The 72089-nt window shown below is 36.1% G+C and overlaps 2 protein-coding genes across 5 annotated transcripts; one reads left to right on the top strand and one right to left on the bottom strand.

The window, feature by feature from the left end:
- Nucleotides 1-14558: 14558 nt before the first annotated feature.
- Nucleotides 14559-25790, bottom strand: fbxo15 (F-box protein 15). 3 transcript variants are annotated; one of them, XM_041244443.1, is made up of 11 exons: nt 25705-25790; nt 25280-25463; nt 24727-24831; nt 22930-23034; nt 21317-21556; nt 20742-20942; nt 20094-20220; nt 18981-19063; nt 18470-18615; nt 17509-17633; nt 14559-16698 (listed from the first exon to the last, which is right to left on the bottom strand). In XM_041244443.1, exons 2-11 carry the CDS (start codon nt 25435-25437, stop codon nt 16429-16431), a joined length of 1560 nt encoding a protein of 519 aa, XP_041100377.1. In that variant the 5' UTR covers nt 25438-25463; nt 25705-25790; the 3' UTR covers nt 14559-16428. The 3 variants fall into 3 exon arrangements, with proteins under 3 accessions (XP_041100377.1, XP_041100379.1, XP_041100378.1); XM_041244445.1 differs by having other exon boundaries at nt 25261-25427; XM_041244444.1 differs by having other exon boundaries at nt 25280-25427.
- Nucleotides 25791-46147: 20357 nt separating this feature from the next.
- Nucleotides 46148-51385, top strand: LOC121312727 (cerebellin-2-like). Of its 2 annotated transcripts, none has more exons than XM_041244441.1 (4): nt 46148-46407; nt 47118-47568; nt 49095-49214; nt 49526-51385. In XM_041244441.1, the coding sequence occupies exons 2-4, from the start codon at nt 47281-47283 to the stop codon at nt 49721-49723; spliced, it is 606 nt and encodes a 201-aa protein (XP_041100375.1). In that variant the 5' UTR covers nt 46148-46407; nt 47118-47280; the 3' UTR covers nt 49724-51385. The 2 variants fall into 2 exon arrangements, with proteins under 2 accessions (XP_041100375.1, XP_041100374.1); XM_041244440.1 differs by having other exon boundaries at nt 47115-47568.
- The last annotated feature ends 20704 nt before the right edge of the window (nt 51386-72089 follow it).

Below are 72089 nucleotides of genomic sequence, written 5' to 3'. Positions count from 1 at the left end.
GAATGTGCCGTGTCCTGTGTTTTTGTTTGTCTTACAACCGTTTATTTTATGTCTGTCTGTGCACTATTAAATGTTAAGTGAGACCATTCATTCAGCTCCACCAAACTCCACCGTTTGTTTCCTGGTTCCTGTTTCTGGTCTGACGTCCCCCCATCCAGCCGTCTTTGTGACACACCTTTACATAGAATATTGCAAATCGGGGAAAACAAGATGATGCCAAATCATCTCATTAACCTTTTTGTACACTAATGAACTTCAATAGTGCAAAAAAACAAACTATCTACTACAATACATCTTTTAAATGTTTTTCGAGATATTAAAAAGGTACAGGTGAAGCTGTTCAAAGCTCATGGTATGATGGATCTTACAGGATATGTATGTTTTTATGGCTTTTTATTTATTTATTTATTGCATCTGAGACATATTTAATACTGTAACTTAATGGATGAACTGATATGATCTCTGAAGGACATCCAGAATAGTTGCATGCAGAATCCAATTTCTGAAATAACAATAAAACTGCTACAAGTATGCCTAGAGTACGTTCAGAAAATGGTTTGCAAGATGTATTACTGTTTGATATCTGAGCATATGGGAAGTTGTAAAACTTCTATCACATTAAGCCTGATGTAATTTACAATGGCTCACTGAATTTGTGCTTTCCAAATCTATGTAATGAATGAACCTTTATCTTAATATGTCTGTGATAACTAATGCTGAAGCTTAGTACCTTGTAAAAACATGTAATTATATCGCACTCCCCCAAGTCTTCGTCAGAAGCCTAACAAAGTGCATGGCATAGGCATCTGTGCCTTTGTTTATTGTTTCATGGCACACTACTTTGCTTGGCTTTTATTTTTTACAATTTTAAAATTAGAAATAAGATTATTATTTATATTATTATTTTATAAATATGGGTCACTGATTGGTGCAGTGGCAATAATAATAATAATAATAATAATAATAATAATAATAATAATAATAATAATAATAATAATAATAATAATAAATAATAATTTGTATTTTATATTTTCACATTTTTGTAAATGTTCGCAAATCCAAAACTGAGACTATATTCCACTCTTCCAAACTTCTACAGTAATTAAACACCCCCCTTCACACACAGATCCTCCAGTCATGGTTGACTTTTACATTCTAAAACCCAATGTAAAAGCAGTCCAGAAAAAAATGTGAGAAGGTTCAAAGTGAACTGAGTTGCTTTCTCACTATGGTGCATTAATTCAAAAGCAGCCAAGTTCCAATCTTTACCAAACCAACTGAAGTGGTTAACTAACCATAAAAGGCTTTCACTCTTTAATAGTTTATGAATTGCAGACCATATTTCTTCTATAAGTGTTACTACTGGTATGTGAGTGACTCTGGCAGAAAGTTTGGCTAAAATCAGTACTGTACTCATATGCTGTGTCAGGAATGCTCATCTTATCTGAATACAGCTTGGCAACGAACTAATTTCAAAATGATGTATTTTTAACAATATAATTCTCAACAATAGGACCTGTCTTAATTTAGAATTTTGATTCTGAGTTTTAATAGAAGGGGAGAAAACTGTCAGTGGCTTACTGAAGATGGATAGTGTCTGGCTCGTAATTATCAGTAAGTGCCATTTGTCCCTTGATGACCTGCTTGCACAAAATAAATAGCAAATTAAGTAGTATTAATTGTGACATAGTATTTAACACAATGCTTTGCTAACTTGCATAGTCATAGAATGAATGAGTCATATATCCATAGAATCTCATCTGTACACAACACTGTCACTGCTAACCATTGATGTTGGTACTATATTTGAACATGGATGAGCACATGATACATTATTTAGTTGTTTTAGTTTTGTTAAATTAATAGGTGTTTTTATCCTTCCTTTCAAAAATTAGGAGCAAACCTTGATTATATACATTATGATTATCCAAAAGCCTCTATTATCTGAACAGCCCTTTGTTAATTTGTCTTGCTGTGTGCAGTGCTCTGCCCTGTTATCGTAGATGAGGCACCATTTAGCCCTCAGTCTCTAGTATTTGGTACGGCAAACAGTACATTGAGTATGTTATGCTATGTATTTAAAGGTACGTGTGTTATATTAGAAAACGATTGAGTGCAAAGAGCCAATCAGCTTTCAGATCTAGCGGGCTTCTATTTTGCAATGATGCCCGCTGGAACGTTGAAGTGTTTAACTGTGAATTCAATTTGAAATCAATCCGCGCACAAATACCGGCTTTTCCCCTTAACATTGTAATCTACAACTAATCTGATAACATAAAAAGCTACTTAATCATACTTTCTGACTATGGTCTAGAGACAAGCAAAATGATAGGACACTGTAATGAAAGCTCAATTCGCAGCTACTGGACAGCAAATCAACAGGGAAGACACAATTGGTCCACACTTCTGTCATCGGCTGGATCCAAACACCTTCCCTCAAACCCAGCCAGTCAAACTGCCAACCCTGTTTCAGGTCTTTCCGCAACAGCCAATCCACTCCCAGCCTGCTTGAATGACGCCCCGCCTCCAAGTTTCAAGTCCGACTCAATACTACACGGACTATTCAACAATTGTACATGTTCAGATAAATTACAATAAGAAAGAGTAAGACCCCACTAAGTAAATATGTTAGCAACAATAATAATTTTAATAATAATAATAATAATAATAATAATATTTTCTGTACGTGTATGCCGTTTTTCTATTCTAATTACTATTTTCCTATTTTCCGAAATATCAGAAGTTCAAGGTAAATATAGGTTTTAAAGGTTTTTTTTTTTTTTTTTTTTTTTTTTTTTAAAGAGAAAATAAAGAAATAAATCGTTTTCTAATTGCGATAGAGCCCTCTCGATGTGGGCTCTACCGTGTGGTAGATGACGTTGACTTTCGTTAGCGCCCTTGCCTACAGCTCGGGACTCATAACTCCAGTCGCGGTCATCTACCACACGGTAGAGCCCGCATTGACGGACTCTATCGCTTAATTATATCCTTTTAAGAGGTTTCGTGATTGGAAAGTCATTCAAACGATGTCACAGTTATAATTCAAATATCTGAACAATTGTAATGAATGAACCTTTATCTTAATATGGCTGTGATACCTAATGCTGAAGCTTAGTACCTTGTAAAAACATGTAATAATATCGCACTCCCCCAAGCCTTCGTCAGAGCCATTATAGTCTCAATTGGTTTGGGTAATAATGTTTTTACAGTAAATTCTTTAAATTTATGTCCATTTGTTTCTTGAAACATGTTTCTGGTTTTCTTGTGTATGCTGAGCTTCATTTATAAAAGAACAGTGATTCAAGTCGTGAGTTATACAAAATTGAAAAAATAAGTGTCGTTAATGTATGCAAATTACATTATTAATTTTAGTAGATTTATGTTACTAGCACACTGACATATCAGGATTTATGGCACATGAGTAATGAGTCATGCCAACACCACATGGACCAGTAGACTGTGGCTGTATAAGGTGATTTGCATAATAAGTTAATGAATATGTCACATGGAACAAATCTGTCAATATTGAATGTTGCATGTGTAATGTGGAGCAGTGAACACAGCGTTGTACGGAGACTGCAAGGTCAGAAATTATGAGGTTAATTTACATATTGGTAAGGCTAGGCCTGTGCTTCAGATATTCTCATGGTTTAGTGGTGGCAGCATGTGCTGAATCTCTGTCATGAAGTAAAATAAATGATTTAATCTACAGGAACATCCATTAGTGTAAACGTAAGACCTAAATTCTTCACATTCTTTTCACTGCTCTAAGAAGGTTGGCCCTAGTCATTCATATTTAGTATCTTGATTTCTTCTATTTAAATATATTGTCTTTCATTACATTACACAAGCTGGGCTTTTTAAATAAGACAAAGCCTCATAATGCTAGAAAATATCTACTAGCTGTGTATGTAGTGTTGCTACATTGGGAACAGCTGTGATCAGTTGAAGGCATTCATACAATTCAAGCCAGAGGCAGAGACATCCTTCCAAGATAGTCAGGCATTAAGGGTTCTATTTTTCAACAAGCGGAAATCTGGTGTAACTTACATAATTTACACTTTCCAGTTCAGATGCAGTGTACAGTAAATATCCATATATTTTCAAAATTCTCCTTAGCAGTAAAGTTGCACATTACAGTAATCACAACATGTTGAACTTTTTAGGACATATATTATATATATATATATATATATATATATATATATACCTATATATATATATATATATATATATATATATATATATATATATATATATATTTTCTAGTAAGCTGTCCCCACTGTGTGACCACCTAGATTTGGTAACAGCTGTAGATATGGCCTAATATAATAGGAGGGAGTAAGGCAGGAGTAATGTTCACTACAGGGACAATATTTATCTCAGAGATACACAGAGATCAACTTACACGTTTATTTGCAATATATTAACTACTGGAGGTTTTAAGTGTATGGCTTTTAAAAAGGATCAATGCTGTGAGCGCAGGTTGAAGGAGGCTGCACCAGCAGAGGACATGCAACTGAGATGTGCTGACCCATGGCACGTTAGCAATAAAACTGCATGGCTGAGGGCATGTTTACATGGTTTGTGTTGGATTTGTGCTGTTTCAGTAAACAATGAATGGATATCTGTGTTCTCAATAGCTAAAAAAACTGAGGATTGTATAACATGGAAAATAAAATAACAGCACCTAGTTACCAAGCGAATATTTACACGTGGCCAAGTTATATTCCATAATTGGCCAGGACTTCTAAAACCGCCTGTATATCACACATGGGCAAGGTTATACCTTAAAAAAAAACAAACAAAAAAAAAAACAAAGTTTCAGTTATATGGCAGGTGTCCCCTGTTAATACAGTAAAGCAAGCTTGTCACTGGTAGCATTGTCATTTTTTTATTGGTATATAATTGGCTCAGTATTAGTACATCAACCCATGGGATTTGAACCTGCAGTCTCTGGTATGGGTAAGCATACTTCATCTGAAACCGCTCGAAATCTAGATGAACAGTCTCATCACCGGGGATCCTAGGAATCAGTTTGCTGTTGAATAACGCGGAAAAAACACAGATTTTCTGTATTGGCTTAGAAATTTTTGTTGTACACTTGAGGCTTTTTTGGTTTATTTGATAACCAAATCAATATACTTATCACTGAACAAGATGCACTGTGACATTCATGTGGAAACTTAGCTGCAGTACAGTTCAGCATGCAGTGAGTTGTTTTTACTTGTTCTTGTTTTTCTTATAGAGCTCCGAAATTATGGGATGCTTTGCCTTTGTTTGTCAGGGAAGCTGGGACCATTACAGTTTTGAAGTCAAGTTCTGGGCCAATCTAGATTCACCAGCTTGGACGCAGGCAAGTGCTGAAAAAAAGTGATAACTTCAGGATTTGCCCAGAAGCCCTTGGGGAAACTAGATTGGCTCGTGTAAAACTTGACTTGCCATATATACATAGGTATAAACTATTTCGGGCCATGTGGTTCCCATTAAAAATACACCTGCTTGGGAGCTGATTAGTTGGTGATGTATATGAATTGTAATAATTAGATATAATTATAGTTATTGTACCTAAATAGTACATAAATATTTAAAGCATGTTTAACGTAAATCAAACAATTCACTGAACTGTTATGTGCTCTAAAAGATAATGTGGATGTTTTGCATAGATCCTGTGGCTGTAATTAATCATTATATAGATGCTATTATTTCACTCAATTGTTATTAAACAAGCTTTATAATTTTGACAGCTAGTGTGTGTGTGTTTTGTGCTTACAGCAAAAGAAAAAAAAAATCCTTATTATTTCTAGAATTACTTTAATTCTATAAGAACAATTTACTTGCTAACAATGCAATATTGCATTAAGGATTAGTATAATTTAATGTTTTGTAGCCAGCAGAAATGGAAAATATTTATAAACAGTAATGTTTATACTTTAATGTACATTTTTGAACCAGGAAATTCCTTTGAGATGAAAGGTTATGAACTATAATGAGCAACAGCAGCACAACCGTTCTGCTCGCTGGTATTAGAAATGGCATATAATGCTTATGGTAGGTTAGGATACTGTCAGATTTCTTTATGGACACAGACCTTTGCTGTTCTATTTATTGTTTTATAAATCATCTCATACATCAAGTGACTGTTGAAATGTAAGAGCCGTGTTTGCATAAGATTTGGTGCATGCTACACTAAATAAGAAATATCTTGCCTATGTTTTAAAGTCATTTCTCAGTATTTCTTCATGTCCCTCGTATCTATAAGTAGCAGTGATACAGATATGAACCAAGTCACCAATGAGTTTAACATGGTACATTAGGTATTCCTGGTTTTGTTTTGGGGTCTTCCCTGGTATATCTTCATAGCTGTCTGTTTTTATTTTTCAAATAAAGATTAATATTCATAAGCTGTTCGAAACTGTTGTTGGCTTCTTTAACAGCAGTCTAGAAAAGCTTAATAATAAAATAAGATTTAAAGTAATGGTTACTGCTTTTAGTCAATGATTATTACATACAGCTTTAAGTTTTGAATGGCCATAGTGTTATGTAGGCCACCTTGTATTTGTTTTTTGTAGAATTCTGTTACCTTTAGTGTACAATTTTGTTTTAAAAGTCAGATGGAATGTCATTCCACATTTGAGAAATTCATGTATTCTGTATTCATTTTCTATTCCATGTACTATCAGAGATGTTCAATTAGATTTAAGTTAGGGCTTTGGGCAGGTCTTATTGAAGGACATTGATTTTCTTTCTTAACTAATTCTATTTCCTGCAAGTGTCTGTGTTCTTTCCAAAGAGATGAATCATTACTTGTTTGATTCTGAGTAGACAATACATTGTACCATTCTAGCTTTGCTTAATTAAATAAAATAGCATGCATCTCACTGTTTGGCAATCTTTGTGTTTTAAAATAGCCTTATTTGAATCAAGCTGTTGTTCTATATCCAGACACATTTTAATAATATTTGTATTCTAAAATATGTTATCATTTACTCTGTTTAACTATGAAAAGTATTTCAAAGGTTAATTGCTGTAGCTTTGGCTTACTGCATGAAGACAGAGACAGCATACCCTCAAGTGCAAGTAAAGGAAAAGTGTTTCGTTTGAATTTTATACAGCTACTCCATTGTTTTTAATAATATGCAAATTACTTGAATAGCTAAAAGTGGTTGTGGCTTTTAACAATTTAACACAATCATTCCAATTTGCCGTATACAGAAAGTCTCAACCCTGTAGTTTTGAAGGAAACACATTATTTTAAAAATGGTACTCTACTTCTTTCCTGTCAATTTACCAAACGACTGCTTCCCCTATTGACTGACAGGTGTCACAGCTTTAGCAAAAAATAAGTAGCAGCACAAGGCAGGCATATTTGGGGGATTAGAAAGGCAGCTATATTTTGCACAATATATTATTTGCAAACATTTATAGATAATCAAATATCCCTGACAAAATAAAATGACTACATGGAAAATAGAGAGGAAAAATAATTGTATTCACAATTATAATTGTAAGTGAGCCCAAAACAGACAATAGCTTGTGTGAGTAAATTTCATTAAAAGCTTTTATTATTAGTTATTTTACAGGCACAGAGACTTACCGTCATACACGTGATCTCAATGTTTAATAAAACACAAACATGAAATTAAAACATAAACATGTTACTTTTGCAACAACATGCATTGAAAGTAGTCACAACAAAATACTGTAATTGCTCTTTATCTTTACCCTTGTCTAAATAAAGGCAAACTAGTTAGAGTACACAATATCCCACACAGATCCCACAAAGCACAAAAAACAACGTGTGCGTGTGGACCGAAAGAATAACATGAACCCTCTGGAGTGGCCCACTATATCCAGAACTGTGATTGACAGTCATCGCTGCCATATTGGAACCAGGAGCTGATAAATGCTTTTTTTTTACATAGGAAAAAAAAAAGCTCTGAGTACAAATGACTTGCGTAATACTTTGTCATACTCGTTACGAAAATTCATGGCATGAACCTATTAATCATTATCTAATCTAGTCGCGTTGCGATTTTTCATCCCTCCCAATGCTTGTCACTTTCTCACCTATTTATCAATGAAGCATTTTAATTAACCCAGTCTGACCTAGATCAGCCCTAGGAAATTTCATTTTGTTCACACTGCTTTAAACCGCACCTGGCCTTATGCAATTGGTCAGTCACCAAGGGGAGCATTAGCACCTAAAAATGGAGCTCATTTTCATATAACGTGAATCTACAGAGGAAACTCTGGAAATTAAAATGTTGTACTTTACAGTTCAAATTTTACAAACTGTAAAAAATGACTTGTGCCACTAGGACAGCCTAGATTAGTTATATTTTTGTCAAGGGGTCCTATATAACAAGTTTTATATATTTTTCATACTGTGACTTCATGGAAACAAAACAACTATTAGTGTTGCATTAAAAATAAAATGCAAAATAACTTATCATCTAAAATAACCCTTCAGAGTCCAAGTAATTGCAATAAACTGTGATGGATCCAATACTGCCAGTTATTTATATAAATACAATAGTGCCCGACTCGCACCAACTATATCAAAACAAAACACTAAACTATGCTTGTGAGTCTCTTTGGTGTATTTCTCTTCTCAAAAATATATTAACCACATGAGCAGGCCTGTCTGAATTATTTAACTTTGACAGTATTTGTTATCAGTATTCAAAGAAGACATTATGAATAACATGTCAACCTTTGTAGAAAAAGGAGATTAATTGGATATAACATTGTTCCAAACGTTGACATTTCAAAGGAATTTGCTAGGACACAAAGAAGCAGAAAAAAACCAAGCATTGCACAACTAAAGTGCAATTAACTTGTGACTTGGAGAATCAGTGAAACCGTGTTAAGTTGGCTATGGATAAGGAAATACTGTACTTCAATTTTTTGTAAAATGGTAAAATGAATAAATGGTGTGACAAGAGTAATAAAACACCAATAATGCAAATAAGTATTTTATTTCCCAGTCCATAAAATGTATCTTGTACAAGCATATTTACACTGTATAACTACACTAAGGGACCGACAGCAAAGGACACACAATATTTATGTATGTTGTTACAAACAGCATAACTTTAATCAAAATCCAACTCTGCATTATTGGAAGTTGTCTGTGGTGTTCCACAGGGCTCCATTCTAGGTCTCTTGTTGTTTTTATTATATTTGCTACCGTTAGGTGACATTATCCACAGACAAGGAGTGAACTTCCATTGCTATGCTGATGATGCCCAGCTATATTTGTCTCCGAAGCCAGGAATTAACTTACAAGGCCCTGAATGGTTAGCACCTAGTTATTTGCAAGAGTTACTGACCCTGTATCTTCCAAACCGCACTCTGAGATCACAAAATGTGGGGCTGCTGGTTATTCCTAGGGTCAACAAAAGCAAGATGGAACCATTACAGTTTTCAAGTCAAGACTAAAAATGCACTTTTATAAAATGGCTTTCTTATCTTAATGGGTTTTAATGTAACTTTAAAATGACTGCTTTTGTATTATTATGTGTATACTGTTATTTAAATCTCTTATTTAAATGATCCTACTGTGGCAGTTGTATGTGTGACATGCTATCTTTTTTTCTGCTATGTACTGTACAGTGCTTTGAGATGCTTTTGTATAAAAAGTGCTATATAAATGCAAAAAAAAAAGAAATAAAAGAAATAAACAAATTCAATTCGATGATGTAGAAAAACGTCCAGGGTATAAACTGGATTATGCAGCAGCCATCATGCCACACGAAGAGCTGTATGCCAAAAAAACAAAAAAACAATTTGATAACTATGTGGTAGAAAGTTCAAAAAGATTTTCTGTTATTTATTTTTGATATTTATTTATTTACTTGTGCTCTATCAGCTAAATTTAAACAAAATATATAAAGTCATATTTACTATCCAACCTTGCCTCACTTATTTTCTTGACTGATTAATATATTAAATATGTACTACAGAATCAGCTCATAGTGGAAAATTAAATGCCCCTCGGGAAGGCTATTGTTACCTCCGGGGTGCCTGCTGCTTCAGGCATTATGCCCCCCCACCCCCACTCCCGTCAGTAACAATAGTCACATTTAATTTTCCACTATGAGCTGAGTATTTTATATCACCAGTTGGAAATAGAAATTGTAAGTTGCATGGTTTTATACTACAGTACTGTACTACCATATTTGCAAAGACAGTCAATTGGTTTACTTTCTTATTGCTGTTGTATTTAAATAATACAATATACACAAAATATATACAAATGTACATGTGCAGGGCCCTCAGCTCTGCCACAACTGTTTTTCAGCCAATCACAGTGCATGTTTCGCCAGCTGTATTCTATGACACATCACAAAAAAAAAATCCTACCCAAGGCACCTCTAGGAATTCAACCTCAAAGTCAATTCAAAACAATGAGATCACAATCAGCCATCTACCTCAGCCACTTAACTATATTCTCAGAATCAACTTACACAGAGTCCACCATTCTATAAGCCTATAATATAGTAGGTAATAGTCTGGAACTAGCTATCATGTACTTATAACATATTATAGATTTGTGGTTATTTATAATGAGTTCCTAAACTAAAGTGTTACCAAGATAACTCCCCTTGCCCATATAAATGTTTCCCATAGTAAAAGCAGAGCAAAGTGTGATAGAGCATAGTTAATGCACAGTAAATTACAGAGAAGCATTGTAAAGCCCTGGGTGCTATGGACATAGGACACAGAGTACAGCTTAACTATAATGTTCATGGGAATTGACATTACAAATTGATCCAAAGGATTTAAATACGAAAGAATAAAAAATGAAGTAACCTAAAAATACAAAAGTCATCAGGATGTTTTATTTCCATTTGCCTATGGCAATAGCTAATTGTATTCTAATTTTGGAGGGGGAAGTAAACCTGAAACTTCTGGGCACAGGAAAGCTAATTAAAGAGCTACTGTGTGTTGTGGAGCCTAGGGGATTTTTTCTATTAAAGGTACAAATATGAATTGTAATCTATGCAGCGGTGTCATGGATATGGTATAAACTTTCCTTTTCAGCCAATCATTGCAATTTTCTATCTTCAAACTGTGGTTGAACCTTTTGATTAGATTTCCTCTCTATTGGTTATTAAGTGCATTTGGATATTTTTAAAAACATAGGGAGAAGTACATATTTGTTACAATTAAATACTGTTGTTTTAGAAGTTTAATATGTCACTGATTGCCTGAGCAGGTCTTAGTGCCTCTTCCCTTGCTCTTCATCCATGATTGGGATGGAGGCAAGATGGGCTGATATGTTCTCCGGCGTGTTCCTTGGCGTGTACCTTGGTGTGTTCTTCTCTTACAAGGTTGGTGTGTTCTTCTCATATATTTTCATATATATATGAAAATATATGAGAAAAAAAAAGTAATGAAAACTAATAAAATGAATTATGTGGTATTGCCCATTGTATTGTGCTATTCAGTATTTCAAGTGAATGTTATAAAACACATTTGGTGTATTTGCTAACAGAGGCATCACACCTTCACACTCTAAGAAGTACATATACAGTGAAACATGCTTAATAGAATCACTGGTTAATCAAATCAACAGCTTATTGTAACAAAACATTGCATTCTCTTTGTTGTTCAACCCATACAAAACCTATTGCTTTATTTATGTGTTAAAAGTGAGGGCATACAAACATGGCAGGTTTCCACTGTACCCCCAGCATATCCTTTATTGATTAAAAACTTTGCAGGCAGCTAGCTAATAATATTATATGAATTGACACACATGGCCGGCATACAGAGGTACAACTGATTTGATTTTGTTTTGAAAAATTAAACACTTTTTTTTTTCTAGACTTGTGAAATGTTCAACAGTAGGCAGGTGATGTATATTAAGTGTAAATTTGGGTATCAATATCGAAACACAACAAACGAGAGGGGTTAAAACGCTTTATGAATTTTATTGAACATGGTAAAAGTTAGACCTTTAAAAGAGGAAGACTTTTTTTTTTTTTTTTTTAATTCTTACCATTATATCTGGTCTGTGAACAGTAGTCCTAATTATTGCTCAGGCATTTTACAATACACGTGACAGTTTTACACATTCATACGAGACGCATTGTGTCAAATCTCCTTACGTAAACTGCTCCATCGGTTTGAACACTCAACAATCCTGGATTACGAACCCATCTTTTTCTTCATCAACTGGAAGAATCATCCTTTCTTTCTATGACAGCTTCTATACCACATTCATTGTATTATTTTATACAAAATGAATTATACAAAGCATGTCCAGGAGAGAACCATTAACTTTAAATGTCACTTTTCCTATGAGTATCTTAACCCCCAAAGCTACTCTAAACCTCCAACCACAGATTCAATAAAATGTTTAAAGCCATTTTTGTGAACAATGGCCTCTTTTTGACTCAGTGGATTTTATTTCCATTTGCTTCATTTTCAGCTGCTACATTTCTAAACAGCTTTACCCTCTTTAGTCTCTGGTCCTTGTAAATTACAAATGTATGGAGAACCACCACTATGGTGAGGGATGTGCAACATTCAAATGTCCACTCTGCAGATCTCAAAAATATTTCCCATTAACAAAAGCAACAACAACAAATCCACCATCTCCTATTTACATACACAATTTAGTAATATGTCACACAAACATATTATGTGTTGACTGCTTTCTGTTGTTTTTCCCGGAGTGGAATCTAACAAACAAAAAACAAATGGAAATGTGATGTAATGTGTTGCTATTTTATATGAAAGTCAAATATGATGTCTAAATGTACCATTGCCAAATTTCAACTTTTCCAGTGTCCAGAACAACCTCCTTAATGTTTCCATTTGAAAACAGTCTGGTTAATGGGATCTAATCATTGTCCTCTCCTCTTCACACACTAATTTTGCAGCTACTATAAACAGCCTCAACTCTCCTGAACCATTTCTCTACACTGTTGACTATTCCATTTAGATGATCAAAAGCATGAACCTAGAACTCTCTTTTTAAAGCATATATCACAGAGGGCACCCATTACAGGTGTTAAATCAATTTTCTACTTTACCTTTTCTTACTGTTGGTTGTCTGATTCAACCCTTTAATATATTTGATGATTTTCTATAAGGCTAAATTAATAAACAAAAACTGCTATAGACTGCAAAATCCATTTAGGTAAACATTCTCTTCTAAACACTACGTTTTAGTTGAATTTATCTGTAATAATAATAGGGTCAATTTAACAGACTTAAAACACACACACACAACACTGTAATATTTAAATGTACATTTAGTTTTCCTTCCACACTGTGGCACCACCAAGTGGTAGTATATCCACATCATACTAAACCACTATTACAAACACTGCTACATCATTAGATGCAGAGCTTTCACTGTGTAATAATAATAATAATAATAATAATAATAATAATAAATAATAATAATAATAATAATAATAAAGCACAATAAAGCCAGTGGAAAATCTTTAGAAAGATAAACGAAAGTGGTGAGCTGACCTATGTAACAGTGAGCCTGTTATTTTTGACACACAGTTTAGATCACTATCGGACCAGCAATTATTGACTGTTATGGAAACTAATGGCTTATATAAAACTAGCCAAAAGCTTGCTGCATACAACATACAGTACATTCAAATTATGTATACTGTATGCAGAAGACACCATCACTGGAATGAAAACCAATAATATCTCACACAGAAGGGAATATCAATGATTATGAAACAGTTTGTTATGAAACAGGCCTGGTGCAAAAAAAAAACATTTACAGAATCTTGTATTCCTTGTGTCAATATTTTAAAAAGAAAACAATTTATTGTGTTATGGCCTTAATTAACTTTTTTTGCAATGAACAAGTACAGTTAATTAATAAAAGACATGGGCTATGTTTATAACTGTGCTTGGCAGCCTGAGTGGAATGTTATTTTTTCCAGATTAATGATGTCATGATACTGTCATCATCTTGTATTTTTCAAGATTTTAGTGATGTGCATTCCAAGCGTGGAACATCTACAGGCGGTAGGCCAGTGCCAGTTTGGTCATGGGTCAAAATGTGTCAAATTCCAGGGACAAATGGAAAAATCATCTCACTGAGAAAGAAATATACATCCTGATCTTCTATAATCACATCGCAAATTTTGGGTTAGGAAATGGTTATCACAGTTTCTACCTAATTGTCTCCTCCATGCATCCACATTTTCCTTGCACAATGAAGGAACGTGCGTAAAGAGTAAGATTGACTTACTGCTAACTTTCAATTCCTTGTTTCTAAAAAAAAAAAAAATAATAATAATAAAAAAAAGGAGAATACATATTCAGAAACCATACAAAATAAAAAAAAAAAAAAAAAAAAAAAAAAATAGTAAAATATTGTAATGTTAAAGAACTCCTTTTAGGACAAAGTGAGCCAACAGATATGCTGAGGAAGCACTATTCATGCCAACATATTGGCTTATGGTAATGTTCTCCTGCTGACTTGAATCTTTACAATGCAGCATGACAAATCGCTCCAGGTTTTATTATCAAAGCAGGTTCATCATTCATATTATGATTTCTTCCTTTACAGCAAAACCTACATATTGGTCCTTCATGTTATTGCTTCAAAAGGGCAACCACCTAATTACCGAACTTTTGTAAATAAAACCGGTCTTATTCCCAATCCAGCTGGTATATTGATTCATTGTTAGCACAAAGGTGTCTGCACTCTTAAAAACAGAATGGGCTTGATCATTCTTCAGTATAATTAAACTGCAATGCTGGATTAAGAGCCAATGAGCCTGTGCCTTTAGGGTAAGAATTTCAAACTTCACAATGTCAGAATATTTTGTAGCATGCATGTAGGTACCTTTTAGTGCGTTTCCATCATGTGATACACGTCAGTGCACCGGCAATATGTCGTCATGTAATGACTGGCTGGGCTCCCTAGCTCTTTACCATTGTCATATTACAAATACATATTTCACAGTATAGTTCTGCAAAAAGGGTTTACTTTAAACTGCATTTCATAGTTTAATGAATTAAGTGTTTTTAAGTTTACATGGACTAGGAAAGCCCCAATGACTTTGACCACGAACTGCTTTAAATATAAACCAGTCACCATCTGTCAAGGTGCACTTCCGGTTAATTTTATTTATAAACTGCTTTCATAGTAAATAGTAGGTGGCAATTGCATTACTCAGAGGAACTGTTTCAGTAAACATTTAAGGACTGAATGAGTCTATGACAAAATAATATTGCTTTACAAAAATAACCTAAATTTCTGAATTTCTGTTATCATTTTCAAGTCATTTAATAATGTACGGAATTACATTTCAAGTGTAAGTTTTGCATTTTTAAAAGGTGAGATCGGGTGAAACTGGAACATCAGTATAACCTTGGAATTATCAAGACCGAATGTAAAAAAATAATAAACATGGGTCTCAATAAACTTTTCACAATAATCTTAAGATGAAACACTGCTGTCACTGGTGCCGTGAGTGAAACCGTAAGTAGATTGTGGGCAGATACTAGCATGCCTGAAGGTTAAGTACTCCATATGCTGCTACAGCAACATATTATATTGATGGTGTTCCTTAACGGCAGTACCCTTATGACTGTGCTGTTAATCACAGTGTCCCAGCGGAGGAGAGTGCAGCAGTTGTGAAGACTGTCTCAAAGTGTTTAAACGAGTGCAACTCAACCACTGTGACCTTCACAATCCATCTGACACTGTGTAGCAGGGCTTGATGCAGTTTTTTTTTACCTAGTCATTTTTCATAGGGAGATATAAAGAATTAGATCCCTAGAGGCAATGCTGAATAATAGGGTTCCTAGATCATTACGCTTTAACATCCTAGTCATCTCATCACATTAGCAATAAACCAGTAAAGGTCAGTTAGACAACAGTTTTTCAGCAATAGGAACCAATAGCTGTATGATTCTTAATAGACAAGAAAAAAAAAAAAAAAAATACTTTTGAACTTATTTTATTTTTAAGCATCATTTTTATGTTACCTGCTCTGTACCTTTAAAAAAAAATGATACCATCAAGTAAGATGAAATGCAAAACTGCTGTCAAATATTTTTATAGGAGGAGTACAGGACAGCTAGACAATAGTTTTTAAAGTCACAAACTAAACTGTAACTTATTAACCCATTTCAAATATATATATAATTGTTGCACAATGTAAATCAACAACTTCTCAACTTTAATAAAAAATGTATTTTCAACATAAAAAATACTTGTTTTCAAAATCTGCAGTATGTATGCTTCACAGTTAAACACAATGAAGACTTAATCTTATTACTGTTATAAATGTACATCCACAGTCTATCACTTTCATTTCTTGAAAATTGTTCATTGAAAGTCCTCTACTTGTATTCTAATACTCTTTAGTTTCATGAATATCTTCATCCTCAAAACAAAACAAAAATAAAAAGAAGACTCAGTATTCAGTATTTTGTTCTAAAGTGCTTATTCACCTTTTCTGTGGTAATATACAGCACAAGACTGGTAAGAAAGAACTGCTCATGCTCCTCTAACCACACAAGTTCCATGAAAACACAGCCTTCTGAATCATTATATTTGATATGGTAATTCTCCCCCATGTAGTCATAAGATGTGGATGCTTCTGTAGACAACTGCATGCTTACAGGTGTGCTGACACACCAGAATGGATTCTGGACCTCATCCAAAACTGTCAAACTCATCATACAACAGCTCTATGGAAGAAAAAAAAAAACCACACACACACACACACACACACACACACACACACACACACACACACACACACACACACACACACACAATATAGGTGGTTATAATCATGATCATGTATTATGGCATTTGAAACTATTACTACACACAGAGAACATCATCATCGAATCTGCACTGTGCAGTGTAAAAGATGGCAGACGTTTTTCAGTTCAACACAATTGTCTGTATCAGTGTGTAATTGTACAGAATTGTGCCCAAAGTGACTGGTTCAGATTCACAGTAAATACTGCATGAACGTAAGAGATGAATACATGTATGGCTGGTTTTATACAGTCTCATTAGCACTTATCTCAGGCTACCTAATTTTACCACAGGGTTCTGTAAAACCACTTGCTTATAAATTTGATTCAGTCTACAAATCGAATCCTCTGAAGTAATAAGAAATGAAACTATTTATAGGGTAAAGATTTGTTTGGCATTATTAGTATGATTCTTTTGGATCAAATTTATTTAAAGACTTTTATATTAATTTAACTCAACAAAAATAAGAAGAGGTCCCTAGATCATTACATTTACAATACACAGTATTTTAATATTTGTATATAATTAAATAAGTGTATAATTATTATCCAAATGGCACTTCAGTTAATTTAACATATAAAGTACTTATTGGTTATGTACAAATGTTAAAAGTGTTAAAATGGTTCTCTAAAATGATATTAAAAGGACAATAATACATTAAAGCTTTGTTAAAAATATAAAAAATACACACTTGTATTATACAACTTTTTATACTACAGTACTGTAGCTACCTCTACAACTCCTCTTAAAATGTCAGCATTCCAGGCTGTGCCAATTTTTCCAGAGATAGGTATATGCTGCGACATGTCATGCCTGCTGATTACCATCAGTCGTACCGACTCATTGCGGATATACTCTGCAAACGAAAGGATAAAAGTAAAACAGGATCCTGATTTCTATAGTGTAATACGTATAGTGTGATATTTTCACTTTTTATAAAACACTTTCGTAAAATGACTAATTGAACTGTTATCAAGCCATTGTAGCTTGTAATCAAATATATCAGTTAACATTTAAGTCGAACACTTTTCCACTGTTGTTTTCATCTTATTACTAGACATACAAGTCAGTAATTACTTTGGATGAAACTTTATTACTTATGAAAATAGTAAACTGAAAATGTATATTACAGTAACATGTTGATTATTCTAACTTTGGTTTTACAGTACACTCTGTTAGCCAAACAACCGCCTTGTAATCTGTCCTGTTATTTACAATACCGTTGTCAGTACAATGTTCTATATTTCAAGGTAAAGGGTTTTTAGGAGGTTTCATGATTGGGCAGGTCTTAGGAACAATTTTACAGTAATATAATTATCCAAAGAACGATAAATTTATGAGCACATGGTTCCAATTTAAGGTTTTACTGTTTCCGTTTTTCACATTCTTTGTGAATGAAAACTGCGTTTCTTTCAGCTCACTACAGAACTACAATAGCACCCTCTACTGACAGTTTGTAACCCTTAATACTACACTAAAGGAAACACATGTCTTTACATCCCCTTTTCATAAACTGAGAAAATAAATAATAATATTAAAACACATGAGGGGGTATACAGAGTAATCTGTAATATAACCTGTGAAGGTAAATCATAGTGGTTCTTATTATTCATGTTATTGATAGCTCTAAATGTGTACTTACAGTCATAGCAGTGCAATACATTGCTTCTTTAAAAATAAATGTGCTCATACCTTTCTTGCAAAACAACTGAGCAAATTGTCCAGACATGAAGATATTCCCTGCATTATGAAGGGAAATGTGAAGTTTGTATCCATGGAGACCATACTCAGGGTCAATGTCATCCATCAGAGGTTTGTCAGTTGGTACAGCATAGGGGCTTTAAAAACAAAATAAAAACTGCATTACTTGTATACACTTATTCAGACAAATGCATCTCAGCTTTGGTTCAACAAGTTATTTTGAAAACAAAATAGAAATAATTTTATTGCCAAAATAAATAAGTTTAAACTACAATGTTTAATAAAATATGGCAACTCATGCAACAATATCAAGTTCAGACCTGTTGTCTACAATGTTACTTGGGTTTAATTATAGCCTAAAATATATATATATATATATATATATATATATATATATATCTATATATATATATATATATATATACTATATATGAATAACTTATTTGATTGGAAGTTTGTCAGTGGTTATTATTTTATCTTGGACACAACAGATAAATCATACCAGACTGATGATCCAAGGATACTTCTTTCAACCAGCTTGTGAAAATGAAGGCTTGCTATAATGAAAGCTACTGACCATTGTCCCTGAAAGGGAAAGTTTCCTTTAATAGTTACCATTTTAATGATAAAAAACAACTTTATATTAGATCAAATACCAATTTGCAATCGCATAGTCTGAGGGAGCACTCTTATTGGCAAGTGATCTTCTAGAAGAGGAAAGCTCTTCTCTGAGGGACCACTGGTTATCCATTTACCTCCAATGCAGAATAACTGGGTGGGAAGTGTGTTCTTTTCACATTAAACAATCATTTCTGCAATGGTAATGACCAAGACAGGTTTCACATTCAATGCTAAAATTTATTTCTGCAGGGAAAAATTCTATGAACTTATTAAAAAATGAACTCAATTTCAAACAATGTTTCTACTGTAGCACTACTGATGTACTAAGTATGCATATAAGTTTTAACATTTTGGCACTGCATACCATCATGTCCTGGTTTTTATGTTTACAGATAAAATCATATTTAAATTAACATTCATCATCAGTCAGGCCACATTAAAGACAGAAGCGCTAGGGAGATTGACCCAGAACAGGAGTGCTTGCCACCTGGAAGAATGTGTTGTGTGGCTGCAAGTCAGAGCACAACCTAGACTACTGAATTATAATATAAACATTCCTATATCTTGATGGATCCTGTATATGAAAGATAACGGGACTTTGTTTAAAATGATCACTCGATTCTAACAGACCATATTGCTTTAAAATGCCAGCACTACAAACTGGTCTATAGCTGCTACAGTAATGGCTACAGCTAGTTACGCTAGATTTAGAAATCTCTCTGCTAACAGTTGTATTTATTGTTTTAGTAGAACAACACTTTAATTATAATTATGTGCCAATATTATTTTTAAATGAGCAATTATGAAAATTGCCTAGAATTGTTTCCTACAACTAGCTCCTTAAATTGCCTTTATTTCACCCACTAATTTTATTTTCCAGTTTTTAAACTTTATGTGATTGTGCTTTCTCAATTACATCACTGAAAGCACACTTATAATAAGCCACAATGTAAATAATTATTGATGCAGATATTGAAAACTGAAGAAAACATACTCGCCAAATCCCCACAACAAGTCCTGGATGTAAGTGCAGCAACTTTACAAGCTTGTCAGAGCCAAGGATTGTAGGGGGTTCACTGCCACTTAAATCATACTTTACAAGCAGTGATCGCCAACCAGGCCTTCCAAAAAAAGAGAACATCATCACAGGGTACATAACTATAGTGCAATATTCCACAAGATTCTGTTTTTACTGAACTGAAATGCTAGTGATTTACTTTTTATTTCTCATTATTTTGGTGCACTGCACTGCCCAAACCAGCACATAAGCCCCACTTTACAGAGGCATGTTATTAGAAAAAAACAAAACAAAAAAAAAACCTTAAAATAAAAGATACATATAATTAGAAAACTAGGGGAGCCCCCTTTTTTCCTTTCTTTATTATATATTTGTTTCCCCTGATCTACAGTGGAGCTTGTAGATTCCATTCAAATGTTGCATGTCATAGCAGAAGCATTTCTTAGTTTATTGTGTGACAAAGTTAAAAAAGGGCCTCGAGTGTAGCAAATTTAGTCTAATTTCTCGTAGGGTATAGTTCAGAATTTTTGAATGTGTGACAGTTTACAGTATGTGTGTGTGTGTGTGTATTCTTGATAAAAAGGCATGTTTGTTAGACTGTTTCTAATAAATGAGGACACATACCTGTTTGGTGTAGGACAATCAACTGGAGCTCGTACTACTCCATGTATCTGCAGCATTTTTATCTTTTTGAAACATGGCCAATTTGTACTGTTCCAATATACAGTTAGAGCTGTGTCAGAAAAACAGGCGTTAGACTGTTCAATTGTAGTGTCGATACCTTTTCGATCAGTTACAGTGATCTCCCATGCTACCTGGAGTCCCCTGGAAGTATGAAATGAATATTAACAAAGAAATCTCTTTTTATATGATGCATACACTTATTAAATATATAATATTTAATATTTTATTAAACTGGTAAAGTTATCAAAGTGTATTTGGATCAGATGGAAATTACATTACATTAACATGTGTTGTACTGTTTAATTATTCTTATTTAACTATACATTCTAAATAATATAATATAGGGTACTGTGTAAAACAAAAGCCGATTTCCATCTACTCACTTGAGTGGAGTGGATATCAGATCACATTGAATAGATAATTGTGCTGATACATTAGCACTTAAAATCAGATGTTTTTGTATTGTGCAGTACTCATTTGTACTAATATATATATATAAAAACCCTGTTACTTACCTTAACACTTTCTCAGTGTTGCTTGGTAAGCCTGTAAAAGGGCTGATGGTCTTCAGTTGGTCCTTCCATCTCTTCTTGCCTTTCCATACTATTTTCCTGAAGTACTCTCTTCTCCAGTACCCATCTGGCTTTTCTTGTATTGATGTAGCACGCATGCCTTTAGCAGTATCATCAACTACTTTGGCTTTCCATATTTTGCCCACAACGGTTTCAGTTAAGTACACATTGTACCACAGAGTACTGCAAAACATTAATATTCAGGGTCATTCTATAACAATTCATGATGCCCCCAGAGTCTAGGATGTAATTGTTATTTGTTACCTGTGGTGCATTGTTGTTGATAATTATATTTTTGCTTTCTGGGACCAGCTATTCAGAAGTTACAGAGGATCACATAACCCACTTTACATATTTTTTTTCAACCAAAACAGATTTGGAACAGCTGGCTATAAAATTAGCTTATAAGTTAGACGCATGGTGACATCTTTTAGAACAGTCCTCCAGCCTCAGCCCAAACAACAGTACTGGTGATTGTACACCTGGCATAGCAGTCAGTTCTAACACAACTACAATTTGGCCTTGTTGAGTATTCTTACACTTTATGTCCGATTATGTCTACTGAGAAAACATGACCAAGACTCGGACCAGCAAGCTCCTGGTTCTTACCCTGCACCCCAACATGTAATGCCTTTACTGGAAGAGCTGCAGGGACTTTATTTTACACATGGCTTTGTAGCTAGAAAAAGGTAGATATCGATAACAATATCCTTATTGCGATATCACGGAATACATTTTTAAAAAAAATTAAGTACGCTTAAGACATACTTTTTATTGTTAATACTGCTAAAAATACAAACGCAGTATAATCAAGTGTATTTTATATTACTATACAACAAACCCTATGATTACCAATCACGGTCAGTCTCGTAAGCAAACACCACACACTAAAGTATTAGTGTTCCATTGGATTTTATTCCATTGATTGGCGTTTAGGTACCAAACACTATTTGCATACTTCATAAGCACCATTAGCACCATTATTTTGAGATATGCACATGTGTCAGCAGTTCATTACAAATGCTACTATAAATGCATTTTTATGTGAACTTTCAGTATTATAAATGAGAAATTAAAACGTCAAAACTTCTGAAAACAATGCAAAATTAGCGTGACATTGTACTTAATATTTTTAGAGGTGTCGTGAGTCTGCATGTACACGCAGAGCTGCTGAAGATTAAATTACTTCCAGAGTGGCTGGAAAGTCTGTGTACAGTGAAGTATAGAAATATTTCAGTTTTGAGTTGGTTGATGATGGAATAGTAAAACAACATAACAAGACCTTGTTTTTCTGTATGGATATTGTGACTCAAAGCATCAATAAGCCAAAAGTTATTGTTTTTCAAATGTAAAAATCTACTAACGTCTATATATGCATATATATTTGATACTGCAATAAAGACTTATATATTATTGATATTAAAATACGTGCATATTGATATACAATGTTCATATTGTTGCCCACCCCTAATGTTGTATGTCTATACATATATATGTATGCACAGTATATATCTAAATCTTTCCTATATCGGCACAGTGTAGACATCAATCCTTACTTGCTATTAGCCAGTTCATGAAACTGGTTGTTAACACAGGCAACACACAGCAGGGATGAAGCATCTAAATAGGATAAAATCTTCAACAGGAGCTCAGTTGGCAGGCTGTTGAGAGAGACAAGAAAAAAAGCTCAAGGTTAGGAGCAATGCAGGCTTTACAATCAGTGTGCAAAGTCATTTCAAAGCTGCAGTGCCCCACAGTCCTGTTCAATTGTATTATTCCTGGGTGAATGTTACTACATTCTTATATAATTCCTCTCATAATAATAGTATTTTTTTTTATGGAGCCAACAATGGAATATGGAACATTTCAACATGTAGGATTAAAACACTTTAGCATTAACCAGTGCAACCCAGGTAAAATCATGTGGTACATTAACAATGGGAAGGGCAAACAGGGTTTGGCTAATAGAGAAAGCTTGCATGGTAAACCTACAAGCGGACGGATTTCCTGTGTGGCTCAACTCATTTTCAACTAGTTCGCACAGTACATATCCTGGATTATAGCTGGATGAAAAGGTTTTCCTTGCAAACATGCATACCGAATCAGTACTACAGACTGCATTGTTTTAATTCTGCCAAGAAAACACTGTTAAAAAAAGAGTACAGGCTTCTGAAGTAACATCATTACCTAGTCATCTTTTATTTTTTTGAGAAAAAATAAGCATTGCTAAGTCCTGTTATCTCCATATCACTGAAGCATTTTTTTTTTTTTTTTTTTTTTTTTTTAGTTTGCATTTTGTTAAGTTTAAATCATACCAATCCCAGCAAATACACGCTCTAATGTCCAACAACGATACAGCCTTTGTCAGTAAAGTAAGAATTGCTGTTTTTGTGGCAGAGGGGTTGAAGGTTTGTTTATTGTTTAGCACAGAAGAATTATTACTCTACCAGGTGAGATTTATTTTGTAACAATGCACAATTATTTCTTGTACCAATGCTTTTCCAGTAAAGAGAAAGTGTTTCTGTGGACATGAAATAATTAAATGCTACTTGGTATATTATCTGTGTTCTGTGTATTACTTTTAACAATATGAATTGTGTAGCTATTGGAAAGCAATGACAACATTCCAACAATATTTTTAGGAATCCTGTGGTTATTTAAGTAGGAATAGTGTTTATTTTTTGTAGTGTAAGTACATGTATGCTTAATAATATTAACCACTGGCATGTACTAGTTGATTATTCAGTGCTTGGTGTGCTTACTCTGGCTCTTTTTTTGTTGTTGTTAAGATTGCACCAAGGCGAAAAGGAAAAGTGGCTCCTGGTTTTGTTCCAAAGTGTACATTTTTTAATATATTTTTTATACGCACTTTGTTTTTTTATTTCAACTGCAAGCAGAAATATAGTTAGCTCACTGATTTTTTTGTAATGTTTGTCTACTTAACTTAGCTTATTGTAAGCTTTACCTTACATTAAAAAAAACATAGTGTAAAATAAATTAGCACTTAAAGCATATTAATTTTGTGGTATAAAAAAAAACACGTTTTAACACGTTTTAATTTTAAAGCTGTGTAGTGATTATTAAAAGCTGGTAGCCTTCACTGGATGGTTGGAATGTAACTTTTTCAGATGTTTTCCATGTTCTATGTATGGGGTTCTTGTCTGGAACCTTTTGATGACAACATGCACTGTCTATTCCTTTACAATGCATAGGTCATTCTAGCCTTGCAACAGGTAAACTATGCCAAGGTTGGTTCTACCACCCAAATATCTAATGCACAGAAACCAGGTTACAATCTTACATGCTCTTTACTTACAATACTTGAGAAACTGCTCATGATTAGTATCACTTGCCTCCCAATTAGATTTTCGGACTTCCTCAATGTTCGTTCAATAGATATCCTATATTGAATGGGTGTAGATTTTTGCCGTGAATTCGGCATTTTGGACATTAGATGCCTGAAAATAAAAATTAAAAAACACAAAACGTACATGTGATTTTTAATAAACAATATTCTTAGACACGTTAATGTTGACAGAGGATAGACTTAATAAGATCAGGTTATGTTTAGGTTCAGTATTATGCAGTCATCTGGAACTACAATGAACAATGAACCAACTACAGCATCAAATTTAAAAGATTATCTAATCTTGAAAGAAAATGTAGCCTTGTGCTGTGTTAATGCCTAATTATATATATATATATTTATATATATATATATATATATATATATATATATATATATATATATATATATATATATATATATATATATATATCAACGTTCTTATGGTAATCAGGCTACAGTGATTTACACACGCATGCCAGATATTCGTATGTGTAAGGCACCAGTGAATAGATGTGGTTAGGCAGACGTCTACACTTACCAACCCTAATAAAGGGTACCTTTTAGTTGTTTCTGATCCCTTAGTAGAGCTTTGTAAAGGCATGTCTTCCTTGTTGAGAGCCCGGCTGCACGTATCAACAGATTGCTTTCTACAACTCTGCGTCTTTTCCAAGCCAATCCTGTAATTCCGGAAGAGCTTTCCGCGACCTGCAGCCATGGTAACCAGGACACGCGCTGTCTTTGCTTCCACAACAGAAGTATTAATATAAACACCGACTTGCAACAATCAGTAATATGCTTGTGGGCCCAATTAAATAAAAGATAGTTTACGTAAAAGTATTTACGTAATTACAAATAACGAAATACAATTAATGATGTCTATATGAATGCACAGGCATGTTTTACTGTGTTTGTTTAGCTTAAAACTGTAAGGCAATACATTACCGCTACTACAAAGTTTTAAAAGGCTGAACAGAATACATACCAAATCAGCGCAGCGAAATTCCTAGTGTTTTGTACGCAGTTAATCTAAACTACAGGCTGTAGTGCTGAACGCTGCCTGCTGTACTGCAGTTTACCTTCCGAGTAACACAAACTCCCTCAACAGTTGAACCTGCCATGGACATGCGCATTGTGAACAAAGTTGAACTAAACATTTGTGTTTTTTATAGCGCTCTCAAAGGTGTTTTATTTAATTTTGTCAGATTCAGTTTGGTTATGAATTTATGACAGAGTGAGTAAGGTAGAGTATTGACAATAGAGTCAAAGAAAATAATGAAAAGCTATGAAAGGGTTAACCTTTAGATGAACCATATTTACTTTTGTTACATTGGAAAGTTGACTGTAATGTACGTGGAATACGGTTTTATTTCAGCTGATAATTACAAAAACATATATGCATTTATATAATGTATATTATTTGAGTAACACATGCATTTTTCTCTCTTGGTCAATAACGTGTATAAAACATAATTGGAATGATAGTGGTACCTGGATTATCCAATCATTACACAGTGAATACTTCTGCCGCCACCTGTGGTGTAGTACTGTACTACCATACATTTTGGTGTGCTGAAAAGCACGGCATACTTATTGTTCATGTGATGGTATTGTCTTGGAGACTACAGGTTTTTAGTACTTTTTATTTAAACATTCGTGAATAAAAAAAATAAAATAATACTAATAAAAAAAAATAAATACCAGGACATTCAGACACCAAAGACAACATGTACGATTCAAATAATACATACTTGGTTTTTCTTTTTCTTTCTGTATTTGTATCCCAGCACAGCTGTTCTTGTTTGGGCTTTTAGTTTCAAGAACTGCAATCTCATTTTATTGGATTGTATGCCAGGATTTTTAAATATTATTATTATTATTATTATTATTATTATTATTATTATTATTATTATTATTATTATTATTATTATATATTATAATAATAATAATAATAATAATAATAATAATAATAATAATAATAATAATAAAGGCCTTATTCCCTTGTTGTAAGTCAGTTTTAGTTTCAGACACAGTGGGAAAGACAGCTGCCGCTGTTGATTCCGAGAGGCAACTCCCAATTTACCTGAAGTAATCTGAGGAACGGTCACAAATCCCTCCAGAACAATTCAAAGCAGCTAACAAAGTTAATCACATAAATCTCACATTCTGTGACCTTGCAGTCTCTACAGATTACAGATGTAGATTCCCTACAGATGTTTTTCTAAATGTATTTGTACTTTTTAAATATGATATGTAGTACTACACCTTGTGGGGGGAATTAAATGTACATTTTATGCGCTGCCTGTTGGTATTAGAAGAAAAAAAAATTGTAATAAAATCACTATGCTGCCCAATTGATTGGTATTGTCATTTTATTGTGGTATAGAAACACGTTCACTCAAGCATTCTAGAACCCGCATTGGATACTACAGGTATTTTTTTTAAAGACAGCTTTCAAGTTGTTGTTATACAGCATGCTTGCAGATTCATATTTAAAAAAAAAAAACAACAACACAATGTTATGAATGAAATATAAAATAGGCATTATATCATATCAAAGTACAACAAACACTAGTGAAGTGTAAACTATTCAGGTGTAAACAATGCTACACTTAAGAAAACACACAGATTTGTCTATTTTTTATTGTATATTTTTTATTTAAAAATCATGCACCTCGGCATACCGGCATAAAGTATAGGCAACATTGTGGGGTCCTGACAAAAATCGGTATTGAAAATAATCCGGCATGATTTTTAAGTCTTGTCTTAAACCAATGTAAATGTCTGTATTCAGGCATCAGGTCAACGATTTAGCTTTTCTAAGGTCCAAAAAATAAAAAATATTTAAAAAAATATATATCGCTATTTGTTAATTGCCATCTCTTTTAGGTTCTTGAGGATACCATTATTATTCTAAAATGTAAAATCAATCTAGCCTGTAGACTGCTCTCAACAACTGAAAGGGCATGTATACTTCTATATGCATCTACATAAAATACGTATTTGGGCAAGGTGCTTCAAATAATACATAATAAAATACTGTACATGTTCTCTTAAATTCGTGGAATTTGATTTGATGCTGTTAGAAAGCAATACAGTTTTTGCAGCTTCTCGAGAATGCATATGTGCTTTAGTTTTAAGTATAATCTACTGCTAGGTTAAATAAATCTCTGTTTGCAAGCCTTTCTTTCAAGGACTTGTAAGGCATTTTCATAAAGACATTTGTCGAGTACATTATCTAATTTAATAATACATTATTTATACCTCTGTCACGTCTCCAGCTGCTTTCGGCAGGATGAATAATAATAATAATAAAAAAAAACACATATCTATGACAGGATTTTTAGAAAGGTGTCTGCTTCACATTATGTTTTCAGCATACCAGTATGTAATGTGGGGCTATACTTTAGGGATTCAGTCACCATATTTTAAAGGAGATGACTAACCTAATGATAAGCCAGTGCTTCTTGCCTAGAGCCAGTGGTAAATGTCAAAGTATTTTATGAAAATGTCAGAAAGTCTGGCAGATGGAAATGTCAGAAAGGCTGTTGTGTTGCACAGGTATCAGACTTAAAAAAAAAGAAAAAAAAAAGCTGAACTGTGAATGGCAACAAAGCTTATTGGCTAGATAACAAAAAAAATATATATATATATATATATATATATATATATATATATATATATATATATATATATATATATATATATATATGAAACCACCATTGGGATAATTGGTTTTCACCAGGGATACTCTAATATAAATATCATTGATGGCGTACAAATGTCTATGAAGCTGCTGATTAACTGATGGTATAAAAAAAAAAAAAAAAAAACATTTAAGTAAACTTACTTGGAAGCCACATAATATTCCTATACAGTTTAAAAGTGTTACTGACTAAACATAGTGTAGTGTGCACAGGGGTAGGGGACAGGGTTGCTAGGTGACACAATCTAAAACATGAAAAGATAAGCCAGATATATGCCCCTGCAAAGGAGCCCTGCTCTTTTGTACAGCGGTATCGGCGCTATGCTTCAAAGTGGGAGGTTCCGGGTTCGCATCCCACCGCCTTCTGTGAGAAGCCCCTGCCTGTGGGAATGGGGGTTCATCCCCTTGTTGTCAGAAGTGGATGCAGGTATCCCAGCATGCATTTGGAAGCCTGTAGCCTGGTCAGTTGAGGCTGGCAGAGAAGTGTGTAGTGTGCACCGGGGTTGTGGTCAGGGCTGGTAGGTGACACAGTCTAACATGAAGACATAAGCCTGATATATGCTCCTGTACAGCGGTATTGGTGCTATGCTTCAGAGCGGGAGGTCCCAGGTTCACATCCCACCTCCACCTGTGAGAAGCCAGTGCTTGCAGGAACCGAGGTTCTCTACAATATATTCTGATACAGTATATAACTAAAGAATGTTCTTAGCAAGCTTTGTTACAATTGGACAACAATGCTCTAGATATGTAAAATTGTAAATTGTGACATCAGTATGCACATGCACTCGCCTCCACTATATCCCCCTGCAAGAAATGTATGGGGTGGCTCATATCCCCCTCCTAGCTGTGGCACTGGGATGCATGTAACTGTTTATGCTTTTCCAGCCGGACTTATGTAGGTAGTCTTTGCACACCCATGGATCAGGCCTCCAGCCAAATTTGTTATTCACTCGGGCTCTGAGCGCCTATCACAGTAATCGGGCCTTAAGCGCACATCACAGCTCATCAAGCCATCTACAATTGCAATCAATAAATCTCAAACATGGTGGATTCTTCATGCTGAATTTCGTTGCCTGTGCAACTGCATGAATAAATAATAAAGCAGTGCAGGGAATGTGTGATAAATGATATCAGCTTGTAAATCATTTTCATAAAAGGCAGAAGACCCAAGGCTCCGAAACTGCTTACTATGAATGTCATCTGCAGGCTTAGCTGAGACAGGGGAGCAAAAACAGAAATGTTAACATTTGGAAAAATCTGGTTGTCTTTTATTATTGTTGTTGTTATTATAGCGCCACACACATTCAACTGTTTGAAAGAATATTAAGCCAATCACATGGAAGAACGTCAATGTTATTTTGTTCTGATTGGTTGATTTGGAAATAGGCTTTTCAGAACGCTAGGCTGCAATTCACTGAACACCAGCCCTGTTGGTTGGGCTATGGGTGACATAGCATTTCCTGGCTTTTGTGGTTCAAGCCGCACCATTGAAGTCAATTAAATTGTTTTTTTTTTTGCAAGGAATGTCCTGAATTTTTTGTGGCTTAAAGTTTAAACCATAACTATTTTTTAATAACGTTTTTTTGTACTGAATATCGATAACATTTTATAAGAAACGTGTCTTATAAGCCAGTGTAGCTGACAATTTTTAGTGTTATGGGGAAAATCTAACAGCTCCCTTCACTTTGACTTGTACCTGAAGATGGCTGTGATATTGGGGTCTTGTGACTTTTTGTGTTTTCCAGATGATAAAGACTTAGAGGTGGTGTCCTGTTATATTCTATAATCTTTTGATTATGAGGTGGGTGTCCGGTAGAAATGAACCTTTTCGAGTCTGTGATATATATTATCAGACACACACTATATTATATATATATATATATATATATATATATATATATATATACACACACACATACACACTGAATATGAAAGAAAAGGTTTTTAAAAAATGTACACAAAAAGTTAAAATGATTAAAAAATATTTTATTTTCAGGATGTTTCGGGCAAAAGCCCTTCTTCAGTTGTTTAAAAGAAAAGTAAACACAGTGCAGCAAACTTGTTGTTGTTCAAGAATTGTAAATATACAAACATTCTGTGAATGATGTCATGATTATTAAAATAGAATGTTCATTCCCAGAGGCTCCAAAGTTCCCAGTTTGAAGATAAACTCTCATTCCTTTTGTTTCCGAGCAGTGTGATCATCACTGTTGAAGTGATTGGCTACTGGAAATGCAGTTGTGTTAATGCAAATGCTTCTTAAGTGTTCTACAAACCGGTCTGCTACACGCCTTTTAGTTTCCCCACTATACAACCTGTTGCATTTCTTGCAGATAATGCAGTAGACTATTCCTTTAGAGGTACAGGTAAAATGTTCATGAATGTTGAATGAAGATTTAATGCCTCTAATCTCTGTTTCAGAATTAATGTATTTACAGGTATTAAAGCATGGTCTATTATATGGATATGTACCTTTCAAAGGTTCCCCAGAAGGACGAATAGCACTGTGTACCACATACTGTCTTATATTCCTGCCTCTTCGATATGACATCAAGGGGGGAGTCTTGAAAATAGGCGCTGTAGATGGGTCTTGTTGTAAAATTGTAAAGTTTCTTTGTACAAGTGTCTGTACCTTTCTGTTGGTAGGATGGTAAGTGAAGACCAGGGGGATTCTATCATCTGTGTGTTGTATATTGTTATTATATAAAACATTTTTTAAATTTATATTTTAAATGCAGGATTTAGCTTTAGTGATGATGATCTTGTCCGGAAAGCCACAATTTCCAAAAAACACACACATTTCCTCGCCTTTGGTGAAAACATCTTGACTGATGCTGCAAATATGTCTGAGTCTTAACAGTTGTGAATAGGGCTTCGAGTCACGGCAAGCCTTAGGGTGTGAGGAGTCATACTGCAGATATGAAAGTGAATCAGTTGGTTTGTAGTACACAGTGGTGTTAATGGTGGAATTCAAAACAGCGATGGAAATGTCTAAGAAAGATATACTATTGCCCGTTTCTGATGTATTCCATGTGAAATCCAGTTCTGGGTGGAAATTTATTACTGACTGAATGAACTGATATCGTCAATGTACCTAAGATATAGTTTAGGTGTTTTTCCATTGTATTGCTGTAAAAATTTGTTTTCAACCGATCCCACAAAAAGGTAAGCATATGATGGTCCCATTTTAGTTCCCATGCTAACACCCCTTACTTGAGTGTAAAAATTACTGTCAAAGGAAAAACAATTCAATGTGAGCACGAGTTCAGCCAGTCTTAGAATGATATCTGTTGGAGGTTCTTTCACTATCCGTTCCTCAAGAAAGTGTTTTATTGCAATTAACCTTTCATTATTTGGTATAACCGTGTACAGGCTTTTAATGTCTATTATAAAAAGAATAATATTATCACAAGGGTGCTGTTCTTTGAAATTATCCAATTGTTTTAGAAAAAGTGTAGAGTTTTTAACATAGGAAGGAAGTGATTCAACAAGGGGTTTGAAGATTTCATCAAGAATTTTGGAGATCAGTTATGTTGGGCAGGAACAGGCTGATACAATTGGGAGGCCTGGATTGTTTGGTTTGTGGATTTTTGGAAGTAAGTAAAAACAACTGCAAATGAGGTTTTCCACTATTAGATTGCTTGAAGATGTGGGTAACAAATTGTTTGAGATAGCATCATTAATAGTGGAAATTACAGTAAACAGTGAGTGAGACCTTTGCAGTTCTTAGTGTAGAAATTAGTGTAGGAAAGTTGTTGTTGGGCTTCATTTGTATAGAGGTATTTACTCCAGACAGCAGGTTTTATTACTCGGTTTTGTATGTTTCGCAGTGCAATGTGTTCCTCTTTAAATAAGTTATGCTGTTTCATAGGTTGGTTAAAATGTATTTGTTGAATTTCTCTTTCACATTTGTTGATGAAAAAATCTAGTGCTTGAAATTCACCTGAAGGGGGTGTCCAAGTTAATTTAGTTTGCTTGTATTGATGAAAAATATCGGAATGCATGGAACTGGTAAGGGGAGTAGATGAGGTGGGAGGATCAGTTTCTGTGAAGTGGGCATGTAGACGCAGACGTCAGAAAAAATGTTGCATATCATTGATGGTTGTGAATTCACCAGCTACTTTTTTGTTGGTACAAATCTTAGTCCCTTGGACAAAACTGATTGTTCAGCACTGGTGAGTGGCAAACTTTCAGGAATCGTAACTACTTTCTTTAGTTGTGTTCTAGCTGTGATATTCTGATCAGAGTTAGAAAGTGTAAGCTGCTTTATATTTTTCAGTGCAGACCATTTCTTACTTTTGGTAATCGTCATAAAATCATAAATATAAGCATTAAGTTCATGAATAAGGCAACGTGCATTGTAATACATGTTGATATTGTTGCTAAGAGAATTTTTTTAAGATGTTCTAAACTCAGTCAATTCTTGATATAGTTTTAGTACTTTTTCTTGGTAGCATTTTATTGTTTTCTTCACAATTTGCTTACTATATTTGTAGATTGCACTGACCTGTAATATCTTATGTTGTCACGGTTGGGGTTGAAATTGATTCTGAAACCTCTTGGAATAATATTTTCCTTCAAACACCTTCTGATGAAATTAATATTGTTGGTTTATCTCGTTTTGGTCCAGGTAGATTTTGCAAGCCTGATGGCAAAATGATTGTTCCAGGATCTAGATTATTACAAATTGTGTTATTAGCAAAAAGAGTAAATTCAGCCGAGATATAAATGACACATTTATATCTCGGCTGAATTAAAATGGATTTGATTTTCAGTTTCATGAAGACATATCCATAAGGGCTATACTGTCACTACCTGTTATGACCACCATGGTAAGCTGCCATGGTCAGATCTGCATCAACAATATAAAACATATATATATATATATATATATATATATATATATATATATATATATATATATATATATATATATAGTAAAGTAGCAGGGAGAGGGACAGATTCTTCCCATCTAAAACAGGTGGAAATGTACGTTTTGTTTAAAGTTACTTCTGTTGAGTTGGTAATTGTTTAATTGTTAACTATCCCCTGCACCTGGCTGTCATTGTAAATTAGAGCCAGGTGCAGGGAATTTAAAGAAAGCAGCCAGTCTGTTCAGGGCTGCTGGTGTGTGAGGAGCCAGGTTGATGGTGATTTCAACTGAAACAAAAAAGTAGTGTGAAAAAGCCTTTTTTGTGTGTTCTGTTTGGTCAGTGTGTGTTACAGGTAAACGGCTTAGCTGTCCTGTGTTAGTGAGGTTCCTGCGTGTAGTAGTTAGAGCTCAAGAAAGAGCTAGGTGTTTGTTTTGTTTATTTCTGCTTGTGTTTATTAAAAGTAGCACGTTAGCACTAAAATATATATATATATATATATATATATATATATATATATATATATATATATATATATATATATCTGCAGTGTACAAAATTGAAGGCATATGAAATAAAAGGTTTTTAAAAAATGTACACAAAGTCTATATAAAAAATCTTTTACTTGAAGGATGTTTCGGGCAAAACCCCTTCTTCAGCTTCTTAAATATGCTGTGCCTAAAGCATGATGACACTGATTTGTGGATGGCATTCCCAGCAGCTACTTTGTTTTGCTTAGTGTCAAAGTAAATAGCCATGACATCCTCAATATTGACAGTGTTAACGTTTGATTGATGAACAGACACTTCTTAGGGTAGAAAGGGCCTCAGGTCTAGTAATCTTGGCCCTACTGCACTCACAACTTGATATTTGATGTGCATGTTGTTACATGGCCTTCTATAAGATGTGGGTCAGTCTCTGCTTTGGGGAATCTCAGGTCTTCTGCATCACTGGTCAATCACCAGCAACTGTGCAGTCTTTGTCAATTGGTGGGAAGTGTAATTTAGGTTGTTGTGATTAAGATATTTTAAATATGTTTTTTGAAATGGTCAATATTGGTGATTCAGTTTTCTTTTTTCTCTTTTATAGACGTGACAACTTTATTCGTATAAAAATGACGCACTTTTTCGGTTTACCCCTTTAAAGGATGAACGGGTTGTTAGTCTTTTTCATTTATGCTTTATTTTGGAAACAATACCTCATGACATTAGAAGAAAAAAAAAGAATGTTATGGAGAAAAAATGTACATGTTTTATAATTGCTAGTTTGTTCATAAAAATAATGACACATTTATATCTCGGCTGAATTAAAATGGATTTGATTTTCAGTTTAATGAAGACATATCCATAAGGGCTATACTGTCACTACCTGTTATGACCACCATGGTAAGCTGCCATGGTCAGATCTGCATCAACAATATAAAACTGATAACCCAACAAAATACAACCTAAAAAGTGCATATACAACCAGTAAGGTAAATGTTTGAAGTACAAATGATTTTTCCTTGAATTAATATGGAGTAAAAATGATATTAGTAATATATAATTATTTATAGTATTCTATAGTGCATGGATATTTCTGAACATGAATATGTGCCTCAAAAGATTCTATACATTAAATGTTGCTATTAAAGTCATTTTAATTCTGAGACAGTCATCTCAAAAAGGATTAATTACATTGTGCTATAATTCTAATTCTAACATCCTTCTCACCTTGACAGTAAAACATATACTGATGTGCAGTACTGTATACTGGATTTCTGACCTATTTGTATTAGGGTTGTGTTAAACATTGTAATAACATTTATTTTGCTTAAATAGTTTAAAGATATACAGCATGTGAGACCAGACCATAAACCCATATATGTGTTTTAAATACAATTATTATCTGGCTATTAAGAACTCTACTGTTGAATGACCAGTTTCATCTCTGGTTCTTGGTTCTCATATTTTGAAATAGTAGATTATATTGCAATATGTAGGCAAAACTTGCATTTCCTCAGTATTCCCAGTTGTTATAACTAAACAGCCTTTGGAATAGTGAATTTACTGTACATTGTAACATCATTAAATAATACGTCTCTACTGTATCTATACATTACATTCAGATATACAATAGTTACTATTCCATGTGATGTGATTGGACTTGCAAAGGACATTTTTCAGCACAAGCTATTGAGGGTATATGGACACACACTGTTGGTCTGTTTCTGATATGTCACATTATGTTTTTACACATGGCTAAAGAAGTGCTTAATCAATAATGATGAAACTTGGTCCAGACATACTGTAGACAAGCTAATTAAAGTTTCAGAATCTGGGAGTATGTGAAGGCATCTGTCAAACTTAGAGCAGCAATTAAAAAAATGTAAGCGCAAGATGCTTTCAGGTGAAATACACATGAACCAGTCACAAATGACTCTTTCCTGTAAAATTAAAAAAAAAATATGAACATGCATGATAACATCTGGTTCATTTTTATTTTTGGAACATAAAACTGAATTTCAGGTAACTACTGTACCAAATACTACAGTTCCAATACTGCTTTGACAAATACAAAACAACAACAACAACAAAAAAACACTTCTCTAGAGTAAATCATTCAGTATTTTTGTATATTAACACATTTGCTGCAAACCTTTATTATTCAGTTTAAAAAAATAAACATGTACTCACTAGATGATGCTGTTGTGCTGAAAACCTATTCTGGTAACTCGGAAATATTGAGGCTGCAGGGGACAGTTCAGGGATTACAAATATAATTTCAATGATATCTCGCCAGTAAAACACAGGCCATTGTAATTGTTCTGTACCCCCAAACAGTATCATCCTAGATGTATTTTCATGTAGTATTGATTGGATTTTAGTCAGCTCCAATTGCAAACATGCATTTCATCAATGCATACTGTACTGTATCTGGTCTTGTAATGTGCTATACAAGGTTTGTTTGTAAGCTTCTAAAAGACATAGAGCAATGAGAGACAGTTAAATATTGTGTTGAAAAACAAGAAATTGAAAAAAGTCTCAGGGAAAGACACAGATACTTACTTCACATTACGCAGTTTAAAACACTTGCTTTTTAGAAGCACTTTTTTTTGACAGCAGTCAGGAAACAAGAAGAAATTCCGTCAAGGAAACCATTTTATACAGCTAACATCACCTTAGCAAGTCGCTTTCTCTTCGCAATTAACAGCTTAGCTTTCTCAGCTCAGAATTTAGTGTGACACGGAACAGCTGCTTCCCATCTCCTACAATTACTAATTAAAATATCAGGTAGTGTACTAGTGATCTTGAACTTATGTGATTTTATAACGTCTTTGTCCACAATACATGGAAATTGTGCTGAATACAAGATGTCTCAGAAAACTTGCTCTGAGGACCCTCATTGTAATCTTTATTTACTAGCGCGCCTGTAACAGTTTTTACAGCACTGTTTCCAGGTGGAAATAGATGTATGTCTAAAAAGTGTTGTGAAATTAAGTCAGAGTAGTAAGCATGCTAATAAACACCTTCTGTTCCAATGGGATGGTAATCCTTGATCGTGTTTCCTTGAATCTGATTGCTGGCGTTGCCTCATCTTCTCTCTGATTTCCTCTTTAATACAGCCCCAATCTACATATTAGATTACATTATTAAATTGCCATTCCCTTACAAAATTGACCATAGCATAGATTACCATATTAAAAAATCCCCAAATCCTATGGTAAATTGGAAAGTAAATTGGATTTATGGTACCAATAACAAACAGAGAATCTTAATAAAGATAAAAGCTACGTTTTAAATGTTGGTAGGAAGCTTGCAGCTTTAATATTATCAGGCAAAGTATTCCTTAAATTGGAGCAAGATATATAAGACACACAAAATCTATTTTAAAACGATAAGCACCATAGAGCCATCCTCCAACCTAATATCCAGAGGAAGCCAAGGTAAATACAGATCATAATAATGTATGAAGCAATCACAGGGGCGCTTACATCTACATAGTCTACCGTAATAATGCCAAGTATTTCAAAATAGAAGTGCGGCTGATTGGTAAACAATATCACAGTAATATGATGACGCTGTTTATCATTTTTATAGTTACATGAATTTATTTTGTATTCATTTCTCTTTATTCAATCTGAAAATCGAAGCCTTTAAAACCATTGTATATTATCACAGAATGGGGTCCGGCACCGCTATGTAGTGTGCAAAAAAGAATAACAAAAAGGAGGAGGCAAAGAACGGTGCTTTTTGGATAACCCACCATAGTGTGCCTCCCCCCGACCACAGGCCCTCAAGACTGTTTAAAACACGAAGAGCACAGGCCTGATTTCCTGCTCTCTAGGAGCATGCTGCATAATGCAGGAAAGTCAGTGATGATACACTTCAGCACATTCTACATTCATTACCACCCTCTGAGCTCCCCATCTGGTTCCAGAATCTTTCCTCTACAGAGTTCATCCCCTTTTGATGGATATCACAGCCCAATCACCAATGGAGTTTGGTACCAACCCTCCCGTATTCTACTATGAAATTCAAAGCAGCCCAATAACACAAAAACAAACCACATGAACTCATTTAGCAAGGGCCTTTTCATAAATACTGATCCAACAAACACCCTCATCTGCCTGAGGATACCTCTGCTATCAAACTGGAAATGAGTGAACTGCAGGGCTCTGTGTGGGCTAGCCCCGCCCTCAGGATTGCTAGAAAATACAAAGAAAAATACATTCACACTTGCATATTTTGGTACATCAGTGATCTTATTTGTTTGTACACTCACAGTCTAGAAATTGCATTCCTTTTTGAGAAAATATTTATGGTACAGGTCTCTCTGATGCAAAACAAATTCAGAGAGCTAGGAAGGAAATTAAAAGAGAAAACCAAAACTGTGGTATTTTCTGGTATACTACCGGCACCTTGCAAAGGACCATATGGACAGCTGGAAATAATTAATCTAAACGCATGGCTGAAGACGTGATGCACACAGGAAGGCTTCACCTATCTTGATCATTGGACCACATTCTACAATAAGGACTATCTGTATAGACGGGATGGACTGCACTTAAATAATAAGGGAACCAGTCTACTTGGAGAAAAAATCCTCGAGCAGGTTCAGAAGCATTTAAACTAGAAAGGAAGGGGGGAGAAATCAACAAAAAAACAGAAGGGAGACCGCATCAAAACAAGAACAACAACTCAGGTAAGACAACCATTAAATGTATTTATCTAAATGCTAGAAGTATCAGAAACAAAATTCTAGAACTTGAAGCTACTGCACTAACAGGTAACTATGATGTGATAGGTGTTACTGAAATGTGGTTGTCTGAGAGTGATGGGGACGAATATAATATTTGTGGGTATACACTGAATAGGAAAGACAGGCAGGACAGAAGAGGAGGAGGGGTAGAGCTATACATAAGAAACAGTCTTGAAGCCCAGGTGTTAAACCTGGACAAAGAAAATAAAGCCGAATCAATATGGGTCAGAATAACGGACAAAAATTCAAAGGGCATAATAATAGGAGCATGCTATAGACCGCCAGATTCAGATGGTGAGCAAAAAGTTATACAATGACATTAGAAATGCATGTAGCAAAGGAGAAGCCATACTAATGGTGGATTTCAACTTCCCCCATATAAAATGGGAAAACCCGGTGGGTAGCACGAAGGATGAAATTGAAATGGTGGAAATGACAAATGACTGCTTCCTAACACAATTTCTCAAGGCACCGACTAGAGGGGAGGCATGCCTTGATTTAGTCTTTTCAAATAACGAAGACAGAATAACTAAAACAGAGGTCAGAGAACCACTGGCAAACTCAGACCACAACATGGTCTCATTTGAAGTGTTTTTTAAAACCCCAAAAGTAACGACTAAAGCTAAGGTTTACAATTTTAGAAAAGCAAACTATGAAGGTATGAAACAGAGACTAACAGAAGTAGATTGGAGTAAAATAGAGAAAACACCCACAGAAGAAGGATGGTTGTTCTTCAAAAATGTAGTACTAGAGGCGCAAAACAATTACATCCCTAAAGTAGACAAATCTAAATGTAAAACTAAATTGCCAAAATGGTTTAATAGATCAATAAAAAAAAATATTCAGCGAAAAAAGGCACTTTACAGAGCATTAAAAAAGGACCAAAAAGAAAGTACGCAGAAAGAGTACACAGAACTGCAAACGCAAGTCAAAAAGGAAGTTAGAAAGGCCAAGAGAGAAATAGAAATGAACATTGCTAAGGGAGCTAAAACCAATTCCAAAATGTTTTTCCAATATTACAACAGCAAGAGAACATTCAAAGAGGAGATTAAATGTTTAAGAGATACAAATGGCAAAATCGTAGATGAAGAAAAAAAAAATAGCAAATATATTAAATGATTACTTTTCACAAGTTTTTACAAAGGAAGATACTGACAACATGCCCCACATGTCATCCAGTTCCTATCCAGTTTTAAATAACTTTAGCATAACTGAGGCAGAAGTGTTAAAGGGACTAGGAGCTCTTAAAATAAACAAATCCCCTGGGCCGGATGAGATCCTCCCAGTAGTACTCAAAGAAATGAAAGAAGTAATTTACAAACCGCTAACCAAGATCATGCAGCAGTCTCTTGACACAGGGGTGGTACCAACAGACTGGAAAATTGCAAACGTAATACCGATCCACAAAAAGGGAAACAAAACTGAACCAGGTAACTACAGACCAGTAAGCCTGACTTCTATTATATGCAAACTTATGGAAACTATAATAAGATCCAAAATGGAAAATTACCTATATGGTAACAGGGTCCTGGGAGACAGTCAACATGGTTTTAGGAAAGGGAGATCGTGTCTAACTAACTTGCTTGATTTTTTTGAGGATGCAACATCAATAATGGATAATTGCAAAGCATATGACATGGTTTATTTAGATTTCCAGAAAGCTTTTGACAAAGTCCCGCACAAAAGATTAATTCTCAAACTGAACACAGTTGGGATTCAAGGAAACACATGTACATGGATTAGGGAGTGGTTAACATGTAGAAAACAGAAAGTACTGATTAGAGGAGAAACCTCAGAATGGAGTGTGGTAACCAGTGGTGTACCACAGGGATCAGTATTAGGTCCTCTGCTATTCCTAATCTACATTAATGATTTAGATTCTGGTATAGTAAGCAAACTTGTTAAATTTGCAGACGACACAAAAGTAGGAGGAGTGGCAAACACTGTTGCAGCAGCAAAGGTCATTCAAAATGATCTAGACAAGATTCAGAACTGGGCAGACACATGGCAAATGACATTTAATAGAGAAAAGTGTAAGGTACTGCACGCAGGAAATAAAAATGTACATTATAAATATCATATGGGAGATACTGAAATCGGAGAAGGAATCTATGAAAAAGACTTAGGAGTTTTTGTTGACTCAGAAATGTCTTCATCTAGACAATGTGTGGAAGCTATAAAAAAGGCTAACAAGATGCTCGGTTACATTGTGAAAAGAGTTGAATTTAAATCAAGGGAAGTAATGTTAAAACTGTACAATGCACTAGTAAGACCTCATCTTGAATATTGTGTGCAGTTCTGGTCACCTCGCTATAAAAAAGATATTACTGCTCTAGAAAGAGTGCAAAGAAGAGCGACCAGAATTATTCCGGGCTTAAAAGGCATGTCATATGCAGACAGACTAAAAGAATTGAATCTGTTCAGTCTTGAACAAAGAAGACTACGTGGCGACCTAATTCAAGCATTCAAAACTCTAAAAGGTATTGACAGTGTCGACCCAAGGGACTTTTTCAGCCTGAAAAAAGAAACAAGGACCAGGGGTCACAAATGGAGATTAGACAAAGGGGCATTCAGAACAGAAAATAGGAGGACACTTTTTTACACAGAGAATTGTGAGGGTCTGGAATCAACTCCCCAGTAATGTTGTTGAAGCTGACACCCTGGGATCCTTCAAGAAGCTGCTTGATGAGATTCTGGGATCAATAAGCTACTAAAAACCAAACGAGCAAGATGGGCCGAATGGCCTCCTCTTGTTTGTAAACTTTCTTATGTTCTTATGTTCTTAATTGTTTCCGTAGGGAATGACAGGCAAAGAACCACAAACATGAGACTGATAAAATGTATATCCAAATTGAGATAAATATATTCAGATACTCCTTGCTTTATTTCATTTTTATTTTGCCAGACAAAGATAAAATCTTCTACAATAGTATATCTGTATTTAGATTATTTTATTATTAGGCTAATAGAGTTAAAATCCTACCTGCCAAAAACATGTATACATGTGTTTAATTTTTAATTATCACCTGCACCGGGAGGTCATTGTAAATTAAATCATATATATATATATATATATATATATTGTCGTGGAAATTCTAATAAAAGAAGAGAGACTGCGAGTTCCAAACACACAGGTCTTTATTTCTTAAGTTTGCAAACTGAAAACACTCTCAACACACAGGGTGCTAGATAATCAACGAGTAGTGTTTTAACGTACAGAGTTGGATCAGTTTCTTATATACCTTAAAACTGTCAGCAAGGCAGAGAGTTAGCCAGTGCTGATTCAGATATTAGCATATAAGGGAAACAATTTGTAACTATGCATACGTGTCATATAGCTAAGCAAGCAGATAACAGAATGGCTGTTTTGTGTGTATGTGCAAAGAGACACGTCTGGCTCATCCTATTATCCATTGTCTCACAGCTGCAGCTGCAGTGTAGGCAAAACTTTATCTTAAGCAAAGCATGCAAGGTTATAGGAGTGCAAGATGCCAGTACTTTTCCATGTCGAGCCAATCCTATTTTCTCTAACATTTCAATTCTCTCTCTCTCTCTCTCTCTCTCTCTCTCTCTCTCTCTCTCTCTCTCTATATATATATATATATATATATATATATATATATATATATATATATATATATATATATATATATATATATATAATGATTTATATAATGATGATTTAATATGGAATCAAAAAGTGGCTAGTTAAACTGTAATTGCTTTCAAACAATTAGGTCTAAACGACAATGTATGTTAATCCACATTTACTGTCTGTAAATCACTGTGACAGTCAGCCTCTTACACTAACAACTTTTTAAAATATTCTCTATCCATTAAGCTTTTTCATAATTAGATAGGTAATTCGAAGGCCTATTCTTCACAGAGGTAAGATCCGGATAAAGAAGTGTCTACCAGGAGGAGTAGACGACGTTGGAGGGAGGGGGAGGGGGGTGGGGGGGTTGGTTTTGTGCCAATCCATCAGTACCACTCATAATAAAAAGTCAAAAAACAAGAATGACCATACATCAAACACTGGCAATCGAATTTCATTAGTACAAACTGAAATATCTTAAAGAAAAGCATGACATGAAAATGAAAATACTATCAGTTGAACTTTCCATCAAGGAGGAGGAATGAAGGGAATGTGAAGGGAATGTACCCATCAAGGCTTCTTATATGAAAGATCCTGTGTAAGCATTGGGGACACATCTCAGCACAGTACGTGGACCTGTAAATAAATCTGAATAAATTAATGGCTAGGTGAAAAACATGTGTCTTGCACTTACACTGACAGATTTTTTAACCTAACTGGAAAAGTGTTGAAGCACAAACGCATCGCGATAAACCAATCCATCTAAGCTGCTCCTGTTTGTTACAATAGCTGGAACAACAGTTTCATCCATTTCCTAAATGGGGGGATCTGGGTCAACTTGTTGTTTAAAAAAACTATGCAGTACAGCTGTGGCAACAATAGCAATACAACACTTCCTAGGGTGAAAGTGAAAAGTCCTTTGCAGACACTGGAAGCGACTCTTTCATACTCCAAACATGCGTTCCACAAGGTTTTGCGTATGGACATGAGCTTGGTTGTACTGTTGCTGGGATGCTCCAGCAGCATTGAGGTAGAGCGTGAATAGAAATGTTATCTGACAATAGCCACTGTCACCAAGTAAAATGCCACCATGTTGTCTTCTCTGAAACTGAGCGTAAAGGGAAGAATTCTGGAAAATTCAAGAATCATGCCTTGCACCGTTCCACCGAGCAATAATGTTTGAAAACGATAACTTTGGGGTTCAAATACCTTGAACATTGATTGAAAACCATTTTTTTTCTGTTCCTGTATTCTTCTGGCAACGCTGGGTGCCTAATTAGAATACGACACCCCTCTATGCAGTCAACAACACCAGGGAAATTCCCATATTCATGAAACTGTGTTTTGTACAGTTCTTCCGGAAAATTAATGTATTGAGATTTCAGCAGACATATTGCATGGCAGACTTTATGCACAATTCTACATACACAGTTGGTTCCTTGGCACAAATCCCCATTTTCCCGCTGAAAATTTCTAGTCGCCATGCATCTTAAAGTGACCAAAATTTGTAAAACAGGAGGAAGAGGCTTCCCCTGCTGAGATGCATGTGACAAGTTTGGCTCATGTAACAGTACTAGCTATGCTATGCTATCAACAAAGAACAAGTCTTCCAGTCAAATCGTTTGTTTACGATTATTAAAAAAATTACACAAAACACAAAAAAACATTCTTACACATAAATAAAATCTGACATGTAGTTGAGGAGCATAGCAGTGAGAGAAAGACAATATGCACCCTGTAGCTTAATACATCTCCACCTAGCTGCAGATAAGTTAATAATACTGACATCAGCATAAGACACCTACTAGCCTCTAAACTACAGAGCTTGCTCTTTATTTGAATTGTAAGACTTCTTTGAACTGTGAGTTAATCAGTTCACATCCAGCCCTTGCCTTTCCATTCAAGTGAATGGGCTGACATCAAGCCATTACAAGCTATAGTTTTTATACAAGATATTCTGTATTCTTTTTTTTTTTTTTTAATGTCAGTTATGTGTGAACTGAATCTAATCATTTGGCTCTGCAAACAGCTTCTGCTTCTGTAAACCCTTTAGATGTGTTTATTTGCCATGGTTCAGGTGGCAGAGCAAGGCATCCAGCCAACTAAATTCGATTTTATCTGTTGCTACCTCCCCTCAGCCATGTTCACAATGCTGTCTCCATCTGAGGGCCACCAAAGCTGGCTAGTTCTTAAGGGACACTCCACACTGGACAGAAAGGGAACTTCCCCAGCCCAAACCCTACTACACTCCAGACCTCCGACACAGCCATTGCTCAAGCCTGGAGAACCAAACTGCTTTATTGCAGGATAACAGGATTCAAAATCCCAATGAAAATTATGAATTATTTATTGCTAAAAACTAAATAAAATGTATTTTTTTTTTTTTAATAAACACGTCTGGCTTTAGTTCTGCCTCTTCAAATGCATACAAATTATAGTTTTAAGCTGTTCATAAGTACAAATTTTTAATGCATATGCCAGTCCAGCCAGATTTCACACTTTTTATAGAAACAATCTTGCAAAATTAAACTGAGCACAACAAGAAAACAGAATATTTGTGTTGGGATTTAAATGTTTTCTATACATAAAAATAACGAGAGAAACACTTGTGATTACATTTGCTAAAACAAATTATTCAGCACAGGTTATTGGTATTATCAGAATATGGAGACAATATTCTCTCTATCTACCTGACTGACTGTCTATCTGTATGTAACATCTTTTTTTACATGTATCCACTTCTGATGAAACTCGCTAAGGACTTTCTTTAGAACAGGTTATCGGGTGTATTCTGTGGATGTATGTCATGGTGATCTGCTTTTTATGTCTCTGCTAGGGGAGGGTGAATATTACTTATTTACTATTTGTTTTCCGTCTTGTAGCAAGCATTATAGTGGCAAATAGCTTGGCCATACTGCTGTATCACTGGTAGTGCTGTGTAAAGGGTCACCTTATAACAAGGTAGCAATGCATTTGTATTTTTATTATTATAACTATGCCTCATCTATTTCCAATTAGAAAACGATTCAGTGTCATCAGCCAATCAGCTTTCAGCTGCAGCATGAATTAATACACAGTAGATGCCTGCTGGAACATCACCACCTGTGAATCAAATTTAAAATCAATCCACGCAAGTACTGTCTTTCATTTTGACTTGCTGTATTTTTCAGTGTAGTTCACATCTATTGGACAATAAATAATAAACAAAGACACTTGGCCCACATTTATTTAGCCACCAAAACCAGCCAATCAGTACTTAGCCGCTACGAAAGCAATATTATAGTCACATATACTGCTCAAGTGTTGCCTGGGATCTAGATTTTCAGCAAAGAGGGATTTCATAGTGAATGGCTGATTGTATTTACTGTTTAACATGTGGAAAATGATGCATAACAGAAAGGTTACTAAATTTGATTCCAGTACAATAAAGCATACCTACAGTATATGTTGATGGCACGCCTGCAGAAAAATCTATTTTCATTTAATTTTTGTATAAGACAACAATGCCTCATGGCTTGTCCAGCTGTTTTAACAAAGTGGTTTCCACACTTTAAATTATGCAATAGAGAGACAGACAGATCTCAACTGAATAGTGGAAAGCAGAGTAAAAACACTATACAATCGTGGTGAATCAGAGGTAAGCCATGTAAATTTAGGTAAAATACTATGAACAAGCATTCGTAAAAACGTACTAGCTTGGGAAAAGCTTGGTAAGGTACAAAAATACTATGCAAATTTGTCGTGGGAACTTTTGTAAGGGGATTTAATTTGACACATTTTAGCCACTGGGTGGTGCACAAGTATTCCCTTTCTTGGATCAGTTAACTTCAATTATGTTTAGGTTACATTTGTTTTTTACATTTCCTTTAAATAAATTGTAAAAAAAAAAAAAATGTAGCATGCCTATTGCATTATTTGCAATTGTACCAGAGGTAGGCTACTGCAATAAATGGTGGAAAGGTTCTCACTTTGACATTTTCCAACACAGTGACAACAGACGAACGATCTAGTTAATTGATTCCTGGAATACTGTGGACTTGGTCGCCCCTGGTTCAGTAAACAATGCCGTTTGTACAGCGGGGAGCTAACTGTGTTCTTGGTGTTGTCTGGTGATTCCTGCTTGGCACCTAAATTAGAGCTGCACTTGGATATAAAGAATGGGCGGGAGAGGCAAAAGAGGCGATTCCTTTCTGTCAGCAGTCTCATCTCTGAATATTCCTTCTACTCAGAATCAAGCATGCAGCCGCCCCACATTTGAAGCTATGGATCAGCCAGGTAAACTAAGATTTGATCTTTTTTTTTTTTTTTTTTTTTTTTTTTTTTTTTTTTTAACTTACCAATTATTAAAAATGTCAATAACTTTATACTGTCAGTTTCACCAATGTTTGAAAGTGGGCGATATCATCAGGAGAGTGTACAGATACTGGCAGTGCTTCGATTAGATAGATGGAACCTTTAAGGCTGTATTTGAGACTAGGTATCGGTCTTTACCGTAAATTATTATTATTATTATTATTATTATTATTATTATTATTATTATTATTATTATTATTATTATTATTATTATTTGTGTACTTCTCTGGATAGAAACATAATAGTAGACTTGAATTGATAATATAAAGTTGATTTAAGACATTTTTAAAAGCATAGACTACATTACAGTCTGTGTTACAATTGTTATTGTTAATATAACTACGACTAAAACATACTTGCATTTATTCAATAACGTATTTTGTCAATAGCAGTAGCATTTCTCCCCAAATCTCAAGAAACTATCAACGCAACAATCACTTCTCCTTCATAGATGCGCTTTTGACTTGTGCTCTTCTGAATCTCAACAATTAAACCCTATTAACACACCTTAATGAACACAAGCAACACCTAATGCGCCTCTCTGTAGCACGGATTTTGAAGCATCCTGGTGTGTTGAGTGATATGTGGGACACGGACGTGAATAATAATATAATGTTTTGTCTAATTAGCAGGTTTTGTCACGCGAGTAATCTGCGAACCATCCTTTTTTACCCACTGAGCGATAGAGAGAGCGAGAGAGAGCGAGAGAGGGGGTTAGGCTGAAGCAGGTGATCGAGACAGAACAAACCTCCAAGGGGCTCCTTGAGATCAGTGTGCAGGATTCTCGTCCTGATCATGGTGCCAGTAAGTTCCCCTGGACAGTGCGCCATGCTGGCTGTTGCCCTTCTCCTGGGATATGGCGTTACTTTTACCCTGGGACAGAATGAAACGGAGCCGATTGTTTTGGAAGGAAAATGCTTAGTGGTGTGTGACTCGAACCCGTCCTCAGACGGCGGGGTCACCTCCTCGCTTGGGATTTCAGTGCGGTCTGGCAGCGCCAAAGTGGCTTTTTCTGCGGTTAGGAACACCAACCACGAACCGTCTGAAATGAGCAACAAAACCATGACCATCTACTTCGACCAGGTCAGATAACGCATTGTACTTAACAATCTTTTGATAGCTTTATAAAGAAAATAAACCGTATTAGACAGGCTGTGTAGAGCCTATTATAGCATAGAACACACTAATTTAGCAAAATAACACTGAGAAACGAAAATACAATTAACATATAGCTCACGTGCCACTTCATTTATTTTCATTTATTATTGTTTGTTTTTTTTAGCTAAGGCACATTTCCAATGAAGAGGTTTTTATTTGTATTTTTGTTTTATTTTACTGGAAGTTTCGTGCAATAGAAAAAGCAAACTAAATTTATTCTGAATGACTACCTCTGATCTGGACAGAAGTTAATGTAATAGTTTAATCTTTAGATTTAAAAGTACAATTGGAAAAGCTAGATATGTTATTTATGTTATTCTTAAAATGTACCCTTACCACGGACTAAAATGGTTTTATCAGTATGTTTTCATCCCGTGCTAATGTCTGTATACAGCTTGTTGGACAGTGAAAGTTGTTTCTTCAGTATTAGGTGTGAACTGAGTGTAATGTTACATCCTACGCATTTCTTAGGAGCCAGTAGCTGGAGAGTGTAATATTTTGTATTTATTTATTTAAAAAATTTTATATATATATATATATATATATATATATATATATATATATATATATATATATATATATATATATATATATATATAATATATCCATATGTGGTATCGCAAGTGGTAAAATATCGTTCCACATCTCTGGCAAGCCGCTTTCTTAATTTCTACTTACATGCATACATGCTTTGTAGTTTGCTTCTCAATCTGATGTAAAATACATTTTTTTTTTTTTTTTTTTTTAAGTGTTAATTATTGTCACTATTAACGTGTGTCCTGCTTTAATTAGGAACAATATATCTCATGTAATATTCTATTTTACAGTATATGACAGTTTGTTTCTCTTTTATTATTTCTCACAATTGTATAGTAATTATTCCTGGACATTACAACAGACTTTTTCAAGCTGAAATACCCCTTTGTAATTAGAATGTTTGCATCTGAAAGAATTTATGCAAAAAAAGTAATACATAAAATAATAAACCAACACTTATACACATTCAGTTTTCATCATATAATATAATATATATATGATATATATATATATATATATATATATATATATATATATATATATATATATTAAAAATGAAAGAAAAAATTTTTTAAAAAAAAAAAATGTTTAAAAAATAAAAATAAAAAAAAATTTTTAAAAAATAAAAATAAAAAATATTTTCAGCCCTTCTTCAGCTGTTTAAAAAAAATAAAAGTAAGCTGTTTAAAAAAACCTGTTTTTGCCTGAAACGTCTGGAAAATAAAATATTTTTTAATTTTTTAAACCTTTAAAACATTTTGTGTACATTTTTTTAAAAACGTTTTCTTTCATAAGCCTTCAATTCACACTATATACATATACTACTTTATAATTTCCTATTACCATGTACACATATGCGTCTTGTGTGAGAAATGCTTTCAATTCATTTTAAATATGATATTTCTATTTTTCAGGTATTAGTTAATGTTGGAAATCGTTTTGATCTTTCTTCGAGTGCATTTGTAGCTCCAAGAAGAGGAATATACAGCTTTAGCTTTCATGTGGTTAAGGTATACAACAGGCAGACAATACAGGTGAGCACTATTTAACATCATATCACTGTACTACGGTATTATTGAGAAAGTATGATATGAGAATACTGAGTCATAAGCTAATACTACACGTTTTGTTAGATGAAACATATGTAGGCCTATTATCATTATTTTATTGATCACATGTAATTGCTTGATCGTCACTGGGGAACCTTGAAAATACCTGGCAATGCCAACTTAATGGGGTTTTTTTGTTGTGTGTAATTGTTTTACAAAATTAAACACATACATCGTACATAACAATATTTAACACACTTATAATTACAAAAATCGACTTCTCTTTGTGCATCCAGGTCAGTCTGATCCAAAATGAACACGCAGTGATATCTGCGTTTGCCGGTGACCAGGATGTTACCAGAGAAGCAGCTAGCAATGGAGTTCTCCTCCACATGGAAGGAGGAGACAAGGTGTATCTCAAGCTGGAAAGGGGTAACCTAATGGGAGGATGGAAATATTCAACCTTTTCGGGATTCTTAGTTTTTCCTGTCTAAAAGTCTCTAATGGATTTGATTCCATATGACTGCCTTTTATGCTAGAACATAAGAATATAACCTCAACTAATAAAACTACCACTGAAGCAGAATGACTTCTTACTAACTATACATTTACAGTGAATATTGACATTTTCCTTGGAACCCGCGTTTCTAATTAGTCTCTGGTTACTGTAATCTCTAGGATAAAGGAATTTGTCGACATGTGCAATTCATACAAGTGAAGGTAAACTCATGCTTGGATTTTATTCTTGGGGAACCCATTGATCTTTTGTCCAGAGACAATTTGGTGGACTACTAAACTGATGTGAAGATGTTCCAGCTGAAGAATCAGTCCTGAATTGTGTGTCTCAATGCTTTTTTTGTGTTTGTATAGCCTTAAAAAAAGATGGCTTCAGTCCAGTAAAGTGTGTGCATATTTGGATGTTCCTGTGTCAAGAAGTGCTTTATAAACAAAAGCAAATTTTGCACTAATGGAAGATTATTTTGTTTAGTTGTTGTGTTGTTTAAAGTGGTGTTTTTGGATGCTGAGTTTGAAATAGGTGTCAATAACATGAAGTATATTATTTAAAATTAGTTTACAAATCAGCGTCATATTTCTGACTTGCTGGAAAATTAAAAAAAAATATTGGAGAACTATATTGCTAAGCTTTTAGCTTAATGTATAATTACATGTTCACAGTGTTGTCTATCCTCCGTTTTTGGGTGAGCATAGCTTTAATATATTTGTTCAATGACTTTGCTCACAAATGTTTGAGTGTTGTGACAGAACTACATAACAATGATCATATATGCGGGAAAATAATAATAAAAAGTCTGTATTGTTTGCTTATTTTATTTTTAATTATTCAGAAATTTAGTCCAACAAATAACCATAAATAGTTCCTTTTTTGTTTGCTTGTTTCTATTTTTTCAGCAGCTTATGTTTTTAGCTGATCCTCTGTCCTTGGTACTGAAGTGCACAGGACAAAACAAAGAACAAAACGTCCCTCTATTGATGTATATATCCAGAGCGAAAATACCCACTTACATATTTTTAGAAGAGAAATGTGAATACTTGAAACATATTATAATTAATAAAGTGGCAAGAGTAATGGCTCAAAACGTAAGATAAACTGGGTGTTTGGACCTAACTGTTCATTCACTGGTCAAGATTGAGGGCTGTGAAGAGGAAGGAGATCTCGGGAATTGATAATAGGAGACATGCACTTTAATAAGGATGAGCAAGGAGATTCCCCTTGTCTCGTGGAGAGCCGTCCTCACAGAGTTCCAAGGCTGGGAAGCAACCAATACTTCCCCAAGGGGGATCTAGAGGTGAGAAAATGGATGACAGTATTAGATAGATTTGGCCAGGGTTCCTCCTTTTAGCTGAGACCCTTCCCCTGCGGAGGATGAAGTCAGCGGTGACTGGGCTTCTAAGGTTGGGAAGGGAGCTTCACTTTACCCCCAGAGGGGGGCCGTTGCAGAGCTGGAGTGGCACTTGCAGAGGTGGAGTGGAAGAATAGAGGAGGAAAGCATAGTGGGGGAGGAGGAGAGGATGGTGGAAAACTAAAGACCATAAGACAGAGAACAAGCGCATGACTTAGGGTTTAAATAAGGGTTAGCAGATTATATTGGTAAGAAGGAAATAAGGGGGAATGAGCTCATGCATCTCAAATCACACACAAGTTTACAATTTGTTGTAATATCTGTAAAATGTTTTTCTTATGTAAGAAGACGATGTTTGGTTTATTACTGTTTAATTAAATATATAAATAAATAAATTGCTTTTTTTTTTTTAAAATTACATCATCTAAAATAACATTACAAACTTAATCTTAACATAAACAAAATACTGAGGTTTTATTTATTCAACTAGCAACAAAGCCATTAATGTCAGTCTTTAAAGTTGCTTTAAGAATTTTTAAATACCTTTCCAATTGAATTGAGTGTTTATGCTGGGCATAGAGGAGACAAGCCCCTAAGTTACAGACTAACTTGCATTGGAAAATCTTGATTTAAGTACATTACAGGAGTAAACTAATGCAGTTTTCTATGTGAGTACCCTATGCTAACAAAACAAAGTAGTTACAAGATGAGTGAAGTGCTATAAGTTATATTTCTCTATAATTGATGCTCTCAGCTACAAATCCACATCTTAAAGCAAATACAGCTCTTTTTGTATTTGACCATCTCTATTTCGATTATATACCTGCTTCCCTTTAAACATTAGTATGACAATATGTTTTTGTAAACATAGTCAAATATGAAATACTATTATTATTATTATTATTATTATTATTATTATTATTATTATTATTATTATTATTATTGTTAATCAACATGGTACTCAAGTGTTGTGGCTTTCTGTTTTGTGAAAGTGTGTGTGTGTGTGTGTGTGTGTGTGTGTGTGTGTGTGTGTATATATATATATATATATATATATATATATATATATATATATATATATATATATATATATTCTTATATATTATTATTATTAGACGTCAGCACATAATAGATAAATAGTGAAATATTTAACCAGGTACCTGCCGTGGTACCTGGATACCCTGAAAAATACCTGGATACCCGGGTCTTTTTGGGTAATGAAAAAAAAAAATCACATATATTAATGTTTTAAGTGCATGGTACATACTTAAATACTATATAGTACACATACCTTTAGTTCTTTCAGATCTGTTGACTTGTGTAACCTTTTTAAGTACTGGAAACACTGAAATAATAATAATAATAATAATAATAATAATAATAATAATAATAATAATAAATAATAATAATCTCAGTTTGAATACAGTTATTAATATTAAATGCACTGCATGCTGCATGATTCTTTGTGCCATCAAAGCAGGAGAAAAACAGAATTTGCAAACTTGCAAACTCTACCAAGGAAATAATTCATTGAAAGGAGGACGCACTAGCACACTTACTTAATGTGCTCCACAAATATTTTTTTTTATTTAACCCAAAACAAAATAGGTAAACATTTTCGTAAGTGTGTGAGTAATTTTTTTTCTCATACTGATTTCATTGTGTAATTTGCACCTTACACATTTTGGAGTGTGTATGCTTTTTATTTGTATTTTTCAATAAAGACTACTTATTTTATCATTTTGGTAAGAAACTACATCTGCCCAATAACTGCAGATAAAGCATTCCGTATTGGAAGCCACGCAGTTATTATTATTAGTGGACCATAGAGTTATCACTGACATAAACTCAACAGGATGTTGTTGTGTTGTTTTCTTTCCAATTTAGTTCCTGAGAAGAATAGTCACTGCAGTTATTATTGAGGTGTACTTGCCACTGTGTGTTATTATTTAAAACCTTGATATACTGTCAGTTACCAAAAGGCTTAATGCAAAAGTTTTTCTTCAAATAATGGAGGTGGAGTAGCTTCTTTCATCTATCAAACATTGCATCAACATGAAATTAACAGAATCAGTAAGACAAAAACAATAGGCAAGTGTATGTTAATAAACTATAATAATAAATTAACAGGCAATCTGCCGTTAATAAACTAACTGTGATAAAAAAATTAACACAGCACCCCTACACACGATAATAAATGCAGCAGCAGCAGCTCTAGATTAATTCTGAACAGCTGTACAGGAGCAGTGTTCAAGACACACAAAAATATTTAACAGAATAGTGAAGCAACTCACCGGAATGGAATACACCAAATTGCAGGGTGACTTATGTCTGATTCAAGTTTTATTCAGGAGCTCAATCAATTTCTAAATATTTGTAGCAAGAGAAAAAGCACGGTGTTTGTTTACATGCCATTTTGTAGCGATGAGGTGCACTTGTGGAAATCAGAATACAAAACGAAGTAATGATAATATTGACACCGGTTCTGGAAAGATTGAATAAATCAATCTGCGTCAAGACACTCTCTCGATGACAAGTCACATTTGAAAAGACTGAATAAACCATTTGAATTTAATTTTGATGATGATGAGTTATCAGGTCACAAAACAGTATTAGTTGTGAACGAATCGCTAGCGATGCCAAAAAGGTGTTCTTTTAACATAGTTCCTGTTCCTTTAGGTGGAGCATTGACAATAGGAAAAATCAGAAGGTGTTCTCTTAGGCAAAGTATTCTCTTAGGAGGCCTTCCTATATGCGGAGATGACTGAATTACAGTAATAATTTAAAATCTTTCATCAAGGAAAAAAAAAATCATATAAATTGTAGCTTCTAGGAACTGGGCCAGCACTGATAGGCCAAATGGCCTCTCATTCGGAGATTTTCTCTTTTTTTAAAATTGTAACTTAACTAATAATGGTTCACAATTTGCAAATACTAAAACCACTAATGAAGTAACTGAAATGTCTGTTGACAAGTCATGGTAAAAAAAAAAAAAAAAAAAAAAATCCAATCTGTTATTATAAGGTTATTCTTTCCAGTTGATTTATTTGAGAACTTTCATCATAAATCACAAACTTCATTTTTAATTAAGTTTAAACATATATCTACCATTGTGTTATTAATCTTCACTAGTTCTACTTCACCTAAGATTAAACCTTAAAGTTGCAAGGTAAGTACAATTACTGAGCAAAATAATTGTTTTATTTCGACTATATTGTAAGTGATACCCTTTAGCTGAAAGTCTGAGAATAGATCATCTTACATTTATACTTGTTTATGTGTATAAATGGAGATTAGGATTCTGTTGTATTTTGAGTTGGATATCTCAACACAGGCACCTTCTTGTGAATTGACACTCCGTTTAGCCCATACTGCGTGGTATATACGGTGTGTTACAAGGTGCATGCTAATTAGAAGCTTACTCCACTGTATTATTGCATCTATTAAGTTTAGTGAATAAGATGTTTATCACTGGATGAAACAGCGCAAAGTGATCTTCCTTTTTCACGCAGTATAATGTCCAAAACACAGCCGTTCAGTGAACGAGGCCCATAAGTTGTTAAAAAACATTGTGTATTGCATCAGTGCAATCTCAAGGTTAGATCCATATTCACAAAACATTTACCACCAAGGTTGGCAGCCACAGTAAGAAACAAAGCAGTGCAGATCTATCTAACACTGTCATCTTCCCATTTTCTTATTTTTGATTTCTTGAATAGTATGAGATTTCTCCCAAATTAATATGTCCAATCAATCAGACGTTACCCCTGAAAAACTGTAATACTTAGCAGCATTATAAAATTATCAGTAGTAAGCAACTGAGTGCCATTTCTATCTCAACAACAGAAAAAGTTATTTCCGTAAAATGTGGGACAATGATAATGTCAGTTATAACATTTCATACCCGCTGCAATTGATTTATCGTTACTGACACGACATCTGTGTAAGGAATACTTTGCATTTTCTGAGCATGGGGACAGCCATCTGAGCTTCATCCAGAACTACAAAACACTGTTACATGTTGGGGGTCCTCAAGCGGCTCACCTGGTAAAAGCACAGCAGGGTCTCATACAGTCAGGGGAGAGCAGGTTCATGTCCTGGCTTTGCGAAATTGCTAGTCTTCTCTGGGGATTCCAGAGGGAGTGTCATATTGGCTCTGGTGCTCCCATGGGTTAGGGCGGCAAAACCATCAGGGACTGTTTATCCTCATCACGCTAAAGCGCTGCTGGCAAGGTGCTCATGAGCTCAGGCGGACACCTGCAGGGCTGGCCTTTGTCCTCTAGAGAGCAGTAGCTTGCTGACATCCGCTCTGAATTTCCTAGGTGTAAAAGAGGAAGCTGGCTTGGTCATGGGATCGGAGGACACTGACTGAGCCCTCAGTTATCTTGAGCTGTGTGGGGGATCACTTCGGCAAGAGGAAAAAATGCTGGACATTTAAATTGGGGAGAAAATTGAAGGTAACATAATTAGGTGTTCTACATTTTAATAAAAGAACAAAAAGATACATTTGCTGCACTAGTAGTAAAATTATTTGACAAGTGTATCGAATAAAAGTCAATTGATACGGGTTTCTCCTATTTGTTTTTTTAGTATTGCTGCATATCTTCATACACTTAAAGAAGATTGACAAGTGGACCCACCTCCATTATGGCAATGAGATGTTAAAACCTCTACTGTTAAAATATCTATTTAGTCCAGCTGAGCACTATAAAACTAGAGACTGAATACCTGTCCCCAGTTGAACTTCTTGCACTGGTATAAAATCCATTTATGTTATTGAGATATTTTAAACTTATTTCAATAAAAAGAATGTCCATATTTTTTTTCTTTAAGTTCATTAACCAGCCCATGCTGTAGTTTTTTAGTGTTTTTTTTTCTATTATTCTATTTTTTTTTTTTAGATGAACTGCTGTTTTCACTCAGAAAGTTGGTGTTGTAACAGTTATGTGGAGTTTCATTCCCAAATATATCAAAGGAAATAGGTGAAATATCATTAATTTTTGGCAGTGGTTTTGTAACTAATAAAAATGAAAACAGTAGTTTGTCATGGAATTTAGAATGCAGTGTTGCTTAGTGATTTATTCAGTGTGAAGCGACTCATTAGTATGCAAGTTGTGGTATACATGATGCTGTTTAACCAATCCGAGGTTGTTATTTTTCCAAGCCATGTTATAAATAAGTACATACCCCTGTAAGTACAGTACTGTATTTAACTTACTGTATTCCTTCGAATTTAAGACACCCTCGAATTTAAGATGCAACCCAACTTTATCACCCTAAATTTGAGGAAAAAATAAAACTTCAAATAAATATGCATTTACAAAAATACAACCTCAATTATGCTTAAAAACAGTGTTGTTGTAGATTAACCACAGAGCTTGTTTATTGTGCTGCACACTGTATAAAAATGGCACCTCTGTTGTACACATTGTGGCAGTCCTAAGGGCTTTTAGAAATACAGGGTGTGGGTATAGTTGTCCATCATCTGTTGAATAACACAAGGGAGACTGCTGAATTTAAAAAAAGAACCAAGAACAAACTCAAAAAGTTACCTGTCTGGAGTCTGAACAACTAAAAGAAAGAGGAGCAGCACATTAGTGTAAACAAAACGACCTGCATGTAAATGATGCTGTCAATTGTTTTGTTTCATGTAGCAGCTGCTGCAAATTGATATTTTGTTTTGTTTAGTTAAGAACTCTGGAGCTAGCTTGTTGGTGTCTGGTGATTTTTGAGAATTATCTTGTTTTGATATTACTGATATTATTTGAATTTAAAGAAACAATTTAAAGAAACAAGGTGCTATGATGACCTATGTCTAACTATCAACAAAGGGGGTTATCATATAGAGGATCTCTATACCACCTGTTTTCGCTAAATTGGGATAGATACATTTTGCTTTTTTGTGTGTTTTTCTGTGTATGTATGCGCAGGGCTTGTGTGGTTATTGTTCAGTGTTGGGATTAGGACACTGTTCTGTAGGAACCACTGACCGTCACAACATACCCCCACTCACTGGCATCCCAGTAACCTAGCAACCACAACAGCATTGAAGTACTGTAACGACTGCTGATGAAGTGCCCTCCCGTTTGGAAATCTAATGTAATTGTGTGTGCAAATGATTTCGATTGATCCATGTGAAAAAGTGTGGATTAATTATCACCCCTATGTAGGGAGAGCAGAAAGACACCAGACAGGAAGTAATATGTAACAGAGCAAGCGAAGAACAGAAAGACTCTTTTCACAGACTGTACTGTTGGCAAAGATGGGTTGGTGACAGATTATTGACTGATTATTGACTCTTTCTTAGCTTGCTATTTTGTTATTAATTACTATTGTGGTAAAGTAACTTCAATATTAGCATATAAGTGATAACTTGTTTTATATAATGTAAATTAATACCTGAGATTAGAATACTGCTGAGCTATTTTTAATATAGTATACACTGTTACAATTACTAACTTATAAAGCTAGCCCTTGTTTTTATCAAGTTTATTTTTGTTGTAAAATGTCTGTGAGAGGAATATATTATACTGGAGATATCAATAGCAAGTGTGAAGACACCTGTCATAGAGAGAGAAAGGATCAATGCTGTAAATCTCCCTCCCGATTAGAAAGGGCGCTGTGTAAGGGGAAAGGTAAGCTGCATCCTAGAGCTGCCACCTCGGTGGTAGGTGGAAACCGGAAGGTGACCATATTAGGAGGTGCGCGTAGCTTCAAGTACTCAAGGTGCTTCCATTGCAGTCAGCTGCGGGGCTGCCCTCTATTAAGGAAACCATGGCTACGCGGTGACTGCGGGGAGGAGTTTGCTGGATACAAAGGGGAGCAGCTACGTAAAAACCTCCGCTTGCGCTGAGAATGAAAACAGACGGCCGGAGCCTGTATTGATTTGTTTGTTTTTTGGATTACGTGTGTTTTGTGTTACAGAGGAGGAGCGAGACGCGGACCGGCAAAACACAGAGCACGTCCCTCCCCAGCACAGCACCGCACCACTCATGGCACCACGCTTCTCAGGACCAAGAGCACTGCATGCACGGAGAACATGAGGACGGACAAAATCCTGTTTTTGTTTGCTCCTCCCACCCTTCTTTCACAAGATCAAGAATGCCCCGTGGTTGCCTCCCATACATCAGCTCAAAGGGAGAGAACCCAGTCGAGCTCTGAGGCACCTCTCTCACTGCAAACATCAGGTAGGGGAGGAGTTTAGCCAAATGTTTTTGCTCTTGGGTGACAAACCGCTTCAGCATCTGTTTTAAAGTCTGATTAAAACGTTCCACCAAACCGTCCGTCTTCTGGTGATAAACAGAGGTTCGAATGGACTTAATTTGCAACAATTTATACAATTCTTTCAAACACTGTGACATGAAATTCGTTCCGTGATCAGTGAGGATTTCTTTTGGAATCCCTACTCTCGTTATAATTTGTACTAACTCTCAAGCAACTGCTGTGGCACTAGTGGATCTCAATGGTACTGCCTCTGGATATCTGGTCGCGTAGTCCACCACTACCAAAATGTGCGTGTATCCAGAGTCAGACTGGCTCAATGGACCCACTATGTCCATAGCAATGCGTTCAAAGGGAACTGAGATCAGGGGCAGTGGGACCAGCAGGGCCGGGTGAACCCGCCCCGGCACTACTTGCTGACATTCCGGACACTCCGCTACATATCACGTCACCTCGCTATAGACTCCCATCCAATAAAATCGAGCCAATATTCGTTCCTGAGTCTTATCGCTACCTAAATGGCCCGAACATGGGACATCGTGAGCCAACCGCATGATCTCACGTTGAAAAGACTGAGGAACGAGTAATTGTGTTACAATCTGGCTTGTGTTTGTGGCTTGAGATACCCTATACAGCAAATGCCTGACAATAATGTGATGAGGATAGGTAAGCGGCTGGTTACCCTCTACATCCTTCCCCTCGATAGACCGAACCTGCCCCCAGATGTGTGCCAGTGAAGGATCATTTTTTTGTTCCAACGCTAGGTCCACATCTCGGTCCCAGAACTTCGGGATATCGAGCGGTGCTACAGTAGCTTCAGCACTGGGGGCCCCAGTAACCCTCCCCGCAGGTCACATTGAGTCCCAATCCCCTTTCCCTTACATTTAAAAGACTCCAACTTCATTTAACCCCAACCTTGTCTCATTGACATTCTTTCCCATTTTTCGACCCTTCGCTCTTTTTTTGTTTTTTTCGGGCGAAATCGGGAATGGAACAAATCAGCTTGCAGTGGGAATATTTTCCCAATGGTTTCCCCCGCTGCTCCCATGGTCTTACCGGAGACTGGCGTTACCGTTTTCTTAATCATTGTTTCAAAATATGGCCAGTCTCGACCTAAAATAACTGGATATGGCAACTTTGTAGCCACTGCCACGATTACGCGGCAGGTATGACATCCAATCGTCACATCTAATTTAGTGAGGGGGTAGTCCTTGTTATCCCCGTGAATACAGGAAATGACCACCACCCTGTGTGACCACTAAGGTACCCCTGCCAACAGAGCTTCTTCAATTAAAATCTGCCCACATCCTGTCCACTAACGCGTGGGTACTCACATCACCAACCCGTACATCAACAATGCAAGGCCCCTCCCAATCATTACCCCTGGACTTACCTGGTGCTGTTGGCAAGTAATGGGAGGCCGCACCACATTCCATCACCGCTGGACAATTCCGCATGAGGTGGCTGACCTCATGGCACTGGTAGCACGTGGGGTGAAAGGGCGCCCACGGAGCTTGTATGTCCCGCTGCCGATTTGGCAGTGGGGAGGGGTTTTCTGCTCTCACCCCGCTGGGGGTCGATCTCATCCTCCATTGGGGTGGAGGAAGGCCGCCCGTGGGGTGTCAATGAAAAGTAGCCCTGTTGGGGGAGGGGGTGAAGTACTGTGGGGGGTCCTGTCCTTGGACTCACCATCCGGGGTTGGTTGGAGGGAGGAGTGGGGGTAACTACCATGGGAGCTGATGACAACACATCCTCATACCCCTCAGCCAATCGGACTGCTGCCTCTAGCATGGTGGGTTGATGCTTGGTGACCCAGTTCTGGGTGTCCGGCCCCAGCACCTTCAAAAACTGCTCTATAGCAATCAGCTCTGTGATCTTCTCGGCATCGTTGGTGCCGGGGCAGAGCCACCGGATCACATGATCCACTAGTTGCTGTGCCACCACGCTGGGTCGCAGTCCTGGGAGTCACTGGTACTCCCGGAAACAGCGGTGGTGTGTCTCCTCTGCGATGTCAAACGGCTGGAGAATGGCCTGCTTCACCTGGTCGTACACCAGGGCTTGCTCATGTGTCAGGGCTTGGTAGACTGCTTGGGCCTCTTCGATCAAATTGGGGCCCAACTGGGTAGCCCACCACTCCCGAAGCCACTGAGCTGCTGTTGCCTGCCTTTCAAAGGCAACTAAGTAAGCCTCAGGGTCATCCTCCAGCGACATCTTCACTACCCTTACCCTTGGTAAGGGTACTGCTGGTTGAACCGTCGGTTCCCTCCCCCGATGGCCTCCAGGAACAAGCCATGCATCCTCTCCATCATGGGCGTCAATGATTCTTGATGCCTCCGCTTCTGCGCCTTCAACAGTGCTGCCAATGCGGTTGGGTCCATTGTAATCCCTCTTCTTGACACCAAGTGTGGTCAGGTGCAGTGAATGAATCAGGTCCACACAATCTTTCTCCCAAAAACAGTCTGCGTGTTTTTAATAATAACAAAAATAATAACAACACAAATAAGTCCACCCTTTTACCAGTGATGGTATTGGGGGGGTACACAGCAGCTCTCTTAATTGAAATAAAAAGTAAATAAAAACGGGACTTTGTCCGTCCCCGCGTTCTCCGTGCACGCCGTGCTCTTGGTCCTGAGAAGCGTGGTGCCATGAGTGGTGCTGTGCTGTGCTGTGCAGGGGCATGCTCTGTATTTTGCAGTCCACAGCTCACTCCTCCTCTGCAACACAAAGCACACGTAATCCACAAACAAACAAATCAATACAGGCTCCGGCCGTCTGTTTTCATTCTCAGCGCAAGCGGAGGTTTTGACGTAGCTGCTCCCCTTTGTACCCAGCAAACTCCTCCCCGCAGTCACCGCGTCGCCATGGTTTCCCTAATAGAGGGCTGCCCCACAGCTGACTGCAATGGAATCATCCTGAGTACTTGTAGCTACACACCCCTCTTAATATGGTCACCTTCCGGTTTCCACCTACCACCGAGGTGGCAGCTCTAGGAGGCAGCTTACCTTCCCCCTTACACAGCGCCCTTTCTAATCGGGAGGGAGATTTACAGCATCGATCCTTTCTCTCTCTATCACACACCTCTCAGATGTTTTAGTATTGTATGCGTACTGTTTTTATATTTTGTGTGTGATCTAATTTTAACATTATATAAAAAGTCTAAACTGATACCTGGCCTAATTCAATTATTTTGGTTTGTGGCAACATATTTGTTTTTTTTTGTTTCATCCCTCTATTAATAGGTTTTCTGATAGCTGTGCATTTTGTGTATTCTCTGCTTTATTACATTCTGCCTTAGGCTATTCTGTTGTGTGTTCTTCTCTCCCCCTTTCTATCACACATTATTTCCTGGGTTTCCGGGCGGTGGCAGCGGCACGTTACTGATAGCTAGCGGTACTCCGGGTGCTTCCCCTCCCCAGTAGTCTGGGGTTAGGGTGCATCACTGCTAGTTAGTGTGATCCAGTGCAGTCCCTCAGTAGTCTGGTGGGAGGTGAACTTTGTATCTAAAGTCAAATATTTACCAAGGAGGAATATGTTACACTGTTGGCAGAGGTGGGATCTTGTATTTATTTTTTCTTATCTTGTCTTTTTGGTCATGGAGATGGAGGGTGCAAGTTCGACTGTTCACTTGGGTCCAAAAAGACAGCCATTATTTCTTCCTGCACCTTTTATAGGTGAAGGATAGGATTGGTTAGATTGGTTGGAACAGATTGAAGAGGCTGCTGAGATAAACGGTTGGGATGAACCAGCAAGGTTAAAATTTTTGGTGGTTTTGCTTAAAAAGCGGACCCGTGAGATGTATAGGGGTTTTCTACCGGCTGCTCATGTTAATTACTAGCTATTAAGAGAAGCGCTAGGGGGGAGATATTTGTGTCCCCTGATTAGTTTAGAAGTAGACAAAGTAAGTTTTCATAGTCTGATACTGAAAACTGTAGCGAGTGCAAGAGATTTTTGTAATGCTGTTCGGAGGGCAGCTGATAAAGCTTACCCAACATTGGAATTCTCCACCAGAGATGTTCTGGCTCTGCACCATTTTATTATGAATGCGGGAAAAGGGGATTTGCAGATCCAACTTAGGAATGCAAAACCTGGTAGTTTGGAAGATGCCATTAATTTGGCTACAGAGTTGGAAATGATAACAGATTTTGAGAAAGAGGCATCTCTTCTTGAAACTAGAATAAGAGATGTACAGGTGGGGCAGGTGAGTGCCTCTGGTGGAGAAACTTCAATGAATAAGGTTCTATAGGCAACAGGACAGCTACAGGAGGAAGTACAGCAGCTGAATTATAGGGATTCAGTGAGAATGGGTGCCGCGGCATATCCTGGGGAATATTAAACTAATCACTCTGGCAAGGTTTTTAACCCAATGCCGACTAGAGGGGATCAGAGACGTCGAATCTGAGATGTCGGCAGGATGGTCATGAGAGGAAGGAAGTGAGTGTGACAGTTTAGGGACAGGTGTAGATACCAGGGCCCAGGTATCTTTAATTAACCAGGAATTCTGGAACCAGTTGGTGTTTTCTACCTCAGAGGTTACGTATAGCTGGGGTTTGGATGGGATCAGTCGATCTTCATAATTTAGTGTTTGAGCATGATTTTTTAATCACCAGTAACTCCAGGCAGCAAGCATTGCTAGGGTTGGATTTCTTAAGGAAGTTTTGGGCCAAGCTTGATGTTCAAGGGGAGAGTTGCTACCTTAAAGGTAGGACATTTCCATTAATTTGTGTAGAGAATGGGGTAGAGGTTAGAGCAGTAGGGGGCACTGAGGGCCAGTTATACCCCCCCCCCCCTCCCAGTCACAAATAATCATTCAATGCCAAGTGGCTGGGCTGTTGAGCGATGACATAGATGGAATGTTTGAACCAGCTAGAAGTTTGTTTGAAAGGTACAGTGTGTTAGTTCCTAGAGTTATGGCCCAAACTAGGTATGGTAATCTATGTAAGCATTATGACTGTCACAACTGAACCACGAACATTTTATAAAGGTTTAAAAATGGGTGGCTTTTCTTTGGGACAAAGGTTGGTACATGAGCTGAGTGAGTCACCTAGGGATCAGGGTTTAAAAGGGAGAACAGGGTCATGGGCTGTATCTGATTTGATGCAAGAGCTTCATCTAAATGAGCAACAGCTTAGTCCTCAAGTGTTTGAGGCTGTTCGGAATTGGTTGGCACATTATTTCACTGTTTTTAGTATGGGGGATAATGACTTGGAAATGACTCATTTGTCTTGTCACAAAATTAATACAGGCTCAGCCACTCCTGTTCGGCTTGGGCCTCGTCGTGTTCCAAGGGGAACTATCCTTTTTTCAGGAGCAACTAAGGCAGATGGAGACCATGGAATTGTCCAACGATCACAAAGCCCATGGGCTGCTCCAGTCATCTTGATAAAAAAATAAATAAATAGATGGACAAATGTGTTTTTGTGTGGATTACCGGCACCTGAATGAGGTGACCATTAAAGACGCTTACCATTTACCTAAGATTGATGACATATTGGATGCGCTGGCTTCCTCTAAATGATTCTCCACACTTGACCTAACCAGTGGTTACACGAAGGTCGAAGTTGACCCCTCTGATAGGGAGAAAAGACTACCTTTGTAACAAGACAGGGTTTGTTCGAATTTAATGTCTTACCCTTTGGACTTTGTAATGCACCAGGTACATTCCAGAGATTAATGAATTGATCCTGGCTGACCTTCAATGGAATACTTGCCTGGTCTATTTGGATGACATCATCTGTTTTGGTAGGTCACGTGAAGAACACCTGGGGCGCCTTGGAGAAGTACTGGGTAAGCTGGGACAGGGTAATTTAAAAGTTAAACCAAGTAAGTGCCATATTTTTGCTTCTCAATTTCGATATCTAGGGCATGTTATTTCTGAGAATGGAGTTTCAACTCATCCTCACAAAATTTAAGCTGTCCAGACTTGGCCTTAACCAAAGTGTGTGACTGAGGTTAGGAGTTTCTTGGGACTTTTGTCATACTAAAGGCGTTTTGTGTCAGGATTTTCATAGGTGGCTCGTCCTTTACATTGTTTGACATAGAAAGGAGTTGCGTTTGTATGGAGTGCATCATGCCAAGCTGCTTTTTGAGAACTGAAACAGAGGCTGGTAGAGGCCCCTATACTGGTGTATCCTGATCCAGGTAAAACCTTTATATTAGATACTGATGCCAGTAATGAGGGATTGGAAGCAGTGTTGTCCTAAGGAGAGGGGTTAAATGAATGCTTCATTGCATAAGCGAAAGAACTGTTGGCTGTGATAACCTTTGTTCAGCATTTCAGGCACTACCTCCTGGGGAGATGGTTTTTGCTCCGCAAGGATCACAGTTCTGTGAGATGGTTACATAATTTCAAGAAACCGGTGGGGCAGATTGCCAAGTGGCTGAAGCAATTAGTCCCATCTCAGTATTACATTATGCATAGGCCTGGTAAGTCACACCAGAATGCAGATGCTCTGTCATGACATCCACATCCCGCCCTTGTGGAGGTTGATGTGAAAGAGGTATGGATAACTACTGAAACAGTTCAAGAGGATGAGGCTTTGTGGGATTTAAGTCGCTGCCCAACGGCAAGATTCTATCTTGCAGCAGCTGAGACATTGAAAAGAGGAAGGCAGTAATCAAATGCCTATGATGACAATGCCTGAGTGGGTACAGAAGTTCTGTGGAGTTTGGAACCACCTGTATGTTGAGGATAGACTCTTAATAAGTTACCTGGGGGGGGGGGGGATTTTCCAGATATAAGGCAGATGGTTCTTCCCAAGTCATTTGTGCCATAGGTATTGGAGATCCTCCATAGCGCTGTTACTTCAGGACACCTGGGGGGTCAAACTTGAAGGGAAAGGTTAAGGCTCGGTTTTCTTGGCCGGGCTGGCAGAAAGGGGTTCAGGAGTGGTGATGAATGTATATAGCTTGTGCCTCACGTAAGACAACAGGGCCAGTTCCTCAGGCCCCCACATGCCCCTGTACTACTTCAGGGTTGCTATAGATCTAGTAGGCCCACTTCCTATAACCCCACTACAGAATAGGTATATATTAGTAATTGCTGATTACTTTTGAAAGTTAAGTCTTTTCCCCTGCCAAATCAAGAGGCTGCTACGGTGGTCAAGACAGTTGTTGAACAGTTTATTCTAAGATTTGGGACCCCCCCAATCAATACATACTGACCAAGGAGCAAATTTCGGTCCTGTATAGAGAATTTTGCAGTTTATTAGGAATTGTTAAAACATGTACCACACCTTACCATCGTCAGTCAGATGGGTTGGTAGAACGTATTAATCGGACACTAACCACTATCAATTGGGATGAGCTACTGCCATATGCTATGGTGGCATATCACAGCAGTGCACATGCTACCACAAGACATAGCGCATTTCAGGTTATTTTTGGGAGAGAGATTATCTGTGGATGTAGTCCTGGACATAAAACCTGTTGAATCCTATAACTGTTAGTGATTATGTTATTTCCTTAGCTGGTAAACTTAGGACGGTGAGAAAGGCAATGCAGCAATATCAGCAGCGGCCTCCATGAAACAAGTTTTACTATGATTTTAGGGTCAGTCACCAGTCATATGCTGAGGAGGAGAGGGTGTGGGTTAGACAGTGCAAGGAGATGGGGTCGTTGTTCTAAACTTCAAAGGTGATTAAAAGGACCCTATGTGGTGGTTCAGAAGATTCCTGACATCTTGTATAGATTAATCGATATAGTGGAGACATTAATGTGACTTTTGTAACCCACGTTAATCGCCTTAAACCTTATGTCAGTGACTCTTTTACAGAAAACACTGAACCAAGTTCTCCTGTTTTGAGAGACATGCATCACCCAGTGCTAGAGACTCCTGTACACCGTAACCCCCAACGTTCTAAGGGATCCAGTCAACAACAGATCCCTACGACCTGGTGGATGCGCAGGAGGCAACCTATACTTGTGGACCGGCCAGGATGTTTAGTTATGGAAATCAATTTTCCGCGGAGAGAGGCACCAGGAGGAGCTTCTGGGACTTCAGACCAGCTACCATACCAGTGATGCTCTCAAGCTACAGTTGTTCCACAGGGAGAGGCACCCGGAGGCGCCTCTGGGAATTCAGTCCAGCTACCAGACCAGCGAGGACTGCTATAAGTGTAACGCTCTCAAGTGACTAGAAGGGCTGTACGTGAATGTCACCAGCCTGCCTGGACTAGAGACTATGTAAGGTAGCCAACCCAGGATGTGTTGTTTTCAAAGGGGGAGGCAGTGTAACAATCGCTAATTGTGTATGCAAATGATCTTGATTGATCCACGTGAAAATGTGTGGATAAATTATCACCCCTATATAGGTGAGAGAGCACAGGGAGACAAGAGAGACAAGAGAGGAAGTAGTATGTAAAAGAGCAAGCGAAGAACAGAGAGACTGTTTTCACAGACTGTACTGTTGGCTAACTTGGGCAGACTTGAAGCACAGACCTTGTGTTGTGCTGGTAAAGATAACGTGACGACCGGTGTAGGCATCTGTGGCAGAGCAGGGCTCTGCCCTTGGAAATACTGGCAGGGATGGAGTTAAATTCTCCTCCCTGCCCAGGTTGATTGCCCCAGGTGGGAGCAATCAACTAATGTAATTATTCAATTATCATTTAGCCACATGGCATAAAAGGAGGCCTCAGCCTCCCAGTAGGGTGGAGGGAGCTGAGGAAGCAGGTTGGTGTTTGTGGTTTTTGTGATTTGTGAATCCAGTGAAGGTATTGCCCAGCCTGGAAACCTTAATTTTACTGTCTCTGGGCCTCTATCCACTCACCAGCCTGCCACAGCATCATTATTATCAGGAAGTTGGAATCCAAGTGTGAAGACGCCTCTCAGATGTTTTACTATTGTATGCGTACTGTCTTTATATTGTGTGTGTGATCTAATTTCAATATAATATTTTTTTCTTCCCTGTATTAATAGGTTTTCTGATAGCTGTGCATTTTGTGTATTCATCGCTTTATTACATTCTGCCTTAGGCTATTCTGTTGTGTGTTCTTCTCTCCCCCTTTCTATCACACATTAGTTCCCAGGTTTTCGGACGGTGGCAGCGGCACATTACTGATAGCTAGCAGTACCGGAGTGCTTCTCCTCCCCAGTAGTCTGGAGGTAGGGTGCATCACTGCTAGTTAATGTGATCCAATGCAGTCCCTCAGTAGTCTGGTGGGAGGTGAACTTTGTATCTAAGGTCAAGTAGTTACCAAGGAAGAGTTTGTTACAGTACTGTGGTATTACTTTGCATGTCGAAAAATATCAGTGTTTGATCAGCATTTCCAATCTGTCCAAGCTGGTATTGTTTGTTAGAAATTGTAAATTTTTCTCTTGGAATTCCTCAGGAAGCTTGGTTTGTCTTTTATCAGCAGTCAGTCACGTTGCTGCTTGTGTATTCAGGCAGACGCCTTTGTTTCTTTTGTCGGCAGTCAGTTGCGTTGCTGTTTGTGTACTCGGGGAGTCATATCTTTTGGTGATTTTGTACATGCAGCACTATACTGTACTTGAAGAGTACCTTTAAGACATAGGGTATGTTTGAGAAGCCAAAAGTGTCTTAAATTCAAAGGCATACAGTATTCAGCAATATTCCAATAATTGGTCTTTGTCACATTACATAAGCCTATGCTAACATGTAGACATACTGCATTCCACCACAGCCTCTGCCTGTATATATGCATGTATTATATTTACAATAGATTGGAATATTTGGTATAGAATGGTTACACGTGTCATGCAATCATATTGTCCAATTTAATTTCTGATCACATATCAGGCTTAATATATCAACTTATAAAATAATGTAATATTGTATGGTACTACTATGGTAGAGTTAATCTTATGAATTGGAAATGACAGCTGGTTATGTTAATGTAAGGGTCAGTGTTATTCTGTAATGCTATTTAGGAGGATATAATCATACAACAGTATGGTACAGGATAAACTAGTCAATGATTCAACAGTGATTGATACTAAGCATACATTTGTGAAATTCAGAGACTCATTTTCTTTGAATAGGATAATGGAATTAGCTTTCGTTAGTGCTAGATTTAGGCTAATACTGTGCTGTTAATGTCATAGGCTACATCTTATGATTAAACAAGGGTTAAGGTTTTACATCAATTTTAGCATCTGTTCAAAGTACAAAGAAGTGTCATTTCAGTTTATGACGAGAACAAAAATAATTAATTAATAATCAACATTGTTTGACCTTTATTTGTTTTATATATTTATATATATATATATATATATATATATATATATATATATATATATATAATATATATATATATATATATATGTTTTATGATTATATATATATCTATATATATTATATATAATATATATATATCTATACTATATATATAATATATATATATTAGTTGAAAAATGACACATTAAACGTGAATGTTAATTTATACTGTTGAGTACTGTAACTTATTCTGTACACATCACTGAGTAGGCATACTCCTAGAGGTGTTTCATATGTTGCCTGAACAAAATGTGAAGGTTCTGCTAATAAAAACAGCTTTGTTATTTAAAAAGTGTTTTACACATATATTTCCTGTGGGATATAATTAATTTAAGGTTCATATACTGCATTTCTATTCATTTTTATTTTTAAAATGCATGATTAATTTTGTGACAAAACTTGACCTTTTAATTATTGCCTTCAGCAGTAGAAAACAGCCAACAATCACTACCTTCAGAACTCCATAGCTAATGAAACTTAAATCTATACTTGGGATTTATCAACCTTTCAATGAAAGGTCTTAGGCTAGGAAGGGGGTTGAAGTGATATATCAGCCAAGTAGTGTCAAACCATATGTTTAATAAAGTACACAATTATTTGAGTGTATTAGCATGCAATACATCAGTTTGCATGTTCACACATATATATATATATATATATATATATATATACAATATATTATATATATATATATATATATATATATATATATATATATATATATATATGATAATATATATTTTAAATGTGTGTATGGTATAAACCTCGATGGGCCGTGCGGTTCCCATGAAATATATGTACGCTTTGGTAGTGATTAGGCCTGCGGTGAAGCTGAGGGCCTTTAACCACCCGGAAGGAAAATTATTCCCATCGGTTCACAGGAGTACCCATAGGGTCTAGTGTTCAGGATTTGCTGAGGAGCTCTGAGTGGGTGCAGGTAAAGAGCTGTTATAACTTCTTATACTGGCATAAAATTCCCTCAGAATGTTGTTGTGGTCTTCTGAGCTTATTTCCTTAAAATTAATGTACATATTTTTTGTCTTTAAGCCAGTCTTGAAATACATTAACATCCCATGTTGTAGTTTTTTTTAGCATTTTTTCATCTTTATTTTCTTCTACTTCATTTAATCTTATGTGCCTATTGTTTCTGTAGCACTTTTCTCTTTTTTTCAAGTGAATTACTGTCTTCACTAGGAAAGCTGGTGCTGTTCCAGTTCTCTGGAGTTTTATCCCTAATATATATCTAAGAAAATGGGTGGAATGTCACTCATTTTGTGCAGCGGTTTTATAGCTAATAAATAAAATGGCATTAGTGAAGCATTCTTAATAGTTCATCATGCATTGTTTGGTTGAGTCACGCATTACATGTACATGTGCCAGCTTCCATGTGGCTAAGTACACATGTACAATGTGAAGCATCTAGTTGAATAGACGTACATTACATATTGTGACAGTATCAAAAGCATGACTTCAGTTTAGTTACTTGTAAACACACAGTTTGATACTTTTTCTATTGGTGCGATGTTTAAAACAAAGTCTTCTTAACATGGTCGTCCTCTCTGTAGAAGTTAGCTGTGAAGGCTGTAGACAAAAGCTTTTGTCGTCTTCTCTGGAACAGCTTTGAAGATTACATCATTGCATCTTCGTTGAAGAACTTCAGAGTTTGATGACTTCAGAGCAATGAGATGTTTTGAAGAAAAAGTGAATCCAGAGAGAGCCCAGAGTCCAGATAGAAAGAAAATCCTTGTTTTGAATTTTTATAACACAATGTATAGGTGTTCCCTTGTACTATAAACAAATCCTCGTCCATCCATCCATTGGTTCACAGTATTTGATAAACAGGTGTGTGTCACACAAAAAGGGTGTGTTTAAAAAGCAATGTATCCACCCATTTTGTTATCAAAGGATTTTACATTTATCATTTAAACCTCCTATTCAATATAACTTTAGTTACATTCATTAGAGAAGCATAAATTTCAGTTTAATGCTCTATACAAAATTACGATTACAAGCATATAAAACACATCATAATACAATCAAAGGATAATATTTAAAAATAGTTATTAGTTTATAGTATTCATTTAAAACATCAAAAAACACTTCAGATGTATTGGGAAACTTACTTAAAATAACTGTTAAACTTTTGTCCACAAGTTATGTAATTAAAAATGATTCTTAAAATATTTTAACTAACATTTAACACAATAATGGTACAACTGCATCATCACTATAGCTTGCTATATTAACCCTTCCCTGCCGACCTAAAACAACAGTGCCCAAATATATATAGTACATTAAAAGTAGTAACAACACACAACCCAATATAAACAAAATACACACAGGGGCGTGGTGTACTCCGACACAGGATTATATTAAAACTTTCAGATGAACATGTATCGTGGATATTTGTGTTCATTTATTTTGTTTCTCACACTGAATGCAAATGTGACTTTGTGAAGTTTATACCACAAGGTTTTCCCTTGTTTGTTTTTTTTATTTTCTTGTTGACCAAGGAGTGTCATGACGTAATTTGAATTACATGACTGGACCGCTAAAGACAGAACAGTGCTTTCTAGAAGACTGCACTGACAATGTTACCAAGAGTAAGTTACTTTATTATACTGGTGGAATAGAGGGCTTTAAATTAGTTTGTTACAAACAGTTTAAACCTCTTTCTTCCTCAACTGATAATATCTTAGCACCTTCCAGTTTAAATTTATTGGTCGACTGGTACCAAGATCCTGGAAAGGGAATCTGGCTTTTGAGAGGAGCCCTGGTCATCTGAAGGTCATCTAAATTGTCTCCCGATTGGACTGCTATCATTCCATTGAATAAGATATGATCATGGTATATTATCCCATTTGTACTGGCCCATAGGGAGCCTCCTACTAGCAGGTTTATATTTAACTTTTTTTTTTTTAAATGAATGGGATTGCAGACAATGTCCCATTCGATGGGTTAAGAAGAATCAGATCGACCTGAAATAGTCAAAATATAAAACTGTGTTTTCCCAAGGTACGTGATATCAAAAATACTCTGTATGAAAGAGCTGATATTTATTTTAAACATACCAAACATCTAGTTGTGTGTTTTTTGAACAGCGCTAAATATGTTGTAGTATGTGGTTATAATGGCTGCTGCTTCTTCACTGATGTATTATTTCAGTGAATACTTAAGGGCTACAATGTGCCATTTGTACTGAATTTTAAAGTAATATAGAGCATACACTTTTATTTAAACATGCTTATGTAATGGGCAGTGTTATGTAATACACTGCCATTACAGAATATGGCTATTTGGTGAGATGAGATTAGGTTAAAAGCTCTAAAACTACAAATGGTTAATATGTGACTTGTGGTGTGTGGAGTCACCGGTTCATACCCAGTTTCTATCCTGTTACACACATATAGTAGGTAGTTCATCAATTCCCTCAGTACCTGCTTGACTTTATTTAAATCATTTACCCACTGACCCCTTGCAATTTCATGTCATATTACCCAAAACAGCCCAGGATTACTTTACTTAAATGCCCCAGGCTTCGTATTT

This window comes from Polyodon spathula, chromosome 3 (assembly GCF_017654505.1).
Source record: "Polyodon spathula isolate WHYD16114869_AA chromosome 3, ASM1765450v1, whole genome shotgun sequence".
Lineage (NCBI taxonomy): Eukaryota > Metazoa > Chordata > Actinopteri > Acipenseriformes > Polyodontidae > Polyodon > Polyodon spathula.
This window is presented reverse-complemented; position numbering and strand designations above follow the sequence as displayed.

Bases quoted from the DNA above. Each gene is read 5' to 3' on its own strand.
- fbxo15 (XM_041244443.1), bottom strand. From the start codon at position 25,437: ATGGCTGCAGGTCGCGGAAAGCTCTTCCGGAATTACAGGATTGGCTTG. The intron at 20,221-20,741 runs GTATGTGTCCTC...TTTTTTTGGAAG, and splicing joins GATTGTCCTACACCAAACAG to GCCTGGTTGGCGATCACTGC. The intron at 18,616-18,980 runs GTATGATTTATC...TTGTTTTTAAAG, and splicing joins ATCCTTGGATCATCAGTCTG to CCCCTATGCTGTACCAACTG.
- LOC121312727 (XM_041244441.1), top strand. From the start codon at position 47,281: ATGGTGCCAGTAAGTTCCCCTGGACAGTGCGCCATGCTGGCTGTTGCC. The intron at 47,569-49,094 runs GTCAGATAACGC...TCTATTTTTCAG, and splicing joins TGACCATCTACTTCGACCAG to GTATTAGTTAATGTTGGAAA. The intron at 49,215-49,525 runs GTGAGCACTATT...TTGTGCATCCAG, and splicing joins ACAACAGGCAGACAATACAG to GTCAGTCTGATCCAAAATGA.